The sequence below is a fragment of the Pteronotus mesoamericanus genome, unplaced genomic scaffold (genome assembly GCF_021234165.1).
Source record: "Pteronotus mesoamericanus isolate MK-2021 breed Mesoamerican mustached bat unplaced genomic scaffold, CSHL_Meso_final contig_20, whole genome shotgun sequence".
Classification (NCBI taxonomy): domain Eukaryota; kingdom Metazoa; phylum Chordata; class Mammalia; order Chiroptera; family Mormoopidae; genus Pteronotus; species Pteronotus mesoamericanus.
The window spans coordinates 36,629,327-36,680,985 of NW_026555085.1; the positions used below are offsets into that span (position 1 = coordinate 36,629,327).

Below are 51,659 nucleotides of genomic sequence, written 5' to 3' on the forward strand. Positions count from 1 at the left end.
GACGCTATTCTCAAAAGAAAAATGTGTGGTAAGATAAAAAAGATTGAGATGATGGTTGTTCTGTTTCCTGAAGGCCACACTTTCTATACAGTATTTCTTATGGACTGTTCTATGGACTTTTGTTAGTCTTTAAAATCTATAGGTAATAGTAACTACTAAATGCTAAGTGTAGCACTTTCACAGGATTCTCAAATCCTCTCCAGCAATTTTGCCTCTTATCCACCTCCCCATCTCCTCTCCTGCTTACAGTGCAGAATTTTAGGGTTAAAGGCAAATATTTAATCTTAGCAAAAAACTTAGTATCTTAAGCATTTAATCTATTTCTACTGTATCCAAGCTTGCCAGGTCAGCATAGCCCAAAAGGAACATTTTGGCATAAAAAAAGTGTTCTAAAAATTGCCTAATAGGTTATACCACAAATTGTAAAGCACCTCTCGTAATATCAAGACATGAACATTTTTTAAAGGACACCAAGCTGTTTTTCCTTTTTACTATACAACGGTATACAACATGTCATAAAAACATCACATGTATGAAATTCTTTGTAGAATGCCTATAAACATACCTTGTTTTAAAATGTGATTGCTTTTTAGCTACAACTCACTAAATTGTACAAGATTCCAGACTACCTTAAGAACTTTCTCAGCATTTAGAAGTGTCTAATATTCATTCCACTGTTTTCAAAAGGACTGTTCTCTGCTGATACTAGAAGTAAGACTGTCAGAGGTTTGACAGATTCATGGATTTAGTTGCAGGTTTTATAATATGGCTACCAAGGTCCCTTTCCACTCTTGAAGATTCAAGGCTGAAATACCTTTTAACAACTCCTTTTTGAGATGGATTTGTACCTAAGCCTCAATGTTTTAATAGGAAAAGGCTTAGTCTGGCTAGTTCAGATTTGACTCAATTTTCCTAAATACACTAGCTTTATCATTTTTATCCAGACATTAGTTTACTATAAAATCCTTACTCATAGGTTTCTCCTAGATCTGATGCATCCAGACTCTAATCTTGATATTTAGTATTACGAATGTACACCATGCCAAGATGGCAAAGTCTAACTCCTTTAAGTTCCCTGAGAAGATAACTTTTAGAAATGAACTGAGTATTTAAGGAAAGTTACACATTACGCTATGGATTCAAGTAACCTGATAAAAACCCATTCTGAGTGTGAAAAAAGGGCAAATACTTAATTACTTTACAGCTATACTAAAGCCAAATTTTAAACTGTAGATTCTATCCAATATTTAAGTATACACTCACATAGCTAAGAAAAAGAAAATAAAAAACAAAAACTTGAATCCCATGAGCCAAAAATAGCCTGCTTCCACTAACCTCAGGTTTTAGCATATCCCAGGATACAGTAAAGGGTGGGACTTTCAATTGTCAAACTCAGCTACAGCTGAATACCATCCGCTAAGTAATTCTGAACTGATAAAAATAAAATTTCACTAAAATAATATGTCATATTTTATATACCTTAATGATAAAATAATTTTTTGCTCCTTACCTAAAACTTTTAAGATTGACCAAAAGCTGAAAATTACTGGTATATGTATCCTAGAGTGTGATAAAATAAGACAAAGCATGGTAAAGACTGCTTTATTGGTGACAGTACAAGACAATAAATATTGATCCCCAAAGAACTCAGTTATTAATCAGCTCACTGGTTGATAGAGAGCTGAATGAAACTGAACCAACTGATTGCTGGGAGGATACACTAAAGTCAATTCTGCTTCTTGGGAAGTGAAGCCGTGGCCAGCTGATATATGGCATATGCTGTTCCTAAAAAACAGAAAGAAACAAAAGAACTTAAAAGAAATTCTAGGATTAAAATGTATAAGCTTAATATTTCAGCTAAAAGTTTTCACTTAAATAAGACTATTCTTATGGGAACCGAAAAAAGTATGCTCATAGATGCTGGCAAAGTTTAAAATATATACATATTTTAGTCTAGTTTCAATATTACTTCTATACAAAGCATTAGATGAAGCACAATAATGTATTTTTCAACATAGTAACATGTATAAAATGTTTAAATAAGATAAAAATGCATATAAAGATTTCCATACTTACCTAAGGTTGCCTGAGAAATGCTAAGAATGATTTAAAAGCCAATAAAGAGGTCAAAGGACACAAGCCTTCCCTAAAGTGTACTGTCAATGTAAAACCAAGAAAGAGTGATATATAACTTTAAGATAATCAAATTTAATGTAAGAATGGATAATAACTAGAAATTTATTTTTAAAACTAATTATCGGAAAGTCTAAGAAATCATCACATTGGACAAAAATGATTTAGGACTTCATCTTAAGAAAAGCCAAAGCCACCATCTGGTTGTTTTCTTCGTCCTTCAACACCCCTTCACTGCATTCAATTCACGTCAAAGAAGGGACCTTGGCATGAGCAAGGGAACTTTGTAATTAGTGCTCAAATCCCAGCTTTTCCACAGAAAAGCAATATTATCTTGGGTAAAGAATGTAATTTTTTCATCTTAAAATAAGAACATATTATAGACTCAATACAAGGGCTATAGAAATCCATATATGTGGTATTCCTATCAATAGATAAGCACACAATAATCACTTTAAAATTGTTTCCCTTCCTCTCCCAGAGAGCAATCATTCAAACTCCTAACTCTGCTCCTAGTATACGAATTTGTGTATTCTACTGGTAATAATGAATCATGGACCTGCCCAACCCACAGAAAAAGAAGTCAAAGCACTTTGCATATAGTAGTAATAAGTATTGATATGTACAGGTTTTGCCGTAAATGTGTACAGAATTTAGATGTAAAATGTTATTACTATACATCACAGTCAGAATGTTTAAAAGCCTGTTAGAGTAGATGGGGTGGGGCCTAGTGGACATCTTTGGTTCCTCCAAAGGCCTGCAGGGCCACCTGCAGCACAATGGAAAGCCACCTCTATCAAAACATAATCATCAAATTTTACTGGTATTTTTTAAAAGACATTGAAATGCTCTTATACAATATGTATCAATCATCTTCTTGAATACTTACATGCAAGCAGTAAGATCTCATATTCTGGAGACAGACTAAGTTAAAATACTGGTATAACACAATGCTATATACAGATGATGTATTGTAGAATTTTATGCTTGAAACATATTATCTTATTAATAAATGTCACCGAATAAACAATAAAAAATATTTTAAAAATACTGGTACAGTAAAAGCAATGAAATTTTTAGTTATCTATACTATTACTTTTCTATGAACCAAGCATTCCAAATGTCTTACCACCAATTGTAAGAATCATGGTAGCTCTATACAGGAGGGCATCAGCTACCCCACCCTTTAGATGCACTGGAATTCCATTATCCTCCTAGGTTAAAAAAATAATAATTATAAATAATACATGTATCGTTTGTTTCCAACTAAGTTCAAAAGGCTAATCTATTCATTTAAAATTAAGTGGCTCCTTTAACTCTTGGAATTAAAATATTTTACATTTCAAAATTAAAAAGAACTCCAATTTTCCTGATTCTCTAATACTAGTACTTTTAAAATAAGAACTTCTAAAGTCAACATTCTTTATTTTAAAGTTAATTTCAGATCCAATAAAAGATATGTTTCTTCCCATGGAATATATAAATGTTAATGCTATGAAAATATAATCATTGAATTAATCAGCATAACTATTAAAAGTATCAATAAACATCACACTTTAGATTCAGTCACAGAAAAGATTCTTTCTTTAAAAAAAAAAAAAGAAAAGAAAAAAGGGAGTTTTGGTTTATAACCCTAAATCATACCCCTAGTCCTTAGTTTAGCACCTGGTATACAGTAGCTATTTAATACATCTATTTAATATAACTTTTATTTTTATGTAGTATAGATGATCCGACTTTTTAATCTCTTAAAATTTATTTGCAAAAAACCAGAGATCACAATAAAACAAAAAAATCACTGACAATCTAACTACTTATAAAGTACACTATCCCACTAAATCTATCCTCATGAGAAAACCTCTAACAGCACCATACATATCCTTAAATATTTTTTATGCTTATATTGTCACATCTTCTAATTTATATACATACATGCTTAATATACAAAATGAGGTTATGCTGTATAATAATCTATCACATATTACTTTTTGCTCAATTCTAGCTTGAAAAATATTTTCTTAGTCAAACCTACCTTGTTCCTTTTAATGGCTACTAGCATTCCACAGCACATAAATATAATGATTGAATTAGCTAGTCCTCTATTAATGGGTACTTAGGTTACTGGGGTTTAGGGATATCAAAATCCCATAATGAATAGTTTTTTCCCTATTTTTAGATATTTATGCTACTATTTCTGTAGGAAAGATTATTAAAAGTGGGAGTCCGATATGATAGGGTACACTACAATTTGTTTTTAGTGATCCTTTCAAATTCCCTTTAAAATTTTTGTACCAATTATTCTACAACCTAACATGTATCAAAGTATTGGGAAAAATGTATGTATCTCCCACACGTAGGTAACATAACCTATTCTACATCTTTCTAAAATTTTTACAATTGTAGGAAAAAAACTGTAACTTGTAATTTTAATTTGCATTTCTTACTGATTTGTAGAAACTCTTTGTAGACTAGGAACACTAACCTTTGTTATATTTTTAAAGTTTGCTCCCAATTTGTCACTTGTCTTTTGTAACTATAAATGCATTTAAAATTTTTATGTCACCAAACTTTGCAAATTTTCTCCTTCACAGCTTCTTTAGGAAGTTTTCCCACCCCCACAATTATAGTAGTTAATAATAGTGTACTGTATACTTGAAATTTGCTGAGATAGTAGATCTTAAGCGGTTTTACACATCCACACAAAAAAGTAACTATGTGAGCTGACATGTTAATTTACTCAACTGTGGTAATCACCACAAACACATTAAACATCAGACTGTACACCTTAAAAAACCAGGTACAACCTAAATGTATACAATTTTGATAATCATACCTCAACCAAACTGGTTGGAGGCAGGGGAGATATCTCCTATATTTTCTTCTAATTTTTTTGAGAAGCATTTATATCTGCAACTTACATTTTAATATAAAAACAGAAGGAATCTAACTTTATTCTCTTTAAAACTGTCAGCCAATTTTTCCAATACCAATTGTATCCTTTTTCCACTGACATGGAGTAGCACCTCTAACATGTGTTAAAATATATATAGGACCGCCTGTTTCTGGGCCATTCCTATGGTCTATCTGCCTATTCCTGTGCAACGGCAGTGCCAACCTAATATAACTCATCCAAAGAAAGTGTCACTGACCTATATTAAAGGACCTATATACCCTTTCCCCCTCATTTCTTCTACTTTCTCAAGGGCCTTATGGATACAGCAAATGCGCAGTTAGCTATCAATAGACAACTTATTATTATTCTTTTGCTAATACAACAGGATCAATAATAATCAGACACTCCAGATTTAATTCATATCTCCATCTTTTGGTAATCATATTATTATAAAAAACAATTTCTCATAAAATATTTCAGTACCTGAAATAGCTTTTGTTTTTCTGGAATTTTATTTTCTAACTGCCTGCGTGAGGCAGTACTTAGGGTCCTCTGGGTGATCTGGCGAAGAGCCTGTAATGTTAAATGCATGATTATTAAACAGACTTAGGCCTTACAGAAACCTTCTAAACCAACCATGTACAATCTTTAAAATTATAGAAGAGGAAAAGTGAGAGTTAAAACATATTTAGTCACTAACAAATTTATAAACCAACACCCAGGTTTTCCAACGTGTTGTTCCTCCTCTGCTCTTTATATTACATTCTGCAGTGTCCAAAAACCATATTTAAGAAGCAATTCATGCTAAGTCTGAGCGCAAAAAAAGACAAAAAAAACCCAAACCCCATGAGATATACCTGAATTGAACAAGTACCATTATATAATCCTTGAAGAAATCGTATTGCTATATATTACAAAAATTAAAAAATCGTTACAAACTACACTAAGAACAAGTGTTTTCATTTAAAACTCTATCATATTAAAAATATGTTACTTGATATCAAAATAAACTAGCACGGCTCTTAGTTAATTAAAATTGCTTCTCTCATTACATTTTTCCTTTAAAAAAATCCTTAATAGGATATAAATATCTTTAAAAAGAGACCTGCACTATATACACAGTTGAATTAATGAAACAAACACGCACTTCACTTTCTAAATATATTGAGGAACTACGTAAAATCTTATTGAATTATTACAAAAGTGATCACTGTCACATTTTCCTTTTCTTTTCGAAATTCCGGGAAAATATTTCATATGCTCAAAGTCGGTGGAGGGGTGAAGGACACTGCAGAGCCGTTTGAAAGAAGCAACACTACGCTTCCGCCATGACTGCTCCTAAAGTTCCATCCAAAATCGAACGGCTTGCTTTTCAAACTGCCTTTTGATGCTCACAAGGCTCAGAAACACTGAAACTTAAGCCCTTTCAATGTTAGAGGTATATCTTTCTGTGTGAGGCTTCCGAGTATCAGCAACTTCCCACCTGGACCTTGGTTTTACTAGTATCAGAGCTAATGAACTCATCCATGGCCCTCAGAGTTAGGGGTGGCGACTGAAAAAACCAACGCTGTCCAACCAACAACCCTCTGTTCACCTTCGCAGCCTTTCCACTCCCTACATCTACCAAGCGCAGCCTGAAGCGAGGACACAGGAAGGGAAAGTAACGTCAGGAGAAAAGGACAGCGGCAAGGTGACAAGGAGCCGCCCTCTCCCTTCCACCTTCCCTCTCATAGACAGGCTTTTATATCGGTCGCGACCCCTTAGCCTCCTCTCCCAACCCTGCCGTCCCACATTGCGACTGCGAGCCGACAAGCTCCTCACCCACCAGCAGATTCCGCAGCATGTTGGCTCAGTTACTGCCCACCAACTGCTTCAACGAAACGCCAGAAACTACCGCCACTCCGGAACCGGAACTACCTTCTGGTGTTGCGCTAACGTCAAGGGCCCGAATATTTCCGGGCGGAGGAAGGCTCGGCTCCTAACCATAGAGAATGAAAAGCGAGAGCGGCGAAACGGCTGGGGCCGCTCTAGCCAGCGGGCCGTTTCGGCCCTTTGAAGTCGGTCCTGACCTGTTCGACGTCATTCCCGCGACTGGCCCCGGGAGTTATGGCTGGGGAGAAGCGACCTTTCAGACCAGGGAGTGAGGGGGAGTGACGTGATAAGTACTATTTTAACTAGCTTAGATAAAATTATTGTGAGGCTACGCTCTCCTAGAAAATTTGTGTATTCTGAACGAGAACGCGTAAAACTTTGAGCCAGTTTAGGGACTGAAAGAACACTGGTTTGGCAGAACTGTTAAGGTGCGAAGCTGAATGAAATTCAGAACAGAGGGAGTAATTCCTCTTACACGGATTCAATCAGCTTCCTCCACCGAAGCTGCTGCTGTGAGGGCGTTACTGTTTCCTGTACTGAGAACATGCTGAGAAGACCCTGCGTTGGGATACCAATTTTGTCTTGTATCTTTGGGTGCTGCAGAATTCCTCATGAAAGCAGCTCCTCCGCAGAGCTTGTGGAAGCTTTTATCTCATTTCAGTGTTCCTGGGAAAACGCAGCAAGGGGGGGAAGTTTTTAAAATGGGGACAAGAAATGGGATGGCAAATCCGGACTTGCTGTCTCAGGTTCAGCAGGGCACTTTCCATACTGGAGTTTCTAGGCATACCAGTTACTGTACAGATAAGCTGTGTGTCCTGCAGCAATCTTGCTTATATAATGGAACAACACTTTATTCTCTACGCACATTCCCGTGTATAGAAATGTAAAAATATATACGCTATACCATAATAAAGATATTTTCTTCTTACAAACTCATTTTTAATTATTGTCATCTGGAATGTGATGATACATGGTTCAGCAAAGGTGAAATGTATAGACAAAAATTAGTTAATATGAACATCATCCAATTTTTAGAGTTAGACCCACTAAGTTACCTGTCTGTCCCCAGTTCGTTCTCTTCACCGAAATTTATAAATAACCCAATTGATTTTTCAGGACTGAAAGGACCTGGTTTATTCCCCTCTCTGCATTGCATTACATTACATATAGTAAGCAAATCCTTGAGGACTGTCACCAGGTGCCAATAACTGGAGCATACGATTTTTAAAAAGTGGATTGTCTACAATTCGAGCTTGTTAAAGTTGTGGGTGCTCTCTTAGGTTTTCTCCATTTAGCCAACTAGACTGTAACAACAGATTATCTGAATTTCTTACCAATTCCCATGACTGACTGCTTAAAGGGGGTAAACAGCTAGCCAACGGAAAAAATATACACATGAATGACATGTATGGCTCTGTTCAAAAATAACTGAGGGTTCACATAACCTAAAGTAGATGAAGATCTTTATTTGCATGTCACCTGGTACAGTGTAATTTTTCCCTCTCTACTGGAACATTCCATTAGCATATAAACATATTCCCAATTTAAACAATCTTTGATTTGTTACCATCCCATTTCTTTTTCAAAATAAAATATTTCCTTATACTTGTCTTTCCCTCCTGTTGTTCTTTTTTTAATTCCATTTTGGGCAAGTTTTTCCTGCTCGCTTAGTATCACCAACAGCCTCTATGTTACCAAACTGTCAATTTCAATTTTCAAGATGTATAAGCGACATTTAACATACTTCATCACTCCTTCAAAGTGTACTTCCAATTTTTTATTTGGAAATAAGTCATAAATGCAATACCCTGTAACATATATGTATACTGTAGTTTGAGACATTGTGTTAACAGCTGCTAATTCTGGTTTCATTCTCTCAGTTTCTAAAAGTGCTTCCATCCAATGCCATGAAACACCATTCGTGTGCTGACAACTCTCCACCCTGACCTTCCCTTTAACTCCAGACATCTCCACTTAGATGTCTAACAGGCATCTCAAAATTAGAGCCAAAATGGAATTCTTTCCACTGATTTCCAAGTGTTCTCTGTACTTTTCTTCCTTGAATGCCCCAAGGTGTTGGCTGCACCTTCAAAATATCTCAGTATGACCACTTCTCATTATCTCCATTGCTAGCTACTACCACTCCAAGCCAAGCCATCACCATCTCTGGCTTGCATTATTGCAGAAGCCTTTTGAAACTGGTTTCTATGTTTCTGGTCTACCATTCCGTTTACCTTCCACATAGCAGTGATCCTTTTAAGAACTTAAGTTAGATAATGACCCTGCTTAAAACTACTTTGTCCCCTGCTGTATCCCCAGCACCTGAACTAGTAACTGGCACATAGGAAATATTAGTTGAATGAACAGTATGCTGCACAAAAGAATAAACTTATTGAATATAAAAATTCAAAAAACTCTCAATACTCATTGTATTCCTTTCAACCACTTTTCAGTCCCAGGGTTCCTCACACATTGTCTCCTTGCTCCTGCTCTATAAATTGTCATTATCCTGACAGAAAAAATATGGCTGAATGTGCCTGGGTGCCTATTAAAAACTTTACTGGATCTTCCCAGGCACACTTGAAATTTGTTGCCAGATTTGTAAATTCATCCTCTGAAGCAGAATATTTTCAAAATAGGTTCCTTTCCAAAGTATCAGTATGAGGTCCTTTTGTAATATTAGAAAAATTATTAGACATAGCTCTTCTTTTGAAAAATATCTTCTCCAGAAGGTTCTTGAATATTCTAACAGAACGGGCAGTACATTTAGATATGCGGTAGGTAATGGTTACTTTAAGTGTTGTCAGTACGGAATGTTTATGGGCATCAGATGTAAAATTACTAAGTGAAAATATTTCACAGTTACCTGGTACAAAGTTACCAAATCACAAAGTGACATCTTTTCCTTTAAAAAAAAAAAGTTAACCCCTTACTTTGATCCTGCCTATAGCATCTATAAACAAAAAGCACACAAATGCCAAAACAGAGTTTTGTGTAATTGAGATGTATATTTTAATTCTGGAACCATGCTTAATCCACATCGTTTTACAAAAATACAGAACAGCTTCATGTGAAGTTTAATCCAAACTACTAGTCAGTTTAAAAAGTAGTATTTCAATATAATACCTTTTTTTGATTATCATATAGTTAGGAAACACAAAACACTTGGTTGTCGATTAACTGTATTGTTTTATTAAATAATTTACCTAATTGCAAGCCTGTCTTTTCATCATTAAAGGGGTTACATTAATCTTTATCTCTGGCTCTAAAATCCTTTCCTATGAAAAAATATTTTAAGACGTATGAGTTCACTCCATATTGAACAATAGTTTACTGAGGACCTACTATGAATGTAACACTTTCCAATATGCTCAGTAGAAAACTTTAAATCTTTTGACTTTCTGGAGCACATAATCTTATTAGGAAGATAATATATACATAATAGTAAATTATGATGCAGACATAAATGACTCTGTTAACTGCTACAGCAAAAGTTGCTATGGGAAATTCAGGGAAGGTAATGGTCATTAGGAAGGTTTTGAATAGACTGAATTTCAGCAGGGTCTGGTAAAATTAGAATGGGAGTAGAGATTAAAAGGTATTCCAGACAGAGCAAGAACATGATTAATAACCTGGATTTAGAATCAAGCATTATCTACTACAGAAACTGTAAACACAAGGCCTAGATGGAGTGAAAAAAGAAAAAAATATTACTGTAGTACAGAACTGGGAAATCAGATCTTGACTCTATCAGCTAATAATGAAACTAAAGGCAAGTGTCATAATCTGTTTATACCTCAGTTTCTTCATCTGTAAAATAAAGATAATAGTATCCATCATCATTGGGTGCCTGTGAGGGTTAAATTATTTAATTCAACAAATGTTAGCTATTATCATGAAAGGAAAAATTGGGTAAGGAGAAATAGATTAACAGAAGAAATATCCAGGCAGAAGGTAGAGCACATGTAGAGCCAAAGAAGAGCGAACAAATGTCTTGGGGAATTAACTATTTTGGTTGGCAGGACATATGGAGTGTGAGGCAACAGTGGAAGGCAGGAGTGAGACTTTAGTGATACTAAAACTTTATCCTGAAGGTGTAGTTTAAATTGCAAACTGTCAAGCTCAGGATTCTACTTCAGGATCATTCTGGTCATGGTGAAAGGCTGGACTGGACATTGAGTTACTAGAAAGAGAGTCTACAAAAAGGCTTTTATAGTAATCCAAGGAAGAAAGAAAACTGAAACATCAGCAGCAAAGAAATGTGGATTAAGGGGTGGATTAAAGAGCCAGCTATAAGGAAGTACCTTCAAAAATCAACAAAATGTAGTGATTTTAATGGACTGGGAAGTTGGAGAGGAATCCAAGATTTCTGGCTGAACTCATAAGGTGGTCGGTCATACCACTCACTGTATCCAGGAATAGAAGAGAAATCCCAGGCTAGTGTGAGATTCCTGTTTTGGCCTGATTAACCTTGAGAACTTCAAGAAAAATCCAAGAAGAGATCTATAGTGAACAATCTATAGCTCAGGAAAGATAACAAAGTCAGTGTGAAGATGGTAGTGGAAGTGATGGAAATTTAAGATTTCTCAGTGAGTATTTATAAAGTGTGAAAGGGTCCAAAGCATAATCTCAAAGAATTCCCAACATTCTATATGGTGAGCATAACCAAGGAATATATAAAGGAGACTAGGGAACAAATAAGCAGAAAGAAAATCAGGGAGAGTTATTCACAGAAGCCATATGCTAAAAATGAAGCTGGAAGGAAAATGCCGAACTATCAAATGGGGCAAAAAGTTCAAGGTAAGGGTGAGTTCATTTGATTCCATGAAAAGGAGTGGGAATTGTTCACTGAGTGCCATTTTTCTATACTTTGTGCTAAATGCTTGTCATCTATCACTTCCTTTATTCCTCAAAACAAAATCTGTTATGCAGGTATTAAAATCCCCATTTTACTGACGAGGAAATAGTAAAATAAATGGTTTAGGAGATTAATCTGAAGACACAGTTTGTATACATGAGCCATATCCACGTGCCTCTGAAACCCAGACTTCCCCTATGAAATCCTTTAGAGCTGACAGTGAACAGAGTACAGTGCAATCATAAGCTTATAGTCTTGCTGAAGTTGAAAATGACAATAAAAACCACTCTTTAACAAGTTTTATTGTGAAAAGGAAGGACAACATACCTCAGGGACTATTTTAGACCACTGATTGAACTGTAATTTGACATATACTTATGAAGCTATTTTTCCTGCATTTCTAGTCCTTGAAACAAAGTGGTATTATCAGTCTTGATAGTTTATTTAAAGTTGATGTACGGTGAGTTCAATCTTCTTCCACATTACCCTAATGAAAAGCTTGTGACATAAAAACAGACAAGCTCCCATTAATCGCTTAAAGTACATAACTTCATCTTTTAAGATTTTAAAATGGAATAAAAAGTCATACACTTGAAACCTATATCATTTTATTAACAAATGTCACCCCAATAAATTCAAAAAACTTTTTAATAAATGAGAAAAAAAGATTTTTAAAATGTTATGAAATCACCAAAAGGTGCTTCAAGGTGTTTCTGGTTTAAGATAGTGGATTGGCCCCTGGAGTCTTTTCTCCCTCTCACTTTAGTAAAATACAAGAAATTAAAAGGATGTGAGGCACTGACAGACCTTTAGATGAATCTCAAAGGCACTAATCTGAGTGCAAGAAGCCAGTTTCAAGGTTATATATGGTATGATTCCATTTACGACATTCTAGAAGACAAAACTACGGAGATGGAAAAAGAGATCCGTGGTTGCCTAGAGTTATGGGCGAGGAGAAATGTGACTATAATGGGACAGGATAAGAGTGTTTGGGGGTGGATGGTACCGCTCTGTATCGTATTAAGGTTGGTTATAAAAATCTAGTCATGAGTTAGATCTCACAGAATTGTGTATTACAAGAAAAAAAGTAAAGTCAATTGTATGATAATCTAAAACCTAAAAAGGATATGAGCCCCAAAGGATGGAATGTAAAGAGGAAACAGAAAGAGAAAATGGATTTCAACGGATTTCTGGGAAACAGAAAGCAGTTACAATATGACTGAGCAGGACAGAGGAAGCTGCGATCTGAAGGGACTGCAAGGGGGATACCAGCGAGAAGCATGGTGATGGGTCCTACAATCCTTGAGGCTCACACTTGGAGGTGAAAGTTATAGCAAAGACTGGAGCCAATGGACAGGCCTGAAAACAGCCAGGAGAAAATTATACAGCCTCTGTCCTACCTCTCTCAGCCAACAGAATACAATCTCTCACCTCCATCACTGTTTCTCACAGGTTGAAGACAAAGAGGACTTCTGCCTGAAGAAAGGAATGGGAGACAACTGGATGGAAGGAATATGCTGAGGGGCAAGTCTTATAGGAAGATATGTGTGAAGTGGAAAACAGAAAGTGAGGTGGGGGACAAGGCAGAACCAGAGTCAAGGCAGTAATAGACACATGCTCCTTCAACACCTTTCCTTTTGCAGATAAGAGAATTCTTCTCTAGAGGAATTGAACAGTCCCTGAGAGAAAAGCCTCCAAATGCCCGACTCTCTAACAATGATTCCCTAATGCACTGTCTCTCAAAATTCAGTCCACCTACAGCTGCTGACTTGCCAGCTACTTACTATAATATTTGTATAAGCTTTTTATCATGAAGAGAACAAATTTTTGACTTGCACTGTGTAAGTGAAGTCTATCACTAGTCAAGCACTGCCCACAAAGAAAGGGCTTTCAGTTATTCTTTGGGGGTCTCTTCATAAATGACAGATTGTTGAGAAGAGCCAAACATACAAGGAAAGTCACCTACAAGAACAAGAAAAGCAAACTAAAATTAAAAATAGCAACAACAAAAATCAATGTAAACAGTATAAAAAGCAAAAATACAGGGGTTGGCAAAAGTAGGTTAACAGTTATAATACAAATAAATAATAAGAGTAAACTGTTTCGCATACTCCCAATTGTAAACCTACTTTTACTCACTGCTGTACATGTGCACCCATCTGTCCTCAAAAAATATTAGTATGATTTAGAAACAGAATAAAGGAAGTCTTAGAAATTAAAATATTTTTAAATATATAAAAATTCAATGGAAAGATAATGTTGAAAGAGCAAAATGAAGAAATCTTAAAAAAATCCCCCAAAAAAACAGAGACAGCAGTGTCAAAACAACTGGAGAAAAAAATAAGAAAATTAAGCATCAGTGTCAGAGCCAGGACAGGATCAGATTTCTCAACAGCAACAATGATAGTGAAACAATGCCTTCAAAATTCTGAGGGAATTATTTTTAACTTAAGTTGTATATGCCATCAAACTATCAATGAAATGTGAGAGTGAAATAAGAACATTTTAGACCTGTAAGCACTCAGGAAACTTGTGTCTCATAAACCACCTTTTACAAAGATTCAAGTGTCTTAGGAAGTGCTCCAACAAAAAACAGAGTAAACAGCACATCCAACACAGGAGGGTGACAAAAGGTCATGGGACAATGGCTATGAGGCCAGACAAGAGAACCACTGGTACAGATCGGCACAGAAGATAAATGCAGAATAGAGAGACCTCTCCAGTGATGAGAATATAGTGAAACTGACTGAAAACTTGGAAAAAATTTAAGACATGTTTCCAGAAAGTTGTGTTAAAAATGAGAGGATTATTAATTCCAGAAAAAATTAAATTATGCAAAATGTAACCACGGTACATTTCTTTGCTCCTCAGTATACAGCATACTTAAACAATAACTAATGCTCTGTAAATATTATGACATAACTTTATAATGGTAGAAGGGGAGGTATGTGTGTTAGAGCTGAATTATCTGATAACATTATCAAGATAATGTTTAAAAGTACTAAATCAAGCAATTGTAGAATTGGCATATTACTTAAGATGCACTAAAATAAGTAACTTCTGGAGTCAAAATGATTCCCTCTGGAAGGTAAAGAAAGTTGGGACAAGGGCTACTGTTTTTCATTGTAAGGCCTTTAGGTGTTTTTAAGTGTGCACATTACTTTGTTAAATTTTACAGACAAATAGAAGAAAATAAGGTCACCATGGTATGATTCTGAAATTTCAAATGACATTAGGGGAAATGTGACTTTTGTATTTATTAAATGGAGTATGGGCTAAAAAGAGGCTCTAAAACACTTTACTAGATCATACAAACTCTATGACATTTATTCATCAAAAGTCTTCTTGAGAAAGCACTTCCTTACTCCCTCCTCTACAAAATTTTGCAGCTTAACCAACAAAGGACCATACTGTAATTCTAAGGCAGAGTTCCCATGAAGATAGAAGTAAACGGATTGAAGTACATTCATCTACCCTACCTCTCAACTGCTCTTCTATCCTAGTCTGGCTTTTCATTTTCTGTGTGCCCCACTCACTTCATTATTTTCACCATCCTTTCCTCCCTATACCACATCTTCATTTTCTATTTACCAGACTTTTCCTTTGATCTAATATGAAATTTAGCCCGTCTGCCTACAACTCAGGTGACAATTTAACCACTTCCTGATAAGACCATATGCTATTCAGTAATATACATAAATCTTGCAGTTAATGCTGTCAGAGGGATGAATATGCTATATATACATATGGCAATCAAACCTAGGCATGGAAATGTTAAAACTTGGACTCACTGACCCTGAGCTAAAATTCAGTGCTAAACATCAGCGACAACCCCAGGGCACTGCTATTTTAGTAAGACACTCAAACATAGAAAAATTAACTTGGTTCATTTTTATTAACATAGAACATACTAAAAGAAAATTATCTTTTAATATAATCAAGATTACAAATAAACTCACTAACCAAAAAAACAAATAATATTCACTTGACTCTCCTCTTGGTTGAGTAATTCTCTATTTGATAATACATTTATTTTTATCAATTTATTTTTAAACTGCCTTATTATTTATTATTTAAATGAAATTTCTTAGCTTTTATTTATTAAATAATTCCTTCTATTGAGAAACTTCATATATCAAAATACTTCCTGCAAATTAATGCATTCTTCAATGCCTTCTATTTAACCCAGTTGTCTCACAATGCAATAATTCTTTGAAATTGAATACTATAATATTACATTAATGTTTCCTAAAGATGAGCATAAAGCCCATAAGAAAGAAATGCTTTCTCTCCCCCCATGCTTCACAGAGGCCATATAAATGTTCCACATTCTTCATATTTACCAACAGAATCCCTTAAGAGTTCAAATGGCAGGAGACAGGGAGAAACTGAAGCCATCAATGTGCTTATACAAGATAAAACTCCAAATATGTTTTAAGATTCCATCTTCACCACAGATGAGAAAGTGTTGGAAGGGCTCTTCCGCTTTTCTTCAGCAGCACCTTTGGTCCCCCAATTAGAAAAAGGGTCCCCCTCCTTAAACAGCACAATCTGGAAAGACTCCTCTCCCCCAACTTGTGTAAGAGGGCCAATTATCAGAATAAATAATAATATTCAGAAGGACTGACAAAAACAAAGAATATTCTTAGACAAAGAATACCATACGCACTCAGCAATTTCAGGATAATCATACATTAAATACCTCATGCAAGTAATAGCCTATCAGTTAAAAGTCACGTTATACAAAACTTAAGAAGTGTGGCACATTTCTACTATTAAACATTACATTATTATTATTTCTTAAAAAACATATTCATCAAAATTGATACATTACCCAGACCATTAGATTTAAAATGTAACAGAAGGAAACCGTTACAAACTCTAAATAAGCAGGCATTCTATACAAATATGAGTTTAAAAACAATTTAGCAATTTCAATGTAATGAAGCTATCTAATTAAGATACACATTTTCATGCATGTCGAAAAATAAATTTACATTCAGGAATAAGTTCCACAGCGAACAAATTACAGCATTTATTCAGTAAGAAATATTAAAATAATTCCAGTTAATAGAAAACAAAACAGCTTCAACCATATATATTATAATTTATCATGTACATAATCAAAAATCTCCAGAATTTAATTATGAAATTTAGAGAACCTCTTTTTAGAATATGTCTTAGGAAAACCAACCAAAACAGTTGGTGCATTAACTGAAGAGAATGTGCACACACATCCAGATTTGACCTAAATGCAAAAATTTAATGAAATAGAGCAAATGAAGGCCATCATTTTTCAAAAATTTCTGCAATGTAATATTAGTACTTAATTCAAAACACTTACCTGCAAAATAAAATCAGCTTGAGGTATTTCCATGATGACATGTAAAAACATATCAAGTAAGTTGGGGTTCCTAACTGCAACATCTTAACCAAATGGAAAGAGGAATTTTAAATTCTCCTACCTGAGACCTATTCAGACATGAGCATTAATTCCTATGCTAGACAAGGTAAGTAAGATTTCAAAGGCGAAATCAAAACTAAGCTTGACAGAGAACTATACTGGATAAATTAAATACATGAGCCACCTCACCAAAGATGGTACTTTAAGCTTTTACACACGACACATGAAAATAATGAAGTGTTTTATTTAGATTTGGTCTTTCTTCATTTTTTTGTAACTCTGAATCCTGAAAGGTGAGCAAGTCATTATACTCATACATCTTCACACAATAGGCACACATATATACATATACAGCACATATGTCAATATAATATTATCAACACAGCATAAACATTTAAGCAGTAGACACATTTCACATGATAGAGGCTCTATGCATCATATGGCCTGTCCCAACAAAAGACAAACATTAGAGAATGCCATTTCAGCACAGTGCTGACATGATCAATCAATATAGCTAATCTGTTTTATACCCGTCATATATTTTTCGTAAGTCATCCGTAGGAAGAAGCAAAGGACAAAGACTGTTGTTTTTTTTAAATAAGAAGTTACGTGCAAACTTCAAAAATGACACACTAACCAGACATCAGCATTCAAAAGCTAGGTTGAATAGAACTGGCCTTGATGCACATGCGGTATATTTGTTTTCAGAATATAAAATTAAATGGTAATGTCAGCAGTATTACTACTGTTTCTATATTTATGATTAATTACTAGCAGTACAACTCCCAGGAGGAAGGAGATGGATCCAACAGCGATGTAAGAAATCCCCAAAAATGGATTTTTTCCTCCCATCCATGAAATAGTACTTAAGATCATCCGTTTTCGTCCATCAAAAGAATGTACAGGGTAATCTGAAGAGTGAATAGGAAAACTTTTCCATGTTTTGTTACTTAATTTTTAAAATATAGCTTGTAATCCATTGGCAATTCTATGATACACAGGCACCTTACTGATTCATATGTTCTGAATTATAAAATACTTATATAATTATCTTGAAGAACTGGTTTAGCAAATAAAATGTTAGTAATAAAAGCCAATATAGTTTGCAAGCAAAAACTACCAAATTTAATGGTTATATCATTTCTCAGGTACTTGTAACTCTTATTACACAGGAGGGTCAAAAAGCCACAAAGAAATATAATATGAAAAAAATATTTCAAATGAACAGCAAAACGCATAAAAGAAGAGGAGGTTGACAGACCAAGAGACAAGGAAAGAATGAAGGGATTAGAGGTCTCTGTGAGCTCAAAGACCATGTGTAGCAAGAGCCTAGTTATTAGAAGATGAGAGGACTCTGAGCAACGGGTAAAAAAGCATGGTACTGAAGTTTTAACTTGCTGATTGGGTGTAATTAATGATATAATTCATTGTATGACACAGAGAGGTGACGGGTAAAAGAATGGAAGTGAAAGGCGGACTGTTAATGAGACTTAAGAAAAGAGGTACCAGGATACTGAATGAGCGCTATCTATATGGATCAGTTCTTGGATTTTAGTAACAGGTCAGAAAAGAAGACAGAAGTCAATCAGTTAAGGTTTACAACCTTTTCAAAAGCATCTTTTGAAGCAAATATTAGGCTCCATCTGCTTCCCTGGGCTTTGGCAACTCTCCAAATGACTCCAAATGGCAACCTCAGCTCTACTAGTTTCTTAAATCAATTTACACTGATTGAGGGAGGAATGATTATAAGAACTCTAACCCAGCACTCTGAGGGACATAGTCTCAAATCACCCATGCTAATATCTCTCTGTATCACAACCCTAAAAATCGGCCTCTGCCTTAATTCTAGTATCTAGTTCCCACCTTATTCCTAATTTTGATGATTAATCCTTGATGTTTTACAGGCCCATCTTGTCAATCTTCAATATATCCTGCATTCTCCTGACAGTTCTCCTCTCAATGCATGGGAGGCAAATTGTCAACTAAGAATTCCTGCGTGCTCCAGATATTTCCTTTATTGCACTCTAGACTCCAGGTTTGGATACTGTTAGATAATTGCCCTCTACTTTGGCTACGGACCCTGGAGAGCATTCTTTCTACTTGCACCTGAACTGGGTCTATTTGTCCAAAATTGCTCCTATGTGGATCTAGTTTCAAAAACCTGGTCACTTTCAATCTGTCACTATCAGGTTATCAGCAAACATTTAAATGCTAACATTTGAGAAACTCTTCATTCATAAGATATACAAATAATGAACTAGAGATTAAAAATATAAACACTTTGTTTGGAGTAAAAGGTAGTGCCCTGTATTTCCATCTTAGGAAAGACTGCATTTAGGCTGATACGAATTGGTCTAAACTAGCTGGGATGCCGCCTTCAGTGGTGGTTGATGGTGAAGCCATGACCTTTGGAGTCAACAGCTTGACCAGGAGCCCTGACTCTTCTACTTATTTCCTCTGCAGACTCAGGCAAGTTACTTAAATATTCTATGCTCATGTAGTTTTGTCTATAACATGGAGATAATAACTACCTCATAAACCTTGAATTAAGTAAAATAATGCATGAAAAGTACTTACTATAATTTTGACATGTAGTTAGAATGAAATAAATGATATCAGCACTGAAAATTACATGTACATTATTAATGTGGCACATGCCAGCTAATGATAAAAATGTTTTGGTACTACGAACAGGGCAATAATTAGAAACAATTATGTTGATATGAATTAACATATCTGCTGCTTTTTTAATATGTAAAAACATATATTAAAAACAGCCTAGTACCACCAACACATTTATTTTTAGGAACATTCACTGGCCTTTCCATTAAGCTCAGTTACAACCTCCCTTGTAGAGATATGTAGCTTACTAGTAAACCCAGCAACTACATTTTAAATAATTTATCAAATAATTTGCTTGAACCCTAGCACAAAATATGCAAAACTTTAAGATATTTCTGAAAGGTATAAATTAAAAGATACTTTTTCATACATACACTCATAAAAACATAAGAGATCAAAACTAAAACACAAAGTAGCATACCACATTACTAAGATAAGATTGGACAACGCTTCTTTCAAATTCTATGAATCTGTGCATATGGCCAAAAAAGGATACTGTATGTGATATTCAAATAGTATTGTCCAGCTGGTAATGTTGGATGTAAATCGCTTTTCCTCTCTATAAGACGATACAACTTACGAAAAGTAGGTAATGCTGCAGTACGCATCCAAACAATAAAATCCTCATTTATGAACCCATTATTATCTTTGTCAGAATCCAGCATGTATACTGGTTTAACCCAGTTTACTGGCTTTGTTGTACCTTAAAAAGGAGGGGTGAGAGTGCAGGAGACAAAATATTCAATTCTATTAAGAGTTTCACTGAAAACTCACACTCTAATAAAACAAAAATATGCAATATACAATCAGACTATTTTTCTTATTTTTAAAGGTATGAATACATTCATATTCTAAGGAGTCTTAAATCTAGAGAAAACCAATTCTTCATGTAACAATTTAACATAATTACAAATATTTGATTGGTATCTCGAGAGAATACTAAGCACAGGCTATTGAGCACACACCAAAAGGCAGATAAATTAATGCAAAGATATAATGGTATAAAATATAAAATACTACACTGTGAAATTAAGGAGATAGAGAAACACAAGTAAATTTGGATTTATAATTATAATAAATAACTGAGGTTTAAAAGAAACTTTGCTGCATTTTTTAAAGATTATGGCTGAAATGCTTATAAGAAAACGCCAGAGATATTCAAGATTAAAAGTTTACATTTCCTTTAGAATTTCAGTACATTAAAACAGACTACGTACGTGCTCTACCTTTCTATGTATGAGGATAAGGAAAGTAACTGTTTTCTTAAAAGCATAAACTTTAAGATTCTAAAGACAGAAAATTTTGGGTACTTTTTTAAAACTCCTAGCTTATACTGTCTTAAAGAGATATTAATATTTTACCTTTGAATCGTTCTGCCAGGGAGCCTTCTCCAGGGGGATTTCTGAATTTCACATTTTTATCTGTCCACCAAGCAATACCTTTCTTTTTCAAAGGAATAGATGTCAAATAAGATCCATTGCCAACCAAAAACAATTCTAATGTATCTAAACACAAGAAAAGGAAGATATTGCTAAATATCTATTGAAAATCCATAGTACCTGCTTTACTCTATGAGAAATCAGGATCTGCTATTTGCTCCCAAAAGTGGTGGTAACAGAGTAGGTATATGATATACATAGACTCTTTATTATTTCTATGTGAATTAACTATTACAACTTTATAATCCCAGATGGACTTCTTTTCCCTTAATATAGCTCTGGATCACTTTCCTATATGGCTAGCTGACATGGTAAGATCAAATGTTTTAACATTAACCCAAATAAAACAATCTGCAAGGTAAATCTGCCTATTCTCCTTTCATTTAAAAAATGCATTCCTAAATAGCTTCTGTTTTATCCATTTCTCTACCTGTATGGTCCAATATAGTAGCCAGTGGTTATATAGCTACAGGGCCTTTCAAATTACAGTTAATCGAAATGACCATGTTTTATAAATGTATAATATACATCAAGTACCAAAGGCAGTACAAAAAATAGAATATAAAATTTCTCATTTAACAACATATCATGTGTGTATCATTTATATGCTGACATGATGTTTTGGGCATAGTGGGTTAAATAAAATATATTATTAAAATTAATTTCACAACCTCTCCAACACTTGTTATTACTTGTCTTGTTAATAATAATTAATAGTCATTCTTCCCTGGCTGGTGTGGCTCAGTGGATTGAGCGCCGGCCTGTGAACCAAAGGGTTGTTGGTTTGATTCCCAGTGTAGGACACATGCCTGGGTCACAGGCCAGGTCCCCAGCAGAGGGCGTGCAAGATGCAACCAGACACTGATGTTTCTCTCCCTTTCTCCCTCCCTTCCCATCTCTAAAAATAAATAAATAAAATATTTTTTAAAAAAAGTCATTCTAACAAGTATGAGGTGGTATCTCCTTGCAGTTCTGATTTGCATTTCCCTGATAGCTAGCAGCACTGAGCATCTTTTCATGTATCTGTTGGTCATTTGTATTTCTTCTGGGGAGAGGTGTCTGTTTGTTCAGGTCCTCTGCCCATTTTTTAATTGGACTTTTTTTGTTATTGAGTTGTATGAGTTTCTTATTTATTTTTTATATTAACCCCCTGTGGGAGCAAATATCTCCTCCCATTTGGCTGGTTGCCTTTTTGTTTTGTTGATAGTTTCTTTTGCTGTACAGAAGCTTTTCAGTTTGATTAAAAAAAAAAAAAAGAACTCTCATTCACTGCTGGTTAGAATGTAAACTGGTATAGCCACTTTGGAAAATAGTATGAAGGTTCCTTAAAAAATTAAGAATGGAGTTACCATATGACCTAGCAACCAACTCTCTTCTGGGTATCTACTCTAAAAATTTGAAAACATTTACTTATCAAGATATATGTACCCCTATGTTCACTGCAGCATTGTTCACAGTGGCCAAGGCATGGAAACAACAAAATTCCCCTCAATAGATGGTTGGATAAAGAAGATGTGGTACATATATATACACAATGGAATACTATTCAGCCATAAGAAAAAATAAAATACTGCCATTTGAAATATGGACGGATCTTGAGACTATCATGCTAAGAGAAATAAGTCAGGCAGAAAATCAAAAACCATATGATTTCACTCATACATAGGGTGTAAGACTGAAAACAAATGAACAAACAAGACAAACAAACAAAAACTCAGACAAACAACAATACGGTCATTAACAGAGGCAAGGGTGATTAGGGGGTGGTAAAGGGGACCAAATTCATGGTGACAGAAGGAGATTTGACTTTCAGTGGTAAACACACAATGCAATATAAAGATAATGTATCATTGAACTGTATACTTAAAAATGTATATAATTTTATTACCCAATGTCACTCCAATAAATTTAACAAATTAATTTCACTTGTTTCTTTTTATTGTTTTTAATGTGTTGCTCTAAATGATCAATGGCAGCATCTTTTCAATAGTATAAATATTCAGAATTGGTGGGAAAGGTAACCTGGCTTTAATATTATTATCTATGCAACAGGAAAGGTAGCACAGTGCCTCTACTTCTTTATTCCCAGAAGCAGAAATTTATTCTTAAAGTATAAAAATTCTCAAAAGAAAGTCACAAAGCATTATTATACCGCACTGAATTACTAATTGATATATTTATTTTAAGGTTGTTTAATTTCTCAATTTCATTCATGTTTACTAGACTATTAAATCTGTAATGAGATTATACAAATTTTCCTAATTTTATATGTCTATATCTATATCTTTGTATCTATATCATACCATTAAACATGCTGTTGGCAATAGCTCCACAAGGAGCAATTGGTTTGTCTTCATTTCTTCGATAAGGCTCACATTCCTTACTGGGATTCTGATGTTTAGAAGGAAAGGAAGAGAGAAATTATTACCCAGACCTCTAAGAGTGCTACATGCTAGCTCCAATTACTAATTAAAAGTTCAATCCCTACATGTTTGTCACTTGCAATGCATACAAAATGAGGCTGTATCATAAACAGACTATAAATACCACATTTAAATATTCAAATATATTCTTTAACATTACTGTATTATCTTTTTAATGTAACTTTTCCTTGTACATATTTTGTCATACAGGCATATATGAAATTGACGTTTTTTTGACTTTGATATAAACACAGGAATCATAACCACAAAGAGTTTTCTGCCCAAGAAAAATTAAGAAGCAGTCTATCAATCAAGTTATGACAATGGAAGGAATGTTAAACTGAAAGTAAAGAGGGTGGAGGTTCTAGTTCCAGCTGCGTACTATTGTGATTTGGGGCAAGTCCCTTAATTTATCTGGACCTCACTTATAAAATTAACATGTTCAACTACATAATCTCAAATTTTGTAGTTTTGGGTTAAATCCTTGGGGAGGGGAATGGAGGGAAGGGGCGAGAAAGTGAATCTAATGCAGATTCCTGGAATATAACAATCTTCTCTAGATCGTGCATCCAGGTAGGTACAAGGAAAATGAAAATGCTAGCAAAGCAAGGAGAATTAGGTCCTACTGAAGATCTTGAGATATGGCAGTTACAGGGTTAAATGCAGATTCTACCAAGTTTGAGATCAGGTGTATATATGAATTGTTCTGGGACTCCAAGGCCACATTAAGCCATGTCTCAAAACAAATAACCTTTATTATTTGGTTTCTCAGCTTTTTTCATCCCTAAGCCATCAGCTTTATAAAGTTAGTACTCTGAAACAATGAATATAGACAACATATAACTGGCTTATTATTATTTGAATGTTTTGATGAAAACTGTGATTTCAGAAAAAGGTTATTAAATGCAAATAAACTCTCTGTAGAACAAATATATTTTAGCCACTAAGTACTTAAGTTTTCAAGGAAAGGAAATTATTTACTACTTACTACCTATGCACCAGGTACTGAACTAAGCAATGCTAGGTACTTTGAGGTAGTGGACTTTAAAAAAAGCCATGCAATAATTACCCGATACCTATCACATATCATGCAAGGTGCTAGAAACATAAATTAAAAAATAATGAAATCCCTGCTTTTAAGCGACTTACAATATAATAGAGGAAACAGACCCATACACAACTAATGATAATATGAAATAACAGCTATAATACAAGCATCTATATTCATTCAACATGCATTTATTAAATGCCTTCTATGTGCTAGGCACTGGCTAGGCACTGGGTATACGGTAATTAGAGAAAGTCATGGTCCCTGCCCTCATGAGCTTACAGTGTAGTAGGGAAGACACTGGATAAGTAAGGAAGCAAGTATATATTCATAAATTGCAGTAAGATATTTATTTATTGCAATATTTAAAATGCCATAGATGCAATTAATGCCATACAAGTAATTAATAAGGGAGCTACTTTAGAATCTATGACAAGGAAAAGTTTGTCTCTGGAGGTAGGATCATGTAAGTAAAGATCTAAAGAAAAGTAGGAGACAGCCACAGGAAGAACAGGCAGAAGAGAGTTATAAGCAGAGAGAAGAGTACATGCCCCTGAGAAAGGACTTGATATTTCTGAGAAAGTAAAAGGTAAATGTATCTACAGTACAGCAAGCAGAGTAGTGATAAATACTTTTTTAAAGATCACTTATAGCAGCTAGGTAGAAAATGGCCTAGAAAGGGCAAAAATGAATGATGTGGGGAGACAGTTTGTTAGGCAAAGTGAGAAGTAACTAGAAACAGTATGAATGAAGTCAATATGTATAAATAAGTTATTTTGCATCAAAGGGCACTGAAGAAAACAGGAGGCCTTGAGATGAGAGGACTTTAAGGAGTAAAAGCGCATTCTAAGCAAAATGTAAATACCAAAATGGGCAGATTAACTTGTGTCACCAGGCGTGGTTAAGGAGCAGCATTCATGGCCCAGTGCAGCCAGGCCAAAGGCACATTAATGATAAATTATAAAACAATGAGGCTGGAGTGTAGGTTGATGTGAGATTGTGAAGAGTCTAGCACACAATAATGTCAAGTACCTTGGACTTCAATCTGTCTATTCTTAAAATCTTCAAGATTTTTTAAAGTCCCCTGGTGTTAAATTCATACATTTTGTTCTAGTCCAGGGATTAAATGACAGTCTACAGGTGAAAACCAGCCACCTGTTTTTTTTGTAAATATAGTTTTATTGGAACACAGATACACCCATTCATTTAAGTATTGTCTATGCCTGCTTACGTCTACAATGGCAGAAGCGAATAGCTGTGACAGAGACCATATGACCTGTAAAGCTGAAAATACTTATCACCTGGCCCTTTACAGAGAAAATTCATCAATCCCTAGTCTAGTCTAAAAGCTTTGCTTGCAGTTTATAAAAAAAGAATCAATCTCAGCTTCTTTCATCTTCAGTGAATAGAGTATGTATCTAAATAAAAGAATTATATATTGACTACCACTTTGAGTCTTTGAACATACCCAATCTACATGATCCTAATCTACAAATCAAGACCTAGGAACTTGGTGTCTGTTACCAAACACCACCTTCTCTGAGTTCTAAAAATTGGATCCCAGAGTAAATCCCACGTGGATTGTAAAATATTACAGCCCTAACCAGAATCTTTAAAAAGACTTGTCATTTCTTAAGATTCCAAACATCAGCAATAAAACCACTAAGAATAGCCTAGGGCAGCTATCTGCTTTCCAGGATCATTCTGGTCACAATACAATCCTAAAATACATTCTAAAAGATTCACCATTTTTATGCGATCCTAGATTGCTTTGGGACTCTGAAGGTTTGTTGGATTGGCAGCAATAACATAAAATACTAGCACACCAACCACTACTATGGAAAGCTGAACAACAATCAGGAAACTAAGATCCTCTAGTCCACAGATTCCCAACCCAGGCTGGATATCAGAAGGGGAGCTTGTTAAAAATAGACATTTTAGAGCTCCACCCCTGAAGACACTGACCTATTAGACATGGGCGAATTCTGGAACTATATTTTCAAAAAGGTCCTCAGACAGTTTTTCAGTAACCCACCCTTTGGACTTTACTACTCAGGCTTCCTTCCCCACAAGTTAGAAAATGAAGGGCATATATGTTCAATTCTAAAACACAATCTCAGAAGTATTAAAAAATAGCTTATTTACATATTCTTACTTAATATAATAATAATGAACAAACCCAAATAGAACAAATTATATACCCAGAATGCTAGACTCATCAAAATTCCATTAAAAACAAATTAATAAAGCAAAAATCCCAAAGACACTACTAGGAACAAGCAGGTAGGAACATGTCCTCTGGCTGTAACATATCATTAATCTTTGTAAATTCCGGAAGGTGGGGGGGGGGGAGTTAAATAAAAAATCTCCCCAAACAACCTATAAATGGCAAGTAACACTTTAATTTCATCCTAGCATTATTAAAATTAAATTTCTGGCTACTCTGCTCTGCCTGTGAAGTAACCTTCTCTCTGTCTCACTGCTTCTCTAATAAATTCTCTTTTGCTTTATGCTCTAGAAAGAAATTAACATTTCTAACTAAACAATTACCATGTTATTTCGTAGAAACCACATTTTCATATCCCATCATTTTACTTACAAGCAAAGCACTAGAATCTCCATTTAGTTGACTATCATCTCGAGATTTCACATAACGACGATGGTTTTGATAAAAATTAGATAGTCCATAATACATAAACACATTGCCCTACAGAAACAGAAAGGAAAAAAATTTCATATCAAAATATTAAGTATAAAAACTGTATCAAGCATACATAAAAGCTATTTAGTTTTGGACTCTACTAGTTTACTAGAATTTGTGAAAACCTAAAACAAGTTCTGGGGTGAATTCTACCAGGACTTAGCAATCTAAAACAACATAAATAAGTAAGGTTAAAGAAGGTATGTTGCAAAAATCCAAGAGTAAACTTTGAAAATATCCTTAAAGACTTCAAAGAACTGCTATTTAAATTAAAGAAGAAAAAAAAAAACCCACTCCTTTTCTGATCTACTTTCAATCTTAAATTTTCTCTAATTTAGATTGGTTTTTACCCAATTAACAGCAACTTTCTGATTGTGAATTGGGTCATAATAAATTTCTCCATAGAATACTATATAACTAACTGGTAAAGTATCTGAGACAATAAGTCACTTTGTAATAATCAAGAAAAGTATTTTAATGTATTCAGTGGAACCACCTTGGGAGAGAATGGTAACCAACATATGCTACGATTATTTAGAAGATGCCTTAAAGACATCTTAAATGACTAAGATTTTTAGAGGTCGCAAAAACATGAAGCTATTCTCTCCTTTGTGGTTGCTACCTCATCTATAAGCATATCCTCAGTTAAAAGGAATTAAAGGGAAAAGAGGACAAATGGTGATGGAAGAATTGATTCTGGGTGATAAATACAGAAAACAATATTCAGATGATGTATTATAGAATTGTATATTTGAAATCTACATAATATTAACCAGTGGTCTCCCCAATAAAGTCAACAAAAATAAAAGAAATTAAAAATAAATAAAAAGAATTAAAGAAAAAAAGGAATTCAGGAAAAAGAGGAATTCAGTAACATTTCAAGTATACTTTATCTGCATTGTTATTTTCATACACACTGTCACTTATAAAGAGCTTGATTTCCAAATGTCAAATGTTTGCAAACTTTCTTTTTCTATATAAAGAAAATATTTACATGAAAACTATTTATTTACTTACTACTTTTGGTTATCAAAATTATATCAAGGAATCAAAGAATACACTTTAAAGAGCATCATTTCAATTATGAAGTACAGTAAATTCAACTTACAAACTGAAAAACAGGTCATTTTAATGAATACTAAGGCAAACTTAAAATTCTCAGAAAAGGTTTCAGTGCTATTCAAAGGTTTGGATTGTGAAAGAACACAGAACCCACAAAGAATGAATCTGAAGATGATCACTTTTGGAGAAGAGAAGTTCTGAAATAACTGTTTATTAATGGAGGGAAACTAATTGAGTTTATAAATCATTACAAGTCTCTTCCACTTCTTTAATTCTGGCTGTTCTGACAAAAAGAACTTAATGTATCTTTATAATTTGCTGATCACATTTAACAAATAGAGTTTTTATGGTATTTTAAATGTTATTTCTGCTGAAACAAAGTAAAATAAATAAATGTGTCTTCTCCCAGACTTATTTCCTTGTTTTTATAAAAAGACATTATTTTCTTTTAGTGCGGAACATCTACAACCACTAGATGGCAACCATCTACGAGGGACTACAAAAGTTATCGCTATCTTTCAGAAAATTCAAGTGTAGAAAAATCTACAAAGCTGGCATGTTTTAAAGTAGTTTTTGCTCCCTGAAGAATAAAACAATAATTTTTAAGTTCAATTGTCAGGTAAAGAAGAGCACAAACTGGTCTTGCCATTCCTATTTTTTTTTTTTTTTTAAGATTTATTTATTTTTTAGAGAGAGGAGAAGGGAGAGAGAAAGAGAGGGAGGGAAATATTGATCACTATCAGTTGCCTCCTGCATGCCCCCCGCTGGGGACCCAGCCTGCAACCCAGGCATGTGCTCTGACTGGGAATGCAACTGGCAACCTTTCAGTTGCAGGCCTGGCTCTCAACCCACTGAGCCACGCCTCCCAGGGCACGCATTCCTATTCTGAATCTTTGTGTCTTTTAGAATCTGCTCAGTTTCCAAGACTGATAAATCAGTGTGAATGCGAAAGACACAGACAGGCCACACACACAAAGATATTGTACTAACTGCTTACCAAGGCATACAAAATCAATAAGGTTTCACTAAGTATTTGCATTTATAGTAATGGATCATATCTGACAGAAAAGTAATACTAAATAATGGGTGAATTAGCATTTATTTTCTAAAATAAAACTTTTGTTTTAGAAGTAGGTAAAATAATTTGAACAATAGTTTTTAAAATACAAGTTAATGTATATATAAACTTGATCAAAACTGATTTGTACAATCATTTTCCAGAGAGAAGATAAAATGTTTTATATTTAGTTTATAAAGTACTAACTAAAAAAACAATTTAAATACCTGTATTTAATTACCAGACAGCATAATTCAATAGCAAATAACAATCTTCCTCAAAAGTGTATGGACTCCAATAAATTAAAGTGGCTTCTCCACAAAAAAAAAAATAATAAATTAATACAATATCAATATTTGTTAAAGCATGTTTTTTTAAACATATTACTTGGGAATACAGACCTCAAATGACTGTTCCAATGTGAAGTTAATGGTACAAACACAAGGTGTCTCATTTGGAGACAAACATTTATTGCAGGGACTGGAAGGGTCTATTCCTGTATAATCAATCTGCAAGAGAAAAACAGAATTAAGCATCTTCTTGGAGAAAGAGGATACACTCTAATGTAACTTGCTTTTAGCAGGGAAAGTGAGTCCAATGAAACAACCTACAGCCTAGAAGAAAGAACTGTTTTTAAGATTATCTTTTATTTTAACATTGAGTAAAAACTGAAAAGGCTCTCATGTTGTTCTACTGTCTCATATTTCCAAGTAAATTCCTCTCTTTTTTACTAAAAGAAATTCATTTATGCATCAAAATCATAAATACAAAATTAAAATTGCATGATGTATAAAGATTTGAAGATCTGTGAATGAAAAAGGAGCTATGTAATAACCCTAACAAGCTCAGGGAACCACGTGGAAGGCCTGACAAGCTCAGTGACCAAAAGTAACAACATAGTTAGGGTCATAAATTCCTAACTGGTGAGGCCATGGCATCCAGTCACATCACAGGCTTACAGGTTCCTTAGCAAAGGTCAATCTTTCCCTTAAATGAACTCTGTCCACTAGGATGTCACAGTAATTTTCTTTTCCAGACCACTCGAAGACACAACTACAGGCACCAGAGCACAAGACCACAGAACCCCTCATTGTTAATCTTGTTCCCTATATACACCATCCCTTATAGACTGTAAGTGCAAATTATTAACTATGCTGTACCCACCAATGTAAAACAAGTATGTTTCTTCATTCCGCCATTTATCCAACCTAGAGATTTCCCTGCCTTGCCTTCTCCCACCTAACTTCCTTAATCTGCCACCGAAGGATTTCATGTGACCTACCTTATTATCTTCTTGATTCTAAATGCCGAAAAGGAACTACAAAACTGCCATTCTCCTGAGCATTTCCTCAATCAGTTGAGATTTTGCTCCTGGGCATGTCCTCAAAATTTGGCTTGTATAAACTCTTATAAAACTTTTCTATAGGCTGGACATTTAATTTCATTTACATAATTTAAAACCAGACTAATACAGAGATCCATAAAGTCAGTCATTGCTCTTAAATCTTCTAATCTTCAGTACTTTTCAGTAATCTCAGCTTTCCATGGTACATTTTCAAATTAAAAAAACAAAACAAAACTATTAGGTGTCTCAAAACCATTTTTTTAAACCTTGTATTGTACAATAAAGATTTGTCTTGTCTTTGTCCTGGGTTCCAGGCAGGGATCCACTAAAATTCTTGTAATTTCCTCAGTGATAGAAGTGTATTTGTTTTTTGGTAAGTCCCCTTATTCAGGCTGGAGCTTATTCTAACAAGATGGTTCAGGATCAGGGCTGGTCACAGAAAAGACTAGATGTGATTAGGAACTTTGGCCCAACCCACGCTCTAAGAAGAGAAGGAAGGTTGGAAATTTAGTTCAGTCCTGTGGCTAGTGCTTCATCAGTTATGCCTATGTCATGAAATTCCAATAAAAACTCTGGACACAAAATGGGCACTGTTTTTGTACATATGTCCAGAAATTGTTAATGTGGCTACATTGAGACACAGGTTTTGCTTTCATCACAGTGATTTTATTGCAGTGGTGACAATGAGACCTGTAACATTTTTCGCTAGGGAAAAAAAAAACCTCTGGACACAGAAGCACAAGGGGGCTTCCTCGTCGGTTAATCCACTGACGTGCCAGGAGATGGACGTATCCTGCTTCCACCAGGAGAGGACAGGAGGTTCTACATTCAGGGCCTTTCCAGACCTGCCCTATGTATCTTTTCATTTAGCTGGTCCCAATTTATATTTTTATAATAAAACTTATTCATAAGTACAGCATTTTTCTGAGTTCTGTGAGTCACTGTTGCAAATTATTAAACCTAACAGGGGTCATAGGAGTTTTATAGCCATTTGGTCATAAGTGTAGGTGGCCTAAAGACCTCTGAACTTGCAACTGGTATCTGAAATGAGGGCAGTCTGAGGGGGGTATTAGGAACCCCCTGGATTTGTAAACAAGTTGGCCAGAAGTGTGGGTAGTCTGCGGTCCTCAAGCAGCTGGTGTCTGAAGTGATGGCAGTCTTATTAGGAACTATGCCCTTACCTGTGGAATCTGACAATAATTCAAGATGATTAGTGTCAGAACTGAATTGCACTACACCAGCTCGTGTTAAGAAGACCTTGCCAAATAGCTAAAATGATAGCCTCTGTTTCCATTATAAGCATTTTAAAAGTAGATTTATTTTTGAGCCGTTTTAGGTTCACGGCAAAATTGGGTAGAAAGCACGTAGTTCTCAGATGCTCCCTGCCCCTACACATACACAACCTCCCAATTACCAATTATCCCCAGCAGAGAGGTATATTTCTAACAATTAATGACCCTACCCTGACACATACCCAAAGGCCATAGGTTACATTAAGATTCACTCTTTTAAAAAAAAACTATTTTATTTATTTTTAGAGAGAGGGGAAATGATGTGCGAGAGAAACATCAATCAGTTACCTCTTGCATGCCCCCAACTGGGGACCTAGACAGCAACTGAGGCATGTGCCCTGATGGGGAATTGAACCAGCAACCTTTCAGGCTGCACGCTGGCACTCAATCCACTGAGCCACACCAGCCAGGGCCATTAAGATTCACTCCTGATGTTCTACATTCCATGGATTTTGACAAACGTATAATGACAGGTATATACCATCATAGTATCATACAGAATAGATTTATTGCCTTAAAAATCCTCTGTATTCTGCCTATTTAATCCTCCCTCCCTGTTAACCCTGAGAGAAACCACTGATATTTTTACTATTTCCATAGTTTTGTCTTTTCCAGAATGTCACATAGTTGGAATTACATGCTATATAACATATATGTAATCTGTATATAATATGTATGTAACAAAAAAATCCAATTTTTTGGATTCACCTTTCACCAAGTATATGCATTTAAGGTTCCTCCATGTCTTTTCATGATTTCATGGCACATTACTTTTTAATCTGAAGGTACCAGATTATTTATCCTGAATACAATGTGCTACTGAAGCACACTATAAAAATTAGTAACAGAAAGTTGGTTGAAAACAGAGCCAAAAGAGCGAACTTTCACTCATTACTGACCTCAACAGTAAGAGACAAAGTGAGAAGACAGCCATCTGCAAGGCAAGGAAGAGGGCCCTCACCAAGAAGTGACTCTGTCAGCACCTTGATCTTGGACTCCCCAGGCTTCAAGACCATGAGAAATAAATGCTTGTTGAAGCCACCCAGGCTGTGATATATTTTTAAAGCAGCCTAAGCTAAGACACATTTTGGTAACAAAAGGCGGGGTGCTGTGGTAAAAAACACCTAAAAAAATAGAAGTATCTTTGGACCAGGGTAATAGGTAGAGACTGGAGGAGATTTGAGATGATGCTAGAGATACAGACATTAAGGCTGATTCTGATAAGACTTCAGAAAGAAATAAGAGTTAGAGAGAAAATGTCCACCTTCTTAGAGAATTTATAAATAATCATGAATATTGGTAGAAATAGAGATGGTAAAGACTGGTCTGTTAAGGTTTCAGATGGAAATGAGGAACATGTGGACAATGAAAGATAATTCTTGTTATAAACTGGTAAAAAACAAAAAAAAAACTAACAACTTTGTGTTAATGTTTTGTGGAAGACAGAACTTATGAGGGACAAAACTGAATAATTAGTGAGGAGATTTCTAAGCAAAGCATGGAAGAAGTGGTTTGGTTTCACCTGACTACTTATAGTAAAATGCAAGAAGAGAGAAATGAATGGAGAAGGAATAATGTTAAACAAAAACAGACCAAAGATTTGGAAAATATTCAAGTCTATCTATATTTAAAAAAATTAGAAAGCTTGCTTGGTGGAGAATACTAGGGTGTGGCTAACAACCATTTGACTAAAAAAATTAGTGTGACTCAATGGTAATGGGAAAAAAAATGCAATAAAGATTAAATCAAAAATAAATAAACCTTAAAAAAAAAAAATTAGTGTGACTGTGAACCATGGACCTAATTAGCCATTCAAGCAGAATAGAAATAGCTGGTACTAGGCTAGAACCAAGGGTCTGACTCCAAACCCAATGTTCTGTTACTACACTGCTGTTTCCCAAGAATAGTGAGTCCCTTTTGCCTTCTAGAAGACTATATTTATCAAAGATAGCACATAAAAATAACTCCTATAAATGCTAAGTGCCCAACTGAATGGTGATGAAGACAGTAAGTACTAGACAGATAAGTACATTCTTGCTGAGAAGAGGATTTGAACTAAGCCATTAAAAAAATAGAAGATAGGGGAAAAAAGGGGGGCTCTATGAAGAAGCATGAAAGTAGAGAATACAGGTATGATTAAGGACAATAAGCATATAAATTTTGGATTTGTGGAACGTTTTCATGAGACAAGGCTAAGAAGGTAAACTGGAGCCATGTGTTATAGTATGTTTTACTGACTACTGGTTGTTTTGGGGTTGTTTTAGATTTTATTTATTTATTTTCAGAGAGAGGGGGAGGGAGGGAGAAAGAGAGTTAGAGAAACATCAATGTGTGGGAAAAACATCAATTGGTTGCTTTTCGCACATCCCCAGCTGGGGACCTGGCCTACAACCCAGGCATGTGCCCTGACTGGAATCGAACCAGAGACCTTTTGGTTTGCAGGCTGGCGCTCAATCCACTGAGCCACACCAGCCTGAGCTGACTACTGTTTATTGAATGTCTATCAAGTGCTAGATATTATATGCACTTAATTCATATCATCTCATTAAAAAGTACACTCGTCCTGCAAAGTTTGTTTTTATTTTCCTTATTTTAACCTATGAAACTGCCATTTAGGAAGGTTTAGTAATTTTCCCCAAATCATCCAGCTAGTAATTACAAGCAAGAATTGGAACCCATTTCCACCTTTCTCAAAAATCTATACTCTTTCCACCATACCATGCTTTCTCACACAATGGACACAGAGCATCCTTTCTAACGCACAAACTCAAGACTTTCAGATTGTAAGAATGAAGAAAAAGCTCTGCGGGTAACTGTGATTTGTTTTTGTTGTTATTAAGCTGCCCGGCACCGAAACTCTTTTTGAAGTATTGTGGAATTCTCCATTGTGAGAGTTTTGGAGGGAGGCAGGACTCTACCTTCCACTTCAGAAGCCAAAGGAGTAAACGAGTCCTTCCTCTCCCTATCACCAGGGGGCTAGTACAAAAGCATAAAATCTGAATCAATTTAATTAAGTCTAGATGATTGAATCTCCATATAAATCACTGAATCTTGGGAGACAAACCAGTAAGTGTGATTAGATTAGTAGCCACCGCAGTAGCTAGCAGGGAGAACTCAGTAGCGGCTGTAGCTTCTAAACCACTGTTTCTGCTTCCAAACTTCCTTTTCTTCCCACCTGTCTCCAAACACGCTTCTCTAGACTTCCTATCCATTTTATGTGGGAGCTACTCAATCTCCCTCTAAAAAATTCCTTTTCTGTGTAAGCTATCCAGAGTTGGTTACTGCTGCTAGCAACAAACTCTGAAAGCTAAGCAATGCTGAGTGTTATAAACATCCTGCAGAGCTGGAGAGATTTCTAAGGAGGCTAACATAATCAAAAATTTGTATAAGAATAGATTTTAAAGGAGTCTAGGAAACTGAACTTTCATTTCTTCCTAAATGTCCCATCATAAAGTAATTATTCATTAACATGATATTGTGGAGGAGGAAACTTTCCCCTATATCCTAGGTTATTTCAGCGAGTCTAATAATTAAATAAATGTGAGACACATCAAAGAGAAAATAGCCAAATTTAATACATACCTACACCTGTGAACCCCATATAAATGAGAAAGTCAGATACCCCACATCCATGAGAAGTTCAGGGATGAGAGGGAAAATGAGATATATATTGCCTTCTGAGCTAAGGATCACCTTGGGGCTTCAGAAGGGAGGAAGGTTGCTGCGGGTCAGTAAGAGCAAATGTTCAGTAATTAGAAGTTTGCTCTGCCATATAGATAGGTCATAAAGTTATTTCTAGTTGTAATTCTTATTATGGATAAGGCCCTTAATTTAAATTCTTTAAGGCAGAGGTAAAAGTTTCTCATAAGCCTGCAGGGTCTTCAGTGCCTTCAGCTCAAAATAATTCACATGCCAAAGTGGCACATTTGGGGAGGCCTGTTCTGAACCCCTACAACACTTACTGAGTGCCTGTACAGTCCAGGCAATAGTGATTCAGCCCAGTAACTGACCCCATAAAGCTCAGTGTCTAATACAGAAAACAGTCATTTCTGTGGCCAGTGGTAGCTTAGTTGGTTGGAACACTGTCCTGTAGCCCAAAAGGTCACAGGTTCGATTCCCCGTCAGGACACATACCCAAGTTGAGGCTTGAATCCTCAGGGCATGTACAGAAGGCAATCAATCGATGTTTCCTTCTCACATTAATGGTTCGTTCTCTCTTTTTTTCTCTCTCTTTTTCTCCGCCCCCCTCCTCTATAAAAGCAATAAAAAAATGTCCTTTGTTGAGGGTTAAAAAAGAAAAGTCATTAAAATGGAAAGGATATTTTCATAAAACAGGTCCTATGAAAACATCAAACCTAATCTAGTATCTAGCAAATTTCTCCATGAGGGCCGATGAGTGGATGTTATCTACAAGGAGACAGTACCAAGAGGGACTGTATCTATAATTTAGGGCTTAGTACATTACAAACCCCAAAAATAAATGAACTTTGTACTTAAAATAAAGCTCTGAGATAAGGATCTGAGAATCAATCAGGGGTTCTGCAGTTAGGGTATCTAATTTTTCTACAGTTCCCATTTATAAGACAATTGGCGATTAGTAATAAGCAAAGTTCAGATCTTAAGAAACAGAAAAGTGGAATTAGATTGCAGAGTAGAAGCTAAAGAGGTAGGTTTTATGACTTTGAGCCATTATAAGCTAGAGCAGTGTAACTTTGTAGCCCAGGAGACAAAATGTGTATAGAGCTATGGAGAGGGCCATTCCAACACTATTCTAGAATTCTTAGTAATGGCAGCAATGAAAGCTTCAGGAGATAATACCTTAGCACAAACACTTGTATGTGCAGAAGGTACAGCAACACCAGTAGCAACAGCAAAGCTCATTCAGTTGACATTAGGTAGGGCAGGCACCAGTTATGGGACAGAAAGGGCATGATGTTACCCCGCTCACCTAGAGCAGATACTTTAGTTTTATGAGTCATACTAGTGCCACTGGTGTGAAACAGCAGCAAATTTCTCTGCTTTGTCACTGAGAGCTCTTAAGCAAAAAGGAGAAGTCTATCAAGGCTGAGCAGTCATCCACATTCTTGCCTCAGAGGAAGTGATGCAAGTTACGTTGCTTCCTACCCAAGGCTCAAAAATGAAGGATGTCACTGAGTTTTCCACATAGGTTACTATGATTGTAAACTAAGTCATTTGTATAACTCAGGCTCTCACAGGAAAGAGGGTGAGTATGGATTAAGGGAGTGAGACGAGATGTAAAAGGGGCACAATAAGGCAGCAGGGTATCCTGGAGTACTGAGCTACATTTCGGAAAGTATTTTAAATGTTTCTTTTTCATTAAATAGGTTAAGACATCAATGTAGAAAAATTCCCCTCAAAAATGCTCATCATATAAAGGGGATAGAGGAAATACACATCCACATTTAAATTATTTACAGCCTCTTAAAAGTTAGTAATTGAATGAATTTTTAAATATTCAGCTACTCTGGGTTATTTTATTTTTGCATATAAGTTTTAAAAACTCAACAGCTAAGTTCTAAATTTATAGCTACAGAACAAGTGTAATCCTATATATCCTAATAAAATTCTATAGACCATATAAAATCTGTTGTATGTTTCTATAACTTGGGGAATCTGAATGGGAACTATAGACAAGGTTTTTACTTCTAATTCTATTAGTAAGGCTCAATTTCACACTTGTACATGGTAAATGAATAAATCAGATAATATATAAATGTGAATTATCTTTAAAGAAAGGATAGCAATAGCAAAGCTAGGTATTATTTCCCAAATGTCTACTCCATGCCAGAACTGTTCTTAATCTGTTACAGAAAGGAAATTGAGATTCAGGGTTAAATGACTGCCCCAAAACCAAACACCTGGTATGTGACTCGATCTATTTCTTAGAGCTGTCTTAACAAATACCACAAACTGGGTGTCTTACACAAGAGAAATTTATTCTCTCATGATTGGAGGCTAGAAGTCTGAATTCAAGGTGTCACCATGACTACACTCCCTCTGAGATTCTTGGTAGAATGCCTAGCCTCTTCCTAGCTCCTGGCAGTGGCTGGCATCCCTTGGTTTAGTTTCCTCACTCCACTTCTGCCTCTGTTGTTACATGATGTGTCTGTCTGCACATCGTCTTCCCTCTGTGCCTGTATCTTCTTATAAAAACACCAGTCATATTGGATAGGAACCTACCCAAATGACCTTAACTTGATTATATCTGCAATGACTCTATTTCCAAAAAAGTCACATTCACAGGTACTAGGACTTAAGATTTCAACATATCTTTTGGGGGAACACAATTCAATCTATAACAGTGATAGAATCGTATCTTTATAGCTCCAAAGTTACTCCTTTGCATTAGACTGCACTGATGCTTCCTATGATCTTGAATATACATACTAGATAATAACTTAGAAATATGGAAATCAATTTAAAAGACAACATATTTTAAAATAAAATTAGCACCAATAGTTGATATGCTGATGTTTTAAACAGTACCACCAAATCTTCATATTTTTCATCTAAAATGTAGATTAAAAAACAACTTTGTCATTAAGTAGACATTATCCAAGGACCATTTTAACTCTCAGAGTTTGAAATAAAATTTTATAATACAAATTTTCATAAAGTTTTTATATATGGCATTTAACTCATATCTACAAGCAAAAAATAAATCAACTCCAATACCAAATTTTAGTTTACCCTTTAAAAGTCTTATTAAGATATCAAGTTATAAAAACTTCCTAGTGCTGGCTGAGTGGCTCACTTGGTTGGAGCATCATCCTGAACACCAACAAGTTACGAGTTCCATCCATACTTAGGTTATGGGTTCAATCCCAGTTGGGGCATGGTGGGGTCACATGCAGGAGGCAACCAATTGATGTTTCTCTTTCTTACCTTTTCTCTCTCTCCCCGCCCCCCCACACTCCACTACAGACTAGAGGGATAAAAAGTCATGTTAATTGCTCCCACCCTCCCTCCTTTCCCCTCTCTGTAAAATCAATAAACATTCAGTGATGATCAAAAAATAATAAAATAAAACAAAATAAACTGTCTTTGATGCAAGGGACTTTACTAATTATGCTCCATCTTATATGACAAAGTGGCTCAAAGAAACATATAAGGAATTAATATGAATCAAGCAGGGCTTTCTCCTTTGAGGCAATAGATGGTCTTTTCTACTTAAAGAAAAACAAATGCTTTACATTTGAAATGCTTCAGGACAGATGTAAAACTGATTTTCAAATATTAGTGTGCTTTACCTTTGTCTCCAGTGCTACTTTCTGACAGTAGCTTCCTGCTGCCTTGTATCATGTGTTATCCATTACATTATCCCTTCTAAATTGTCACTGGTCTTATGTCCACCCCCAGCCCAATTTTGTATATTCCTAGGTATATTTACTTGGTTGCGCTTCTTCCTTCCCAATTGAAACTCTCACAATCTGTATTGGAACTCATGGTGAACTTTTGAAAATGAAGCCATATGCACGTGATTTGTTCATCTTTTTTGGTTATGCGTTACTAAAAACTTAACTTTAAAAAAATCAATAATGATGGTTCTTTGAATTCCTTAATCTTACACCCTTTTTTTTTTTTTTTTTTGGAAACCTGTGTATAAACGGTACCACCATTATCCTAAGCAGGCAAGCTGCTTTTGAAACCTGTGTATAAACGATACCACCATTATCCCAAGCAGGCAAGCTCAAAATCCTGACATCATTTGGCATGCCCCAAGTTCTGCCAAATCTTCCTTAACAATATACTTAGTATCCTTGAATTTGACTCTCATTGCTTCCACTGCAGGTAAAACCTAGAGACCTCATGCCAGTTTTTTAAAAGGAAGAAGAAAAGGTACATTATATCTTTTTAAAAATCAGATAAAAACAAGTAATTTCTAAAAAACTTTCATAACTAAATTATTAACATAGATAATGTGAGACCTGAGAGCTATGAACAGCAGTCAATTTACTCAGTATACTGATGAACAATGTTATTAGAGGCTATAATATCACATAATCATTCTTACACTTTAATTATAGAAATTAAACTACAAATCTATGTAACTGATGGTTGGTCCATGGTTTACAAATTTTTAAGAACTCATAAGGATATAAGAGTACTTGCTTCTAAAATTAGCTTCCAAAAAATTGGGGGCAGGGTATTTTATGCCATTTTGTAAATGATGCACTCCTCCTTCCCCTCCTTTTGCTGCAATATTTGCCCATCAATCTCTTTATAAATTTGTTTTGCCTTTATCTAAAGATGGCTAACATACAAGTTTGATCTTGTAATATATAACATTTTCCTTGGCTAATTTCAATAACTCCTTTAGACCCTGAATAATACTCAGATGAGCAATAAATTCTCAATAAACTGTTTTAAAATGTCCTGACTGTACCAATTAAATTTAATTAATTAATTCAAACATCTTAGTCCCCATTAGAGGCCAAGGATTGCGCTATATATATATAATGGGAATACATAAATGGAAAAATGCATTGTTCATACCACAAAGGACTTTACAGACTAGAGGGATAAAAAGTCATGTTAATTGCTCTGGCTGGTGTGGTCACTGGATTGAGTGCCTGCCTGCAAACTGTGGGAGTCACCGGTTCTGTTCCCAGTCAGGGCTCATGCCTGGGCTGTGGGTCAGGTCCCCAGCAGGGGGCATGCAGGAGGCAATTGATCAATGTAACACATCTTTCACACATCAATGTTTCTCTTCCTCTCTTCCTCCCTGTCTTTCTAAAAATAAATAAATAAAATCTTTTTTTTTAAAAAAGAAGTCATGTTAATCTATAATTACAGGATATAATTTGATAATATTATGACAGGTCATAAGCTAGTACTTATGGAACCTAAAAGAAGCATAAATATCAGGTGGGGAAAAGGAGGAATCAGAGAAGACTTTCTGTAGTGTTGGCAGGAATGAAATTTGAAAAACATGGTATAATAAGAAAAGAAAGGGCATTTCAGGTAGATCTAGCAACATGACACATTCCAGAAAGTAAAAGTCTGCTATTGGCTAGAGCAAAGGGTAGGGGAGTGGTATACGAGAGTAAAGAAGTAGAAAGCCTACTGTGAAGAAAATTATATGTTACATTAGATATTTAAACATTACCACGAAACCTAGGAGGGGGCCATACGAGAAATTTTAATGAAGAGAATGAAATATTCCAATTAGCCTTTCAAAAGTATCACTCTGGTCCTGGCCAGTGTGGCTCAGTTGGCTAGAGCATCATCTTGTAACCCAAAGATTGTGGTTTGATTCCTGGTCAAGGCACATACCTAGGTTGTGCATTTGATCCCTGGTAGGGGCATGCAGGGGAGGCAATTGATTGATGTTTCTCTCTCACATCGATGTCTCTTGCTCCCTTCCTCTCTCTCTAAAAATCAATGAAAAATAGGAGTCCTCCAGGAGGATTAAAATTTTTTTTTAAAAAAAGGATCACTCTGGCAGTAAAGTGCAGAAGGCCTTAAGAAAATGCCAGACTAGAAACAAAGAAAACAGAATACTACTGCAATAACCCAGGTGAGAGATGTTGAGAACATAAACTTAGAAAATGACAGTGGGAATGTGAAAGAGACAGATTCAAAAAATATAGAAAAAGAATCTATAAAACTTAATGCCTAGAGATGAGATGAAGACAAGTAAGTTCAGATTTGACTTCCAGGGTTTCTAGCTTGAAAAACAATGTACAAGGTAATGCCATTCACTAAGAGACAGGTTTACCCCTGCTCTTTGTGTTGCTAATCGAAGGTCAACTCTCAGTCTTCCACTTATATGAACTATCAGCAGCAGCATTAGGAATGTTTGTTCATACACTTTTCTTGAAACAGGTTTCCAGGACACCACACTTTCCTTGCTCTTCTCCTACCTCCCTGGCTGCTTCTTTTTGATTTCCTTTGCTAGTTCCTCCTCATCCCCCAACCTCTTCAACAACGGAGTGACTCAAGCTGTATTTGGATATTCTCTTTCTTTTACCTACAATCACACTCTTGATTTCATTCCATCTTATATCTTTATCAACACTGATTTGCCCTCAAATGTGTAACCCCAGTCTCAACCTTCCCTCTAAACTCTAGACTCATGTTCAATTGCCTACTCATTATTTCTGACTTGGTTGTCTAAAAGGCATCTCATCATAACAAGTCAAAAAAATAACTCCTTATTTGGCTTCTCACCCCCAGTCCCATGCTACCACACCAAAACTTTTTCTGCAGTCTTTCCCATCTTGATCAATTACAACTCTATCCTTCCAAAGCAGACCAAAATATCTTAAAGTTATCTTTGATTGTACTTGACTTATTAACAATAGTCCTTTAACTGGTTTCCCTGCCTCTACTCTTACTTCTCAAGTAATATTCTCCACATCATTGACAGAGTGACTCTTTTAACTATAAGTAGTAAAATTTCCAACCTGTGTAAAACTTTTCAGTGGCTTTGCATTACACTGAGTGTAGAAGCCAAAATCCTTATAATACCCCTTGTGATGTGCACCTCACTACTTTACCACTCTAATCTCATCTTCTACAATCCTCCCCCACTTCTCACTCAGCTCTGGCCACAATGACTTCTTTGTTGTTCCACAAACATCCTATTAAGCATATTGACCTTTGCTCTTAATATTTCTCCTTTCTGAAACATTCTTCCTTCAGATACCAATATGGCTCACTCCCTCACCTTTTTTAGACCTGTACTCAAATACCACTTTACTGAGACCTTCCTTGACTACCCTATTTAAAACTGTAAATCAGCCTTGCTCTGGCAGGTGTGGCTCAGTAGACTGAGCACTGGCCTGTGAACTGAAAGGTCACTGGTTCCCTTGCCATTCAGGGCACACGTTTGGGCTGCCAGTCGGGTTCCCAGTTGGGGGCATGTAAGAGGCAACTGATCAATGTATCTCTCACACATCAATGCTTCTTTCCCTCTCTTTCTCCCTCCCTTCCCCTCATTCTACAAGTAAATTAAAAAATATTGTTAAAAATCCACATTGAAAATAGAAAGAGTAAAATATAATTGTAAGCCATCCTTCAACCATTCCTATTGCCCTTCCTTCATTTTTCTTCATAGCACTTTTCACCATCTAACACACAGTGGGTTAAGAAGTGAGTTAATAGGAGATGGGAATGGACATTGTCAATAAGTGCGGACATCTTTCTTTTCAAATAGATTGTGTGGAAAAAGAGAATGTAGACCAGCACCTAAAGGAAACAAAACAAGAGGTCGGAGTGCTAGGATCTGAATCCTAGCTATGTTACTAAGCAAATTACTCGAGCGCAGATTCAATATGCCCTATCTAAAAACAAAATGGAGAGAACAGCATCTCCCTTATGAGTGTCACTGTATCAAATGACATATGTAAAATTCTTAGCAAACTCAGCACTCAAATAATATTGGTCATTATAAATTTTTTTTATTAAATGGAATCAAAACAGGACAAATAGGACATTTTCACTCTTTAAGAAAAGAAACTGGAACACATTTATATGCTGAACAAAGAAGGAAAAAAAGACAGGCTGAAGAAAATAAGAAAGAATATTCTTTCTATAACTTTTTAAAAACCTTATCATCAAAAGCCCTATATCTGACTTGCTTTTCATATACAAAACAACATATAAGTGGTCTTTACCATGAAATCATGATTCAAGTGCAATCATTATTTAATGTCTAAACTATTAGACTCTGACATCTAGATGATTCAGCTCTCATCCAGCCAACCTAACATTAACACCAAATAAATCATCCTATATATAGCCCTGTGTTGCAGAGACTGTCAACCCCTCACCCCAGTTTCTGTGCCACCCTTCTTCCACAGTATAAAACTCTCAATCATTAGCTGAAAACCTTGTTATCAGAATGAAGACCACATTCCTCATCCTCCATTCTGGCTAGTGTGGCCTTGTTACTAAGTGGGGACGGTATGTGGCAGCTTCTAAGAAGCTCCTTTAAAAGGCCTTTATTCCTTTGTTCTTCATCCCTTTTTCCACACTACTACCTAGAAAAGAATGTGACAATTAGAACTCTGGCCTCCATTCTGGACTGTGAGCCCTGGAGTCAAGCCTAAGAATGGCAGAGCAGTAAACTAGACAGTAAATAGATTCAGTAAATAGAGCCTCCATACTAGCCAGGGACTGCAATTCTAAGAGATATCACATGAGAATGAAAGCCTTACTCACTGCTGAACCCATCTTGTTTTATACACATCTTGTCAATCATGTTACTTTCCCAGTTTAACATATTCATTATCAAATACAAGTCTATCTACAACCTGGCACCAGCTGATTTGCCCTTACTCCCATTTTCTCTATGTACCTTTTGATATCCCGCCACTACATCTTTGTGCATATGAATCTCTCTTGAAAAGTATCCAACTTGTCCTTCTGTACTGCTATTTGCCTATCCATCCAGTTCCAGCTCCAAGCCCACTTCCATCACAAAGTTTTCCATGATTATTAAAGAGAGATGTGATCTGTGGTATTATCTTCCTTCGAACTACTAAGGCATTTTCTGTCTGTGCCACTCACCTAGCAATGCTTCGTTTTCCTTTTGTGTCTGACTCTTCTCTCTCAAAAGATTTCAGGCAGCTTAAGAAAAGCTCTCTGCTTGGGGAGAAAAAAAGAGGCCCTGTCTATTGTCCACTATGCCCATAACAGGACTTTGCATATAGAAAATGTTCAGTGTTGATTAAAACTCCTGATAAATTTAACTCAGTCTATGACTTTTTACCATGAAAAAACAACAATATCCTTCATCAGCTAAAAGTCAATGGTAGTCTGACCTAATGTCCAGGATGTAATGAAATCTGTTGGGTATAAAAACAAAGTAGTGGGATTTCTGGATCATATGGTAGTTCTAGTTTTTAATTTTTTGAGAAACCTCCATATTGTTTTCCCTAATGGCTATACCAGTTTACAATCCACAAGCTTCTCTTTTCTCCGCACTCTCACCACTATCTCTTGCCTTTTTGATGAGAGTAGAGCTTAAGTGTTGTTACCACAAAGAAAAGGGCGGGGGGGGGGGAATCTTAATAAAGATAGAAAAAAGAATCTTTACTAAAGAATAGTTCATGACTTATCTGTGAAAGAAAAAGGCTATCAGGTGGCAGAAAAACTACAGTTCCCTTATTTTTAAAAATTAATACTTATTAAATGTCAAAAGCATACAGGACACAGTACAGAATACAAAAAGTTGGAAATCTGCCCATTAGCTTAAATACAAAACACAAAGAACCAGAGGGAAAATTGAACAGATGTACACGAGTAGATTAGTTTCAGGGTTATCGTATTTCTCAGCTTTGTTTTGCTACCACTGCAATTGTTCCCCTCAATCAAACTAGCGTTTCTTCTTGGTAAGCCTAAAACTATGCCCGATTCCTAACCTATTCCTAAGAAACAGACTGAATTTAATGGATGGTAAAGGAGGAATTTGAAGGACATGCAATTTTTACACTGTATAAGGACTGGAAAACCTCCATTTTTTAATGTAAATCTGTCTTAAAGGAAATCAATATAAGACCTAAACAGGTCACTCAACAAAATGCTGAGTAAGAAGGTAAATCATTTCAAGTATTAATTAGATTATGTTAAAAATGGCATTTTAAGTACTCCTTTGAACTGATCATTCTACACTAAAGAATTTATCAGGAGTTGCCCTGGCCGGGTGGCTCAGTTAGTTGGAGCATCATCCCATCCACCAAAAGGATGCGGGTTGAATTCCTGGTCAGGGCACGTACCTAGGTTATGGGTTTGATCCCTGGTAGGGCGCATGCAAGAGGTAACCAATCGATATTTCTCTATCATGTATATGTTTCTTTCTCACTATCTCTCTCTCTTCCTCTCTTTAAAATCAATAAAAACATAACTTTGGATGACGATTAAGGAGAAAAGGATTTATCAGGAGTCCTTTCTAGAGGAAGACAAAAACTAACCTAAGTAACACTTTCAAAAGCAGTTTTCTTTAGGTTGTTTGAACTTTATCTGACTATGGCAAAGAAATGAAGAAGGATGTTACCTGAGCCAAGATTAATGGTAAATTTAGTTAAGGTATTTTATATCTATTGAATTTGTACAAAGGAGGTAGAACACAAGCATTTGTCAGGTATCATTATACTTAACTGAAAGATTATTGAGTATTGGAATATATAAATTAAATACTGCTGTTTTTGTAATAAATGCTAAATTTGCAAGCATGCTCTTAAATCTTGAAGTCAAGGGTAGGAAATTCTTTTTTGTAAAGGGTCAGAAAGTATTTTAGGCTTTAGAAGCCAAGAGACAAGGCCAAGGATATTACAAGGGAGGACCTCCCTGGTTAAAGAGCCAGAATTTTTTTCTGGAGGGCAGGCTCCTTGTAGTACAGGCTTCCTCTTCTAGGTGAGTGTTCTGGGAACCTATCTGTTTCAGTGTACCAGCTGGTATTGTTGTGAGAGGCTGGGTCCAGCTACAGTGAATTGTTTTTGAGGACTTTTTCAATGAGTTTGCCCATTTCATAATTAGTGATTTATGAGTGCACCTGCCCACACTGCGTTGAGTGTTCAGTGGTTTTTGACAAAAAATGGCATGACTCCTGTGCCCCACCCTCCCTATCCACCCAATTTCCCCCTGCCTAAGGACTCTTCAATGAAAAAAGTCTTCAAAGGGAAATGTTTTGCTGATGTAGAAGAGGGGAAACAAACAAACAAACAAAAAAATGGCAGAAGCACTAAAAGGTATCAAAATCAGCAAGTTCAAAAACTGTTTTGAACAGAGGAAGAAAAGTCTTGATAGGAGTATTACATCAAATGGAGAGTACTTTGAAAGTGACAAGTTTAAACATATAAGAATACACAATTTTGTATAAATAAATTTCAGTTTTTTTCGGGGAGGGGTCTTCCCTTGTATGTAGGCTCTTATGTAAACAAGAGAGAAAACAACTTTGCACCAATTTTATTGATGAAATTCAAAATATAATGACAATCGTGTGCAATTTTCTGGTAACACAGGTCTACTAATAAGAACAGAATTATTACTTTTTTGGGTGAGGGACACATTTTACATAACTGGTGTTCAAACTTAATGTTCCTTATCATCACATCAATGGTAAATGTTCATCTGTAAAACATTCTCAGTTCCTGGACCTTAAAAACTGGTCTGGCTGGCCACATTTACTTTGTCATGCCTTATTCTAAGTATTAAAGTTACTTGAGTAACAAATTAAGACACTAACATCACAAACCTTCTAATGTCCAAGAGTGGGCTTCTAAGCAACTATAATTCATTTGAATATTAAAATCTTCAAACTTCTTAACATACAGTGCTTTATCTTTAACCATCTACAATGCAACTTATGCGTCCTTGAATCTTAGCTATAAAGAATACTAAATGAAGAGAAATTTAATCCTCTTAAAAATCTTAGAATCTAAGAATCCAAGTTGCACAGGAGCAAAAACAACAGTTAAAACTATATTTTTATCAAAACAAGGGAAAGAAAACGGATTCATGGACATGGTGATTGTGGGGGAAAGGAAGTAGGTGAAGGTGGAAGAAGATATGACGGGGATAAATGGTAATGGAAAAAATACAGTTTAAAAAATGAGGGAAACAATAAATAATCAGGATTAAATATAAAGTGAAGAAAATGAGACTTGGGGCTTCTCTATCAAACCTGGGGGATGTTAATCCACTAATATTTAATAAAAATGTATCCTGAACATTTTTGGCAATATTAATTCTAAGTACATGTTTAGTTTTTAATTACTCTGAAAAACATCTTCATTCAATTCTAACTATTAAAGTATAACTGTTTTTGCAAAAGTTAAGAATACTTCACTGGCCCTGGTTGGGTGGAGCGTTGTCCCCTTACAACAAAAGGTTCCCCGTTTGATCCCCAGTCAGGGCCCGTGCCTAGGTGCAGTCCGGTCCCCAGCTGGACAGGGACAGACAAGAGGCAATCTCTCTGATGCTTCTCTCTTGCTCTCCCTCTCCCTTCCTTTTTTTCTCTAAAGTCAGTAAGCATGTCTTTGGGTGAGGATAAAGAAAAATTTTTTTTTCAAAAATGAGAAAATAAACTAAGAGGTGTGAGCAAACTATAGTATGAAAGAAAATGTTAGCAAGAACTTCTGCTTGCTCATTTACTTTAAATAACTCTCAACATTATTTTAAACTAAACTACAGTAGTGTCTAGTAAAGGGTAGAGAGTAGGTGGAAGCAAGCATGTGCTTTGGGAAAGCTCCCTAGTTTTTCGTATAACAAACTCCAGCCTCAATTCAGAACCAATTCTCTACATATATACAGCCAATTTAAAAAAATTACTCTATTGGCACAACTTATGTCAGTGTTTGTCACAAAATTCCTAATCACTCCTACTTTTCATTTCCTTTACTTCCAAAGATAATACAATTTGGATATGCAGCATTTTTTTAAAAATCACATGAAAGTTAGAAGTCATACAATTTTAGAGTTAAACATCATCTTAGAGATCATCTAGTCTGAATCTTTTGGTTCTTCAAGTAAAACAACTGAGACTCAAAAATATGCCTAGAATCACTAATAGAGTTGGAACGTCTACTCTAGGGCCTTGACATTTACCTTCAGTGTCCTTTTAACCAGACCATGCTGCAACAGGCTCTTCAGGCCACTTGAAATCAGAAGTATAAACATGAGAACTATTTCCATTTCACCAGCCACTTACTGTGAAGGTGAAGAGCCTTATTTTATTTCAAAATCCAAAAGTTTTAAAGTAAATATTTATTTCCATAGTATAGTAAATATTAACAGAAGTTGAGTTTTGATAATATCTGTATATAAAATTGCAAATTATTGCTACTCTCAATATCTTCATAAGTTGAAATAAGATGATCAAATTTCTATGTTAATTTTCTTCTTAACTACTAACACTGCAGTAAGAATCCTAAGATAACGTAAAAGCTTAAGGTTGGGAATAAAGATATCTGGGTTTGGGTTTCTGCCTCAATTTTACAATATTCTAGCGTACTAGCAAATGTCAACCTCTCTGGTTCCCTTTGTCATCTCCTGATTAGGGATTATCATAATAACAATAGCTATTTATTATACAAACTTAATACCAAGCATCTCATCTACAATGTTACTGATTTTCACATTTTAGATGAAAGGCATTTTTTATGTATTTTACAATTAAGGAAACTTGAGGCTTAGAGATATTAAGTTTTCCAAGAAACTGATCTAGTTAGTGGCTAAGCTGGATTTTAAATCCAGCTCTGGCTGTCCCAGCCAGAACCCATGGTCCTTTCAATAAATAAATCATTTTACTAATATGTCTGATCCTAGTGTAGATGGGAGAACAGTACTACATTTGAAGGACAATTAGGGAGATAGAAACCATAAAACAAATAAAAATACATTATAAAACAAAAATACTGTGTTACTTTCTCTAGTTAGTAAAATGAAAATTAACTTTAGTAAATGATTTAAAAACTATCCTATTTTTATTACTGAAATTAACAAAGAAGTGAGCACTGTCTATTAAAAATATACTTTTATTTTGTTTTTAGAGGTAACATTGTAAATTAAACTAGAAAACAGGTACCTTATTCCTATTCCTGAAGTTAAAATTACTCTGAAAGCCCCATTATATCACATGTATAAAATTAGAGGAGGAAAAATTATATAGGCCGATAGAACAGAAGAAATCAAGAGAACTTGGCACTAGTTACTGCCCTTTAAACAGATAAAAAAAATACCCTCAGATACTCCAGAAAAGAGATTAGCAGATGTTTAATACTGGATATTTACATGAAGTTTTTACATTCTACTATCAACCTATCTTCACCACTGTAGATGGATGAATATCCTGATTGCTGCTTTGACAGCTTAAGATGCTTCCCCAAGTTTCTCTATCATGTCTTATATCATTAAAATATTTAGTAAACAGTGTACGATTTATTCTGTGATTATTGACTTTTTTAAAAAGTTTAAAATTTAGGGGAAAAAAAATAGGGCGAATGTAGGGCATTGTTATTTATAAACACAGCCTAAAAGCAAAACCGGAATTGAAGTTTCAGGTTACCTTTTTACCTATATCATGCCCTACAACTAAAAGCATCACCTAGCTCAAAATAAAAGGTACTGTTCACACTTTGGTCATTTGCCCTAATACGTGTCCTGGTAATACATGACAACTTCTTCAGATAAAAATCACCAATACCTCCATAACTCTGGGTCCTTTACCCAACAATGAACAAGGAGTTAGTCCCTTAGGATAATGCCCGCGCAGGTAATGACACTGTGACCACTTCAATTCTCCCGGAGTAATATCTAGACATAACTATTTTTTTCCACTTCTTTCTCTGTCTCCTAACCTCCGTTGGAGAAAAAGAAAAACACCATGGAGCCACACAAACCGCCCATTAAAGGGGCGTTCTTCATCTGACCCATCCTCTACGTTAAACATTCATTCCGTCTCTAATCGTGTAAATCGCGAATTCAGAAAACCCGAAGAAAGAAAATGAGCAAAAGAGGGAAAGTGTGGAGGAGGTGAGGACCGTGGGTCAACCTCCTGAGAGCTGAGGACCTAGTGGGGCAGGCCGGAGGATCCCGCTCCCAAGCAGGGCCAACTCCCACCGCCACTCGCTCCCCTCACCTCGATCTCGCGGATGTTGTTGGAGGTGACGAAGATGCCGATGCCAATGGGGATGAAGATGAGGCCGATAATGAAGAAGGTAGGTAGCACCGTGCCAGCCGTAAGTATGGGCTGCCAAGCCGGCAGCCGTTGCTGTTTGAAGGCCGTATTATCCGGTCTTCTGGTCTTAGCGGTGCCCCCAGGAGCACACGGGGGCCCACCATCCACTTCATCCTTCGCATTATAGTTCATCGCCATTGACCCCCCGGGCGCGGTTCCGCGACACTCAGGTGGACTGCCCAGGGGACCCGCCTGCTCACCCTGACAGTAGACGCGCAGGCGCGGCTGCCGCCGCGACCTCCTGTAGAAAAGCGGAAGAGGCGGGACACCTTTCCGAAGACGGCCATTGGCCGGAAGCTGGAGTCGGCTGGAGACACCAGATCCCGGGGGAGGGAGGAAAGAGGGAGAAGACTGGGGGACGAGGGCAGGGGACAGGGGAGGAGGATAGAAAGGGGTGGGAAAGGGCGGACGCACACTGCTCATGGCCCTGTGACGAAAAAGCGAGGGCCTTAATCCCGAGCGTGAAGCTACCACAGCGCATGCGCAGCCCGGGTTGGGCTTGGGGGGCGAAAAGCCCCTAGCGCGTAAGTCATTGACGTGTCTGCAGCAATCGCTTAAGGTTCTCATGGTACCTACCTGCTTGCGGCTCTGGTTATCTTGGCGACGGCAGTCCTAGGTCTCAGGTGCGACTCCCCCGGCCCAGACCGCCCTAGTCAGCCCTGAAGCTTTCTAATGGCTTCGGCGCTAGACGGGTTTTTATGTCGAAGTCCTCCCTGAAGGGAATCTGAACATTTAAAAGACGACGCGATGGAAGTATTCGCTTCGGTTATAAAACTGCGAATTTCTCTAAAATAAATCTACATT

The 51,659-nt window shown here is 35.9% G+C and overlaps 2 protein-coding genes and 1 pseudogene across 2 annotated transcripts; 1 reads left to right on the top strand and 2 right to left on the bottom strand.

Annotated features, from left to right (window-relative positions):
- Positions 1-1,569: 1,569 nt before the first annotated feature.
- LOC129067112 (cytochrome c oxidase subunit 7A2, mitochondrial) lies at positions 1,570-6,973 on the bottom strand. The gene is made up of 4 exons (XM_054568839.1): positions 6,852-6,973; positions 5,510-5,599; positions 3,263-3,347; positions 1,570-1,785 (listed from the first exon to the last, which is right to left on the bottom strand). The coding sequence occupies exons 1-4, from the start codon at positions 6,867-6,869 to the stop codon at positions 1,727-1,729; spliced, it is 252 nt and encodes an 83-aa protein (XP_054424814.1). The 5' UTR covers positions 6,870-6,973; the 3' UTR covers positions 1,570-1,726.
- An 8,080-nt stretch (positions 6,974-15,053) lies between these two features.
- Positions 15,054-51,351, bottom strand: TMEM30A (transmembrane protein 30A). The gene is made up of 7 exons (XM_054569633.1): positions 50,757-51,351; positions 29,914-30,021; positions 27,292-27,399; positions 23,525-23,612; positions 21,144-21,287; positions 20,279-20,485; positions 15,054-18,071 (listed from the first exon to the last, which is right to left on the bottom strand). Exons 1-7 carry the CDS (start codon positions 51,276-51,278, stop codon positions 17,878-17,880), a joined length of 1,371 nt encoding a protein of 456 aa, XP_054425608.1. The 5' UTR covers positions 51,279-51,351; the 3' UTR covers positions 15,054-17,877.
- Positions 31,432-31,558, top strand: LOC129068032 (uncharacterized; annotated as a pseudogene).
- Positions 51,352-51,659: the final 308 nt, after the last annotated feature.

Bases quoted from the DNA above. Each gene is read 5' to 3' on its own strand.
- TMEM30A (XM_054569633.1), bottom strand. From the start codon at position 51,278: ATGAGCAGTGTGCGTCCGCCCTTTCCCACCCCTTTCTATCCTCCTCCC. The intron at 27,400-29,913 runs GTCTGTATTCCC...CTGTTTCTGTAG, and splicing joins CATTGGAACAGTCATTTGAG to GGCAATGTGTTTATGTATTA. The intron at 23,613-27,291 runs GTAAGTAAAATG...TCTAAACATCAG, and splicing joins GAGATTCTAGTGCTTTGCTT to AATCCCAGTAAGGAATGTGA.
- LOC129067112 (XM_054568839.1), bottom strand. The intron at 3,348-5,509 runs GTACTGAAATAT...TTTTTAACCTAG, and splicing joins AAAAACAAAAGCTATTTCAG to GAGGATAATGGAATTCCAGT. The intron at 1,786-3,262 runs GTAAGACATTTG...TCTGTTTTTTAG, and splicing joins CATGATTCTTACAATTGGTG to GAACAGCATATGCCATATAT.